This window comes from Hemitrygon akajei, chromosome 10, assembly GCF_048418815.1.
Source record: "Hemitrygon akajei chromosome 10, sHemAka1.3, whole genome shotgun sequence".
Lineage (NCBI taxonomy): Eukaryota > Metazoa > Chordata > Chondrichthyes > Myliobatiformes > Dasyatidae > Hemitrygon > Hemitrygon akajei.
The window spans coordinates 44,602,031-44,674,119 of NC_133133.1; the positions used below are offsets into that span (position 1 = coordinate 44,602,031).

At 40.1% G+C, this 72,089-nt stretch overlaps 1 protein-coding gene across 1 annotated transcript; it reads right to left on the reverse strand.

Annotated features, from left to right (window-relative positions):
- Nucleotides 1–31,010: 31,010 nt before the first annotated feature.
- Nucleotides 31,011–55,912, reverse strand: LOC140734063 (P2Y purinoceptor 4-like). Its single transcript, XM_073057641.1, has 2 exons — nt 55,633–55,912; nt 31,011–32,365 (listed from the first exon to the last, which is right to left on the reverse strand). The coding sequence occupies exon 2, from the start codon at nt 32,335–32,337 to the stop codon at nt 31,183–31,185; it is 1,155 nt and encodes a 384-aa protein (XP_072913742.1). The 5' UTR covers nt 32,338–32,365; nt 55,633–55,912; the 3' UTR covers nt 31,011–31,182.
- Between the last annotated feature and the right edge of the window lie 16,177 nt (nt 55,913–72,089).

A 72,089-nucleotide genomic window follows, 5' to 3' on the forward strand; every position in this document is an offset into this window, starting at 1 on the left:
TGAGTCAGTATCTTGGCAAAAACTACACCATGGAGACAAAAGAACACTCTAAGCAACTCCGCGAGAAGGTTATTGAAAAGTACAAGTCAGGAGATGGATACAAGAAAGTCACTGAATATTTCTTGGAGTACAGTTAAGCCAATCATCAAGAAATGGAAAGAATATGGCGCAACCATAAAACTGCCTAGAGCAGACCGTCCTCAAACACTGAGTGATCATGCATGAAGAGGACTAGTGAGGGAAGCCACCAAAAGACCTATGATAACTCTGAAGGTGCTACAAGCTTCAGTGGCTGAAATGGGACAGGCTGCACATACAACTGTTGGGAGACTCTGAGATCAGCTGGGAGAGGATTGTATGGTCTGATGAAACCAGCATTCAAGGGGCAGAGCAATGTGATGCTCACATCTTCAGAAACAGCTCTATTTCTATCTTTGGTATCTCTTTTTTTCCTTTTCAAGGTTCTTTTGAAGACCCTGACCTGGAGTTACACTCTGACTTCAGTTCTTTGCGGGAATGGGACCTGCTCTCAGGGCCTCATGACTGGCCACTTTTTGATACCTCAAAGACGCAGCCTGGAAGACTAGCACGCCTTCAGGGTGCCGGATCTTCATTGCTCTGGAGATGGGCTGATTCAAAGCCAGTGCTCCTGACTAACGCATTGCAGGAGAACATGGAACATCGGGAGCTGCGGGGTTAGCTGCTGTGGGCTGTATGTCCAGAGACCTGAACTATCTGACATAGAGCTTGGAAAAAGTGACAAAACAGACTTTAACATCATAACTTAGTGAGTTGTTTGCTATGTCTCCTCTCCCACTGCAAAAGGGGAAAACCCTTTGTCGAATTATGTCAAATTACCAGGTGAACAAGTAGTCTTTGGGGTACTGCAAGTCTGTGTCTTTATTGATGGTTTGCTGCACGTGTGAGTGTTCAGTGGGGGGCACCGGTGCTTTTTCCTGGTGGGGGAGGGGGAATAGTTGCACTGCTGCTGCTTGTGCATGGGGGAGAAGCTGGGGTTCCTTTGGGGTTCTAACATGTAACTCTCATTCATTCTTTTGGGCACTCCACTGTTTTTGTGGATGTTTGCAAAGAAAAAGATTTCAGGATGTATATTGTATACATTTCTCTGACATTAAATGTACCTGTTGAAACCTATTGAAATTGAACATTTTGGCCTTCAGACTAAACACTACATTTGGCACAAGCTAAACACCACCCATCATCAAAAACACAGCATCCCTACCGTGAAGCATGGTGGTGGATGTATCATGCTATGGTAAAATGAATTCAGCAAAATACAGGGAAATCCTAATGCAGTCTGCAAGAGAACTGTGACTTGGGAGAAGATCTGTTTCCCAGCAAGCCAATGACTCCAAGCATGAGGCCAAAGCTTATAAAGCTTAAAATATAATATCCTGGAGTGGCCAAGTCAGAGTTCAAACCTCAATCCAATTGAGAATCTGTGGCTAGACTTGAAAAGGGCTGTTCACTTATGATCCCTATGCAATCTGACAGTGCATGAGCAGTTTTGTAAAGAAGAATGGGGGGAAATTGTAGTGTCCAGATGTGCAAAGCTGATAGAGACTTATCCACACAGACTCAAGACTGTAATTACTGCCAAAGATGCATCTACTGAATACTTCTTGGAGAGGGTGAATACTAATGCAATCAATTCCTTTGTGTTTTATATTTATCATTAATTTAGATCACTTTGTAGAGATCTGTTTTCACTTTGACACAAATGAGTCTTTTTCTGCTGATCAGTGTCAAAAAAAGCTGGGGGGGGGTGAATATTTTTATAGGCTTCTATAAAAATCCTGCTTCTCTGCCATCATCCCTGCCAGTGTTCTTTTCCAATCAATTTTGGCTAGCTCTTCTATCATGCCTCTGTAATTTCTTTTATTCCACAGTAATAATGATATGTCCAACTTTATCTTCTCCTTCTCAAACTCTATCATATTATGATCACTTATCCTTAATGGTTCTTTCAGCTTAAGTTTTATAAACAATTCCAGTTCATTGCACAAGACCTGTTCCAGAATAGCTGATCCCCTAATAGGCTCAACCACAAGCTGCTCTAAAAAGCCATCTTGCAGGCATTCTACAAATTCCTCTCTTGGGATTCAGCTCCAACCTGATTTTCCCAATCTACCTGCATATTGAAATCCCTCATGACTATTGTAACATTGCCCTTTTGGCATGCATTTTCTATCTCCCGTTGTAATTTATAGGTCACATGCATATTACTGTTTGGCATCTGTATATAATTCCCAACAGTGTCCTTAGCTCTATCTACAACAACTAAATACCTTCTGACCCTATGTCACCTCTTTAATGATTTGATTTCATTTTTTACCAACAGAGCAATGCAGCCCCCTCTCCCTTCCGGCCTGTCCTTTTGATACAATGTGTATCCTTGGATGTTAAGCTCCCAGCTATAATCTTCATTCACCCATAATTCAATGATGCCCACAACATCATACATGCCAATCTGTAACTGCGTTGCACGTTAATCTACCCTATTCCATATACTGCACCAATTCAAATGTAACACCTTCATCTTTTTCGCTTTCGTCCACTTTTTTTCATTGCAACTCATTCTGTTGACTGAATTTTTGCCCTATCATCAATCTCTCCTTGCTAGCAGTCTCACTATACACTGCCTCTGTTTGTAATCCAACCACTTCACCCTCATCACAGCTATCAAAGGGAGGTACTGCAGAGTTAAAGGCACATTCTAAATGACAGATGGATAGCAGAAAAACACATCAGGCCAGATTGTGCTGATGCTGGTGCACGTTTCATAGCGGCTGCTCTGGTTAGACCTGCAGCTTCACTGTACTTTTACAGCTGCACAGTTCCCAATGCACTGATCACATTTCTCAGCTGCTTTGAAACACAGCAGGCTATGAGTAGTCACCAGGCTGCAGACAGCTGTTGCTAAAGCCTCAGCCTTGGAGTGCCCTAATACCCTCCTGGCAGGTCTTGCTCGCAGAACATTTCACTGCTTCCTATTGTCTCTGATGATCAGGAAAGTGCTGAAAATTAACTAAACATTACATTTTAAAGCACAGGGAACTGTTGTTAATTAACAATGTAAATATTCTGTTAAATAATGAAAAAAAATGCATGAAACACACATAATCTTACAATTGAGAAGATGATCGGTGATTCTATTTAAATAACTGTCCAGTGTAAAACTGAGGGGACGGAAGACACAAACATTGAGTTTACTGGAGCTCAGGTTTGTGTGTGTGTGTGTGCACTGACCTCCAGATTGTTCCTGGCTTCCACGCGACAGGACACAGGCACAGAGATGCTGAGCATATTCCACATTCCATAGCCTGTAGAACAGTCAACGTACTGGCCTGTGCCCCTGAGGAAACCGAGGTGAGAGATGATATGCAAGACCATCAATGAGCAGTATATGCATGCCAAAAGGCCCACTCACTAAGGAGTAGCCCCAGAAAAAAATATCATGACAACACCCCGAGAGCACAATAAATACTGCACAACACCAGCGCATACACATACATAGTGTATGTGACCATCTCATAAAATGCTGTTCTTAACGATTTATACTCCATGATCCCATATATATATATATGTAGAATTAAACAAAAGATTACTTCACTCACGGCCTTCATTGAGCTATGGTGGATACTACTGGGAGAGAAGCCACCCAGATGAGATGGAGTCGAGTACCTACCATACCTTGCCAAGTTGGGGGAGAGGATTTTAATGGGCAGAAAGAGCACTTAGATACACACAAAAAATGTGTTCTTCAGGTGTTAAATTTTCCCAAAACTGTTCTTTGCTAGCTTGAGCACAAGCTGTGCCCTTTAGAAGGTGGATGAGCAGTCTCCAGACATGAAGGAGCAAGATTTGCAGGGAAGTGGAAAAGGATTACGGAAAGAGACTAAACTAGAATGCCTGACAAAGAGCCTACATGAACTTGATTGTCATGAATTTTCTCTTTGAATCTTCTTTAAAATTACGGAGATCATGAAATTCACAAGTAGGTCTGTGATTTTCCTTTGCGAATAATTTCACTAAAATTGTATCACAAAGCACATAAAGACGTATCACTCCACATTTCAATTTCTAAACAAAAAAATATACAAAGAAAGGCTGGGATAGAAGCAGACAATTTTATTACTGAAATCTTAAGTGAATGATTTTGTAGCATTGCTATGACAGAATAATAAAATTGCTTTTGACAACCAACAATATATCATTATATTGAGATTTTTCAGTACTATTGTAATAGGACTGAAATCAATTTAAACAAAGGCTTGCTGTATCAAGTTCCTGGAAAATCAAGTTAAAGTTGTATCTTCTCAGAATTTCAGAAAGGAGATAAAATTAAATGTTAACTCATCACTTCCTGTGTGATAATTATTGAGAAGATGTTGTTCATTTTGTGAAAAATGTCATCTTAACAGATTTGCTATTGACTTAATGAGGAATACACGTTTGCCACAGTAGACTAAAGCTCACACACCTTGTTCAAGTAACAAGCAGTCCCATCTGGAGACCATCAGCACCATGCTTACAGTAAGAATCTCTCAACAGAATGTCTGAATCTCTCCTCCATTTTGTGTCAGTGATAATGTGAGAAAAGATGTTAAATACATCCACTGCAGCAAAACAAATTATTTCCTTTTCTCTATGCTGGAATGCCCTCTTGTGGCTACATACTCTTTATGTCTGCCACTTGGAAAAAGAGCTCTTCTTAAAATCCTGGTGTATTACAAGAACTGAGATAGTTTCATGTGTCCAATTTTGAGACATTTACTAGAGTATGGAACAGCCTTAAAGAGAGAACAGAAAAGATCTTCTAGAACAGAGCCAGGAATGCAAATTTTATTTATGTAGAAGGACTGAGATTATTCTCTTCAGGGTAACATTACAGGGAGATTTAAGGTAAATGCTCGACGTTATGAAGATTTTTGATAAAATAGATCATGTATTCTTTGGCAAAACACAGAACAGCACAGCACAGTAAGGGTCCTTCAGCTAATGATGTTGAGTCTAGTTTTTAACCCACTCCAAGATCAATGTAACTCTTCCTTCCTAAACAGCCCTCCAATATTGTTTCATCCATGTACCTATCTAAGAGACTTTGACATGAACCTAATCACAGGACAAAGATAATTGTAAGAGAGATGACAATTTGTTAATTGTCCTGATGAAGGGTCTCAACACAAAATATCAACTATCTATTTCCCTCCATAGGTGTTGCCTAATTTGCTAAGTTCCTCCAGCACTTGGTGTGTTCCTGTACACTTAACACATAGTTTCACATGACTCTAGTGATCTCATCCTCAAATGGGTTCTGTCCTCCTTAGCCCTACACTATACATGGTGATCCCCCAGAACCAAATCATACTTACAACCTGGTGCTTATCTCTCCTTCTAAAATGCAAAATGTCACGTGGCCAAATGAAACAGAAGATCTATTGTTTTTTTGGTTAAGAGAGAACTTGGGCACCAGTTCATAAGCATCCCTCCAGCAGGACTCAACTTGCTTTTGTTTCTCAACCATGAAAATACTGCATTTCTATCAATACTTTACTGAAATTTAAGCTGAATTAGGATAAATAATAATGAAACTCATGATTTTCCCCTCAGATTGATCAAATAAATCTGATCATTATATTCCTTATCATTCCTTTTGGTCCTCATTACTCTTTAGTCAGCATCTGTGATTCGATTTTATCTATTTACTATAATTCACTATTTATATCTAATATAGTTGCTAGAAACAGTTTTATTCCAATAACCTCCAGTCCAAATTTGTTAACAATTTACATCTTAGTTTATAAGTCTTAGCCTCTTTCCTAATATTCATTTCAGTTGTTTTTCATTGTGTAGTCACTAAATTACTCGACCTGCATTTACTTACAGAATCATGATCTGCAACCTGCTCAAGCACATTCAGTTTGGCTCACTAGCAAGCTAATGCATACCACAGCGTGTGTCTATGTGGTGTGTGCATTAGTGCACAAATGGATGGAAGACCCAAAGGAAAAGATGCTGATAATGAAATAAGTCACTATTTATCCTTAATATTTTTCATGGAAATTAGATCACAAAGTTCTCCCAAAAATTGCACCAAGCAGTAGTTTTGGGATTAAATCTCCAATGTGGACTTGACTTCAAGCCTTCAGCTATTTACTTCAGCTGAAAAGACAGCATAACCCAATGTGGGAAATGGAACAGAGGGAACACGGCCAAGTTTCTACTCCTGGTTATTAACCAGTGATCCCCACACTAAATATAAGTGGTTATTTGATTAGATGAGGGTCAAGCCCAGATGTAATGACTCCTCCCCCTTCAAATATATTGCTGTCGTTCACAATTTTAATACTTGTCTCATTTGGCAATGTAACAATATGCTACCAAAGCACTACTTCTCAATGTGAATCAAATCAGGAGTTAGGAAGGAATAAATCACCTGAAAATAATTGGCAAGAAAGGAAGCATTCAGCACAATATTGTTCAGTGCTGTCCACTTGTTCACAACCTTGATGCTCATAGTTAGTCCTGGTTGAATAACCTCTATGTTCACAGTTAGTATCTTTCTGAATTGCTGTGCTCCATCCAGTCTTAAGCTGCTTTACTCTGTGGATAACACACAAAAGTGCTGGAGGAACTCTACAGGTCAGGCAGCATTTATGTAACAGAATAGAGTCAAGGTGAGGAGTCAGTGTTGGAAGATGGGGGAGGGGAGGAAGAGCACAGGTGTGGAGCTCGTTGACTTCATCAACTTTGCCTCCAACTTCCATTCTGCCCTCAAATTTACCTGGTCCATTTCTGACACCTCCCTCCACTTTCTCTATCTCTCTGTCTCTGGAGGCACCTTGTCTACTGATGTCTATTATAAACCCACTGACTTTCACAGCTACTTGGACTATACCTCTTCCCAATCTGTTACTTGTAAAAATGCCATCCCCTTCTCTCAATTCCTCCGTCTCCACCACATCTGCTCTCAGGATGAGACTTTTCATTCCAGAATAAGGAGATGTCCTCCTTCTTCAAAAAAGGGGCTTCCCTTCCTCCACCATCAATGCTGTCCTCAACCGTATCTCTTCCATTTTCTGCACGTCTGCCATTACTCCACCAGGGATAAGATTCCTCTTCTCCTCACCTACCACCCCACCAGCCTCCACGTCCAGCACATAATTCTCCGAAACTTTCGCCATCTCCGACAGGATCCCACCGCCAAGCACATTCTCCCTCTTCCCCCACTTCTGCTCTCCCAGGAATCGCTCCCTATGCGACTCCCTTGTCCATTCGACCCTCCGCACTGATCTCCATCCTGTCACTTATCCTTGCAATTGGAACAAGTGCTACACCTGCCGCTATGCCACCTCCCTCACTACCATTCAGGACCCTAAACAGTCCTTCCAGGTGAGGGAACACTTCACCTGTGGGTCTGTTGGGGCATCTACTGTATCCAGTGCTCCTGGTGTGGCTTCCTGTATATTGGTAAGACGCGACGTAGATTGGGAGACAAGCACCTATGCCCCATCTGTCAGAAAAAGCGGAACCTGCCAGTGACCACCCATTTTAATTCCACATCCCATTCCTATCCTGTAAGGAGGCTGTACATTCTCCCCATGACTGCGTGGGTATCTTCAGGGTGCTCTGGTTTTCTCCCACAGTCCAAAGATGTACCAGTTCATGGGTTAATTTGTCATTGTAAGTTGTCTCGTAATTCTTCTAGGATTAAATTGGGGGATTGATGGGCGGCACAGCTCAAAGTGCTGGAAGGGCCTACTCTGACCTGAATGTCATTAAATAAATAAATACATTTGCACAGAATCTCATATAAGAAATTTGGTTGCAAGTTTGAACTCAGCTGTCATATGTTCTATTGATGCCACTACTTAAAAGATTATTGTGGCCTTACAGAAGTACAAAATGGCTGAAAATCCAACACACACACATGAATTTGAGTTAATATATACATGAATGACATATTGCATCACCCAAAAAAAGAGGGTGTCCAAGCTGTCTTTTACTGAGTAATGTGATTAATTCAGTAAGGATGCAGACATGGTCATGAACTCCTTTACTGTTACACTTCGCTTGGAAAATAACTGGAGGAAGCATGTCTTTTTCTTAATGTTCCTCTTGTTCCTTTATATGCCTTTGACACTGTTAGTCTCAGCTTCTAAATCATTTAACTAATGTCAAAGATTAGATGCTGACTGGTTAATACTGAAAATCTTTATTCAAAGTGAATATTGAATGATGCATTATTCATTTGTTAAAGCTCCTTGAGGTTAGCAGTCTGAATAACCATCACTAACATTGATCAAATTCTGCAAATTCACAGGTCAAAACAAATGGATTAATTATATAACAGACAGGATAACTGAACAATTGACTTGAAATCCATCCCCAGTTAGAAGCACCAAATCCATCACATAACAGCTTCCAAATCTCTTTCACATTGAACAGAAAACAGAATGCTGGAAGAACACACTGGGTCAAGCAGCATCTTTAGAGATGAACAGTGTAAGTCAACATTTCAGTTTGACACCCTGCATCAGGATCCTGCAGGGTCTGAACTTGAACAGTCAACTTACATCTTTTGCCTCAACAGATGTTGCTCGGCTACTGAGTTCTCGCAGTGTTCTGTTTTGCTTCCAAATTTCAGCTTCTGAAATTGGGATTTGTCCTCTTTAACCCTAGAATATATTTTGTGCTGACAGCTGCAGGTGCATTTTTCTTGCTTGAGTGCCACATGGACTTCTCCCTTACTTCCTATAGCCAACTCATTCATCCTCTAATACTGCTTCGCATTCATCTCCTGTCCCTTAGCCCCATGACTAGTGAGTGTGCCAGATCAGATTTATTATCATTTTTTTGTATGATGTGAAATTTGTTACTTCGCAGTGATAGTCCAGTCCAAAGACATAAAACTTCTTTAAATAAGAGGTGCAAAAAAAAAGAGGTAGTGTTCATTCGGAAATCTGATGGCTGAGGGGAAGAAGCTGTTTCTGAGTTCAGACTCTTCTACTGTATCACCTACCTTTTCCCTGATGGTGATGAGGATGAATTGGACCCAAATGAAGGGATATCTGAAGCAAGGTCAGAGACATGGTTTTACACTGGATCATATCTCAAAACAAACACTAGACGATAGCACTAGTAGGCTTACAGGTATGATGCATCACGCAATCGTGGCTGAAAGATTATAGTTGGGAGTTTAATGTCTAATTGCATCAAACGGATAGGCTGGAAGGAAAAGAGGGTGATGTTGTTCTGTTGGTAAAAAAAAATGAAAACAAATCATTAGAAAGAGATGACATAGGATCAGAAGATGTTGAATGATTGTGGATGGAGCTAAGGAAATTCAAGAGTAAAAAGACCCTAATGGGAGTTGTGTACAGACCCCCAGACAGTAGTAAGGATGTGGTCTACAAGTTACAATGGGAGATAGAAAATACATGTCAAAAAGAAAATGTTATAATAGTCATGGGGGATTTCAATATGCAAGTAGATTGGAAAAAACAGGTTGGTGTCGGATTACGGGAGTGAGAATTCCTAGAGTGCTTGCATGATAGCTTTTTGGAGCAGCTCGTGGTTGAGCACATAGGAGGAGCAGCTATTCAGGATTGGGTGTCATGCAATAAACCAGAACTGATTAGAGACTTTAAGGTAGAAGAATCCTGAGGGGCAAGTGATCATAAAATGATCAAATTCACCCTGAAATTTGAGAAGGAGAAGCTAAGGTCAGATGTATTAGTATTCCAGTGGAGTAAAGGGAATTACAGAGGCATGAGAGAGGAGCTGGACAGAATTGATTGGAAAAAAAACACTGGCAGGGATGGTGGCAGAGTAACAGTGGTTGGAATTTCTGGAAACAATTCGAAGGCATTGGATATATACATCCCAAAGACAAAGAAGTATTTTAAAGCAAATATGACACCATCATTGCTAACAAGAGAGGGCAAATAATACAGCAAAGATTAGTGGGAAATTAGAGGATTCTGAAGCTTTTAAAACCAAACAGAAGGCAACTAAAAAAGTCACTAAGGTAAAGATGGAATACCAAAGTAAGCTAGCCAAAAATATTAAAGAGGATACCAAAAGTTACTTCAGATATATAGAGTGTAAAAGAGAGGTGACCATGGATATTGGACCATGGGAAAATGATGCTGGAGAGGTGTCAGGGGGCATGAAGTGTTTGAAGTTATCATAACTAGATAGAAATTTCTTGGGAAACTGGGGTCTGAAGGTAGATAGGTCACTTGAACCAGTTGGTGTTCACCCCAGAGTGCTGAAAGAGGTGGCTGAAGAGATCATGGAGGCATTAGGCTACGTCCACACTACACCGGATAAATCCGTAACCGAAGCTTTTTCTCTTCATTTTTAGCCTCCGTCCACACTAAAACGGTGTTTTTGTCCCCCGAAAATGGAGATTTTCAGAAACGCTCTCCAGAGTGTGTAATTTTGAAAACGCCAGATTGGCCGGAGCAGTGTGGACGGGGTAACCAGAAAAATCTTAAAAAGCTGTAATGACGTGCCAGAACAGATGGTGACGGCAGCGCACCATTTCATTGTTTTCTTAAATGCAACCTAACAATTTCAGAACAGTCGGCAACGAGACAGAAACCAGAAGAGTTAGAAGTGTCTCACCAAATATTCTGACCCATAACTTACTGAATAAATAAGTATACTGTACTCACTTTGCCCTGTTTTCTGTTCTTGCTTGTATGAAGGTGGTTTACCTATTTATGCAAGTACTTCTCTGACAATAGATGTGTAACAGCCTAATATAACATTGTATGGAAATACAAGGTAACACTGATGCAGACATGGTTTATTCATTTAACAAGGGGTTTTATTAATGCAACAGAGTTTGTCAGTTTTTTAATGTTTGTCGTCAACTGGGTCATATTGTCTGTGACCTCCCTGTCGGTTGCCTCTATACACTCCAGTATTTGGTTTTTTTTTTAGCTTTAAGTCCTCCTGCATGAGAGCCAACAGCTGTCCGTCATTTAAGTTTTTCTAGTTTGTAACTGAACAAACATGCACCAAGTCTTTCACAGCGAGATTCAACACCAAATATGTTGCTTGTTTTCGGTAGATGTGTCCTGCATGTGTCCTGCATCTCTGAGGAGATTCGTCAAAATATCCATTTTAATGTGGACAGAGATATTTTTTTAAAATGCCTAGTGTGGACGCCTATTCTTTTTACGTGAAACCGGCGTTCTCAAAATTATCCAGTCTAGTGTGGACGTAGCCTAATGATCTTTCAAGAGCCACCAGATTCTGGAATGCTTCCAGAAGAATGAAAAATTCCAAGAATCATTCCACTCTTCAAGAAGGGAGCAAGGCAGAAGAAAGGAAACTATAGATTAGGTTAGTCTTACCTCAGTGGTTGGGAAGATGTTGGAGTCGATTATTAAGGATGAAATCTCAGGGTACTTTGAGGCATATGGTAAACTAGGCTGTGGTCAGCATGGTTTCCTCAAGGGAAAATCGTGCCTGACAAATCTGTTGGAACTCTTTGAAGAAATAGCAAGCATGATGGACAAAGGAAAATTGGTTGGTATTGTGTATTTGAGTTTTCAGAAGACCTTTGACCAGATGCCACACATGAAACTGCTTAACTAACTATGAATCCATGTTATTACTGGAAAGATTCTAGCATGGATAAAGAAACTGATGATTGGCAGGAGGCAAAGCATGGGAATAAAGGGAACCTTTTCCAGCTGGCTGGGGGGTGATTCTTTTTACATTATATGTCAATGATTTAGAGGATGGAATTGATGGCTTTGTTGCAAAGTTACAAAATGGTGGTAGATTGCTCCTCTCGTTCTGCTTTGTCAAACTGATGGGACAGGGCATCTGGCTTCTGGTTTTTCACACCCGGTCAGAAGGTCAGGATGAATTCAAAGCGGTTAAAGAACAAAGCCCACCTGGCCTGCCTGGAATTCAGTCTCTTGGGTTCTTGTGGTTAGTACAAATGACAAAAGGGTTCCTGGCCCTCTCTAGCCAGTGACATTATTCCTCCAAGGCCAACTTAACCATAAGAAGCTCCCAGTTCCTGATGTCATAGTTCCTCTTTGCCAGGGACAGCCGCCGAGAGAAAAATGCACACAGGTACAGTTTACCTTCCAAAGGTGATTGTAGGGATAAGACAACAAACACTCTGAAGTCTGAGGCATCCACTTCCGCAATGAAGGAAAGGTCCCAGTTGGGAGAAACCAGGATGGGAGCTGTTGTGAACCACTGAGTTAGCCTGCAAAAGCAGCCTCCACTTCAATCATCCAGACACGAGGGCTCCTTCATAGAAACAGTGGCCAAATCAGAGTCTGAGTCTCCGTCTATAGCCTCAGGCAATGGCAGCGAGGTACTAGAGGGAGTTCTTGCTCCCACACACACACCCCACCCCCACCGGGTCAGTGTGGAGGAAGAGTCTTGGACTTTCCCTTGCTGAAGATATCTTCCAAGTCATTATACCCAGAAAGGATTTCAAAATGTCTGAATGTTGCTAACATATCCGGACCTTACTTTGAGAATGATTCCTGAGGCTTTTTTGGTGACAGGGGTGATTTGACAGACCTGTAAGTCCTCTCTCTGTGCTCACAAAATTCCTTCATAGAAACAGTGACCAAATCAGAGTCCAAATTCCTGTCTGTATCTTCAGGCAATGACAGCGAGGCCTTACAGAAAGTTCTTGCCCACCCCCCAGGAACAGACTTCAAAGATCAGCATACAGAAGTCAAATCAAGTCAAGTCACTTTTTATTGTCATTTTGACCATAAACTGCTGGTACAGTACACAGTAAAAATGAAACAACGCTCCTCCAGGACCCTGGTGCTACATGAAACAACAGAAACCTATACTAGACTATGTGAGACAACTCAAGGCTACACTAGACTACGTAAAACAACACAAAAACTACATTAGACTACAGGCCTACACAGGACTACATAAAGTGGACAAAACAGTGCAGGGCAGTTACAATAATTATATAAACAAGACAATAGGCACAGTAGAGGACAAATTTCAATATAATAATAAATGATGTAGATGTCAGTCTAGACTCTGGGTATTGAGGAGTCTGATGGCTTGGGGGAAAAAACTGTTGCACAGTCTGGTCGTGAGAGCCTGAATGCTTCGGTACCTTTTGCCAGATGGCAGGAAGGAGAAGAGTTTGTATGAGGGGTGCGTGGGGTCCTTCACAATGCTGTTTGCTTTGCGGATGTGGCGTGTGGGGTAAATGTCTGTAATGGCGGGAAGAGAGACCCCAATGATCCCTTCAGCTGACCTCACTATTCACTGCAGGGTCTTGCGATCCGAGGCAGTGCAATTCCCAAACCAGGCAGTGATGCAGCTGCTCAGGACGCTCTCGATACATTCTCTGTAGAATGTGGTGAGGATGGAGGGTGGGAGATGGACTCTTCTCAGCCTTTGCAGAAAGTAGAGATGCTGCTGGGCTTTCTCGGCTATGGAGCTGGTGTTGAGGGACCAGGTGAGATTCTCCGCCAGGTGAACACCAAGAAATTTGGTGCTCTTAACAATCTCAATGAAGGAGCCATCAATGTTCAGTGGAGAGTGGTTGCTCTGTGCTCTCCTGAAGTCAACAACCATCTCTTTTGTTCTGTTCACATTCAGAGACAGGTTGTTGGCTCTGCACCAGTCCGTTAGCCGCTGCACCTCCTCTCTGTAAGCTGACTCATCATTCTTGCTGATGAGACCCACCACGGTCGTGTCATCGGCGAACTTGATGATGTGGTTCAAGCTGTGTATTGCTGCATAGTTGTGGGTCAGCAGAGTGAACAGCAGTGGACTGAGCACACAGCCCTGGGGAGCCCCCGTGCTCAGTGTGATGGTGTTGGAGATGCTGCCTCCAATCCAGACTGACTGAGGTCTCCCAGTCAGGAAGTCTAGGATCCAGTTGCAGAGACCTAGTGGCTGGAAGCCTTAAGCTTAGCAGTGAGTTTCCTAGACTGCTCGGGCAGTCCCTTCTCTCTAGTTCCTGTGGGATCCTGACTAGACAGTGTCAGGACTCGCACAGTTCCGTTGGCCAGAACTGGCCTACCTGCTCTTGAGGACTAGACTAGGTCTCCCAGAGGTTCTCAGGTTCCCTCGCACTGAAAGCTTTCTCCTTATTGGACATTGCTCACGAGAGAGTCTGGGTGCTGGAACACCATGCCACAAACAAACCCTCTTTATTGACTGGACCAAGCAGTGATTCTCCCCTCCCTTCAGTCCACAGACGGGTTATATTGAGACAACAAAGGGTATCGAAGGATCAAGGGTATGAGTGGAGAGTCAATAATGTAAAATCTAATCAATTCCACATGAACGCCTAACCTCATCTGCAACCCCACTGTCTGTTACTGGATCTGCCAGGAGCCTAGTGGGCGGATGTCCAGGACTGTTGCGGTCACGGGCTGGCTCAGTTCTCACAGCAATATGTTGAACTGATGGATGGTTCCTAAATCCAGAAAGTTACCCTCTGCCCCTGAGTCCAGAAAAGCCTTTACTTACCCCAGGTGAGATCCACCTTCAGCACAAAGCCAGAATCCATGGGATTCAGCATATTGGCTGCTTCTATCACAGTCCTCCCTACATTGGACAATCTTAGCAGTTCTCTAAGTGGCTGCAGCTTCAGACATTTGGCTCGCAGGTTACCTGCTTCCCCGTAGTGAAAGCAGCGACCTTGACTCTAATTCCGGGACCTCTTATAGGTGGATAGACCAGTGCCACCGACCTGCAGGGGTTCGGCTGGATCTTGAGCAGGCTGATCACAGTCTGAGGAAGGCTATCAAAGCAAGCAGCAGAATTTGAACCAGCTGGAACAATGGGCAGGAAAATGGCAGGTGGAATTTAATACAGACAAGTGTGAGGTGTTGCACGTTGGGTAGACAAACCAAGGTAAGTGGTAGGGTACTGAGGAGTATGGTAGAACTGAGGTATTTAGGAATACTGATCCATAATTCCTTGAAAGTGGCATCCCAAAGAGATGGGGTGTTAAAAAGAGCTCTTGGCACATTAGGCTTCATAAATCATAGTACAGGTCCACAATCCCTTATCCGAAATTCTGAAATCCAAAAAGCTCCGAAAACCAAAGTTTTTCTTGCCAACAGCTGACGTCACTCAGGTGTGACGTGGCAGCACTAGCAGAGGCCGCCAGACGTCAGTTGTGGCTCAGCACTCGTTCTGTTACACGTGCATTTGCTGTTTGCTGAAATTTTGTGTTCACTGTTGACTTTGTGTTTAATTTCACTGTGAAATGTCAAAAAGAGCTGCAGATACCCCTATGGGTAATAATGAGAAAAAGAGAAGGAAACATCTATCATTATCAATAACACAGAAAATGGAGTTATTACAGAAGCTTGATCGTGGTGTGTCCGCGCGGCGTCTTACTGAAGAATATAGTGTCAGAACTACCACTGTATATGATTTAAAGAAACAAAAAGACAAGTTACTGAAGTTTTATAGTGACAGTGATGTTCTACATTTATTCCAATAAGTCATTTACCATGTGTTTGATTCAGTTTGTTTGAAGCTGTATATTTTTGTTTCATTGAATGTTTTTATTGGAAATAAATTTTTTCTTGTCATTATTCCCTAAACAATACAGTATTACAACTACTTATATAGCATTTACATTGTATTAGGTATTATAAGTAACCTAGAGATGAGTTAAAGTATACGGGAGAATGTGCGTAGGTCCGGAGCTCCGCCGGGTCCTAAAGTCCACCCGCACTGAGACAGTTTAAATAAGGGACTTGAGCATATGTGTTTTATAGTATCCGCGGGGGGTCCCAGAACCAATAAGGAGGGTTTCTGAAACAAAAAAAACTATGAATTCCGAAATGCAATTGACCCCAAGGATTTTGGATAAAGGATTGTGGACCTGTATTGACTACAGAGCTGGGATGTTTTTTGAAGTTGTTTAAGATGCTGGTGAGGACAAATTTGGAGTATTGTGTGCTGTTCTGGTCACCTACCCACAGGAAAGATATCAATAAGATCGAAGAGTACAGAAAAAAAATTGACAAGGATGTTGCCGGGGCTTGAGGACCTGAGCTAAAGGTTAGGGCTTTATTCCCTGGACTTCAGGAGGATGAGGGGAAATCTAAAAGAGGCATACAAAGGGGTATAGACAGCATAAATGCAAGCAGGGTTTTTCCACTGAAAGAGCAAGAGGTCATAGCCTAAGGGTGAAAGGTGAAATATTTAACGAGAACCTGAAGTAGAACTTCTTTACTCAGAGGGTGGTGTGAGCATGAAACTAAGTGCCTGTGGATGTGGTAAATGCATGTCTGATTGCAACGTTTAAGAGGAGTTTGCATTAGTACATGGATGGGAGGGGCATGGAAGGCTATGGTCCAGGTAGGGGTGATGAGACTAAGTAGAACAACAGTTCAGCAGAGACTAGATGGGCTTTGTGCTTATTTAAAGTGGGGATTGATAGTTTCTTGATTAATAAGGACATTAAAGATTCCAGGGAGAAAGGAGAATGGGGTAGAGAAGGATAATAAATCAGCTATGATGGAATAGCAGACCAGACTGGATGGGCCAAATGGCCTAATTCTGCTCTGTGTTTTATAGTCTTGTAGCTGAAAATGGTTATTTTACTCAAACTATTGTCTGAGAACTACAGTCCTTCCATTTCAGCAAATGGCTATTCTTGACAGATTCCACAGATATCACCTCCATTAGCCTTCCCGCAATTGATTCCTTTGATAACTATACTTGTATGAAGAACTTCCTGGCCTCAATCTTGATTTATCTTTTATTAGCTTGAGCCAGTTTCCTACTTGAGCAACATAATATATAGTGCCTGTCTTTCAACATTTAGTTCTCAAAGAATTTTATCATTGTTTACCTTTTACATGCCTTTAGCTGTTGTATAAAACCACTGAGCATAAGTGTCCTTGCTAGCCTAAATTTCTCCAGACTTGCTTCAATTCTGAGCTGCTTGATATCAGAAATGAGCTTCATGTGTTTGCATAGTGTTGTGTGTGCCAAGACTTCAAAGGTCAAGAATATGTTTCTGTGACCAAAAGCAAGCTCATCCAATAAATAAACAAAATGCCTCATTTACTATCAATCACAATACTGTCAGGGTTGATTAGCCAACATTTGGATCAATGTTCAGCAGAAACGTACTGTAACTTGATTAAACATTCAAAGTCCATTGCTATATGAGGAGCTTATGTCCTGACTTTCCAACGCCCACCACCAGTGATAAAGCACAAGACAAAAGTGTGATGCATTATCTGAAGACATTCTTTAATGCAGATACCATGACGATGAAGAATTCCAGCAGCTCAAAAGGTTTCATCATTACCATCTCAAATGCAACTAAGAATGAGTAACGAATCCTAGTATGGTTGAAGGCTTATTCAAGACTCAAGATTGTTTAAGGCCATTTCCTGCACAAAAGTGCAAAGGAGAATGAAATAATTGTTACTCTAGGTCTAATGCAGCACACAAAAACATGAAAGATAAAGAACACAATAATAATAACACACAATAAATATAAATGCATAAGACAGAATATATAACCAGATTGATTATATACCCATAAAGTGAATAAAGTTAAATAAATGTAAAGTAAAACTACACCCAGCACATGACATACAGTTTGATTAGAACACCACCACGTTTGGAAATACACCTCTCATATTTGTGTTTTGCATTCCCAGTTGATAAACTCATATTATAGGAATTAGTTCAATGTTGCTCTGCACAAGTTCACCACGTTGAATATTGAATCTGCTTTGTCTGTCAGGCCTCTTTCTTCTTCCACCTCGATCATTTCAATACGCAGTATTTTATTCACCATTTCTTTTCCTAAATGCAATACTTTACACTTACCTATATTAACTTTCATTCGCTATTGTTCCATTTAAAAATAAGACAAGCGCAAGCGGAGCAGCCTACATTGTGAGTGGGCCAATGTTGGAGTGGTTTTGGCTCATCAGGCTTCAGCGAGATCAGGCTACGGTGAAGTAAGTACCTGGTAAATTTCTCTATTTCTTCTTTTCTCTTCATTCCACGTCAGTGAGGGCACAGTTAGTCCAGAAAGAATGGCTCCAGGGGCAAGTGTTTTGTTCCATGTGTGAGATGTGGGAGTTCTTGGAGACTTCCAGTCTCCTGGATAACCACATCTGCATTTGGTGCACCGAGCTGCAACTCCTCAAAGAACGTATTAAGGAAGTGGAGCTGCAGCTCAATGACCTTTGGCTCATACGGGAGAATGAGGAGATGATAGACAGGAGCTGCGGGGAGGTAGTCACCCCTAAGTTTCAGGAGGCAGATAACTGGGTGATTGTCAGGAGAAATAGGGAAAATGCACAGCCACGGCAGAGTACCCATGTGGCGGTTCCCCTCAATAATAATTATACAACTTTAGATACTATTGAGGGGGGGGTCAATGGTATGGGGGGAGAAGGGGGAAGCCACAGTCACTGGGTCTCTGACACTGAGTCTGGTGCTGTGGCTCAGATGAGCAGAGAGCTGAAGAGGATTCCAGTGGTGATAAGAGATTTCATAGTCAGAGGAACAGACACGAGGTTCTGTGGGCGCAATAGAGACAGCCAGATGGTATGTTGCCTCCCAGGTGCCAGGGTCAGGGATGTCTAAAAAGACATTCTAAAAAGGGAGGGTGAACAGCCAGAAGTCTTGGTACATATTGGCATCAATGACATAGGTACGAAAGGTGAGGAGGTCCTGAGGAGAAATTTTAGGGAGTTAGGCAGAAAGCTGAAAAACAGGACCTCCAGGGTAGTAATCTCTGGATTGCTGCCCATCAATGTGCCAGTGAGGGTAAGAATAGGATGATTTGTCAGGTGAATATGTGGCAGAGGAACTGCTGCAGGGGACTGGGCTTCAGTTTTATGGATTATTGGGATCTCTTCTGGGGAAAGTGCGACCTGAACAAAAGGGATGGGATGCACTAGAAGCAGAGGGAGCTCATGTACTTGTGAACTGGTTTTCTAGAGCTGTTAGGGAGGATTTGAATTAATTTCTCAGGGAGATGTGAACCAGAATGATGGTGCTAAGGTTGAGATAGTTGATTGACAAACAGAGGCAGTGTGTAATGAGACAGCTAGCAAGCAGAGGCTGATGACAGGGCAAAACTGCACTCAATAGGATGAGTTGCAATGTAAAATTGGACAAAATCAAAAAGGATGCATACAGGACAGAAGGTGTTCCATTTGAATGCACGTGGTATGTGAAATAAGGTCGGTGAAATTGCAGCAGTTACAGACTGACATATATGATGTTGTAGGCACTACTGCATCAATGCTAAAAGAAGATTATAGCTGGGAGCTTAACGTCCAAAGATATCAAAAGGACAGGTCGGTAGGTAGAGGATGTGGCGTGACTCTGTTGGTTAAAAAAAGAAATCAAATCATTAGAAAGGTGACATAGGATCAGAAGGTGTTGAATCGTTGTGGGTCGAGCTGAGGAACTGCATAGGTAAAAAGACCCTGATGGGAGTTATATATAGACCCTCAACAGTAATAAAGATGTAGTCTACAAGTTACAACTGGGAGACAGAAAATGCATGTCAAAAGGGCAATGTAACAATAGTCATGGGGAATTTCCATATTCAGATACACTGGGAAAATTAGGTTGGTGCTGGATCCCAAGGGGGAGAAATTGTGGAAAGCCTATGAGATGGCTTTTTAGAGAAACTGATGGTTGAGCCCACTGGGGGATCAGCTTTTCTGGATTGGTGCTGTGTAATGAACCAGAATTGATTAGAGAGATTAAGGTAAAGGAACCTTAGGGGTCAATGATCATAATATGATATAACTCACCCTGCAATTTGAGAGGGAGGAGCTAATGTTGGCTGTATCAGTATTACAGTGGTGTAAATGGAATTACAGAGGCATGAGAGAGGAGCTGGCTAAAGTTGATTGGAAGGGGACACTAGCAGGGATGATGGCAGAGCTGTAATGACCGGTGTTTCTGGGAGCAATCTGGAAGGTGTAAGGTAAATACATCCTAAAAGGGAAGCATTCTAAAAGCAGGATGAAACAATCATGGCTATCAAGGGAAGTCAACACCACCATAAAACAAAAAGAGAGGACATACAATAGAGCAAAAATCAGTGTGATGTTAGAGGATTGGAGAGCTTTTAAAAACCAACAGAAGACAACTAAAAGAGTCGTAAAAAAGGAAAAGATGGAATATGAAGGTAAGCTAGCCAATAGTATTAAACAGGATACCAAATGTTTCTTCAGATACATAGAGTGTAAAAGAGAGGTGAGAGTGGATATCAGACTATTAGAAAACAATGCTGGAGAGGTAGTAATGAGGAGCAAAGAAATGGCAGACATACTAAATAAGCATTTTGCATAAGTCTTCGCTGTGGAAGCCACTAGTTCAAGAGTGCCGTAGGGCAAAACTGTGTTAAGTTGTGATTACTAGGGAGAAGATTCTTGAGAAGATGAAAGGATTGAAGGTAGATAAGTCACCTGGACCAGGCGGTTATAGACCATAATTCCATAAGACATAGGAGCAGAATTAGGCCATTCAGCCCATCGAGTCTGGTCTGCCATCCCATCATGTCTGATCCCAGATCCCAATCAACCCCATACACCAGCCTTCTTGCCATATCCTTTGAAGCCCTGTCCAATCAGGAAATGATCACCTTCCACCTTAAATATACACACACACTTGGCCTCCACCCTAGTCTGTGGCAGAGCATTCTACATATATACTATTCACTAGCTAAAAAACATCCTCTTTATTCCTGTTTGAAAGGGTGAGCTCTCAATTTTGAGGCTGGCCCTCGAGTTCTGGATACCCCCACCACTGGAAGCATCCTCTCCATATCCACCTTACCGAGTCCTTTCAACATTTGGCAGGTTTCAATGAGATCACCCCACATTCTTCTATATTCCAGTGAGTACAGGCCCAAAGCTGCTAAACACTCCTCCTTTGTTCACTCTTTCGTTCTCAGAATCATCCGTGTGAACCTCCTTTGGACTCTGTCCGATGACAACACATCCTTTCTGAGATACGGAGCTGGCCCAAAACTGTTGGCAATACTCCAAGTGTGGCCTAACTAGTGTCATATAAAGGCTCAGCATTATCTCCTTGCTTTTATATTCTATTCCCCTTGAAATAAGTGCCAACATTGCATTTGACTTCTGTACCACAGACTCAGCCTGTGAATTAACCTTCTGAGAGTCTTGGACTTCAGATGTTTGAACCTTCTCCCCATTTAGATAATAGTACATACTATCATTCCTTTTGCCAAAATGCATTATATTACATTTTCCAACACTGTATTCCATCTGCCACTTTTTTGTCCATTCGTCCAATTTGTCCAAGTCCTGCTGCAATCGCCTTGCTTCATCAACACTATCTACCCCTCCAGCTATCTTCATATCATTCTACAAACTTCGCCACAAAGCCAGAGACAGAGAAGCAGTTTCAGCGACAGGTTACTATCGATGCAATGCTCCTCAGACAGGATGAAGAGGTCAATACTCCCCAATGCCATTAGACTTTACAATTCTACCGCCAGGACTTAAGAACTTTTTAAAAGCTATTATTAATGCTTTTTGAGATAGTGATTTAGATGCATATCATATTTTTTTACTGAGTTAAGTATTGTATGTAATTAGTTTTGCTACAACAAGTGTATGGGACATTGGAAAAAAAAGTTGAATTTCCCCATGGGGATGAATAAAGTATCTATCTATCTATCTATCTATCTATCAGTTCCATTATCCAAATCATTGTCAAACAATGTGAAAAGTAGTGGTCCTAATAATGACCCCTGAGAAACATCACTAGCCAATCAGAAAAGGCCCCTTTTATTCCCAGTCACCGCCTCCTGCCTGTCAGTCATTCACTATCCATGGCAATATCTTCCAGAAACGCCATAGGATTTTATTTATACACACCATGGTTTTGAAAGAGGTGGCTGAAGAGATGTTAGTAATGATCTTTCAAGAAACAATTGATTCTGGCATGGTTCTGGAGGAATAGAAAATTGCAAATGTCACTCCACTCTTCAGGAAAGGAGAGAGGCAGAAGAAAGGAAATTATAGGCCAATTAATCTGACCTCAGTGTTTGGGAAGACATTGGTGTCGGTTGTTAAGGATGTTAAGTAGGTTTTGGGGGTACTTGGAGGCACATGTTGAATAGGCCATAGTCAGCATGGGAAAATCTTGCCTGGCAAATCTGTTGGAATTCTTCGAAGGATTAACAAGCAGGATAGACAAAGGAAAATCGGAGAATGTTGTGTACCTGGATTTTCAGAAGACCTTTGACAAGATGCCACTCATGAGGTTGCTTAACAAGTTAAGAGCCTGTGGTAATACAAGAAAGATAATAGCATGGATAGAACATTGGCTGATTGGCAAAAGGAGGGAATAAAGGGGGACATTTCTGGTAGCTGCCAGTGACTAATGGTGTACCACAGGGATTTGTGTTCACTTCTTTTTATGTAATATGTTAATGATTTGGATGATGGAATTGACGGCTTTATGGCCAAGTATGGTAACAAAACAACGATAGGTAGAGGGGAAGATAGTTGTGAGGAAGTAGAGAGGCTATGGAAGGACTTAGATAAGTTAGGAGAATAGGCAACAAGGTGACAGATGGAATACAGTGTCGGGAAGTGTATGGACATGCACTTTGGTAGAAGAAATAAATGGAGAGAAAATTAAAATATCTTAGGTGCAAAGGGGCTTGGGAGTCCTCATGCAACATTCCCTAAAGGTTAACTTGCAGGTTGAGATGGTGGTGAGGAAGACAAATCTGATGTTAGCATTCATTTCAGGAGGAGTAGAATATAAAAGCAAAGATGTAATGTTGCTTTATAGTGAACTAGTAAGGCCTCATTTGGAGTACTGTGAGCAGTTTTAGGCCCCTTATCCAAAATGGATGTGCTAAATTAGAGAGGGTTCAAAAGAGGTTCGCAAAAGTGATTCCAGGATTGAAAGGCTTATCATAGGAGGAGTGTTTAATAGCTCTAGACCTCTAACTACTGAAAGTTAGAACAATGTAGGGTGACCTCATTGAAACCTATCAAATGTTGAAAGGCCTCAAGAGAGTGGATGTGCAGAAGAAGCTTCATATGGTGGATGAGTCTAAGACTAAAGGACATAGCCTCAGAATACAGGGGTTTCCTTTTAGGATGGAGATGAGGAGGAATTTCTTTAGCTAGAGAGTGATGACTTTGTGGAATTTAGTCCCATAGGCAGCTATAGAGGTCAAGTTATTTAGTATATTTAAGTTGGAGATTCTTGATTAGTCATGGCATGAAAGTATAAAGGGAGAAGGCCTGGGATTAGTACCAAGAAGGAAAATGAATCAGCCAAGATAAAATGGCGGAGAAGAGTTGATAGGCCAAATGGCATAATTCTGCTCCAAAATCTTATGGTCTTTAGGTCTCATTAAAATAGGTTTGAAGTTGAAACAGTCAAAGTAAATTTATTCTCAATAGATATATATATATATCACCATATGATACCCTGAGATTCATTGTCTTGCAAGCATTCGCAGTAAATGCAAAGAAACAATGCAATCAGTGAAAAACCACCCATAACACAATCAGGTCGGAAATAACATCCACTCTTTGCTGACAGTCAGCATTGGCATCCACCCTTAGCCCAATACTCAATCCTCTCTACAGGTGCAAGATGGATCAGCTGGCCAAGTAGTGTCGCAACAGCAACTTCACACTCAACATCAGGAAGACGAAGAAATTGATTGTGGTCTTCAGGAAGAGAAGCTTCAAGTTCCTGGGTGTCAACATCTCTGTAGATCCATCCTGGGCCAAACATATTGATAGAATTACAAAGAAAACACGACAATGGCTATATTTCATTAGTAGTTTGAGAAGATTTGGTATGTCACCAAAGACACTCGCAAATTTATACAGTTGTAATGTGGAGATCATTCTAACTGGTTGTATCACCATCTGGTATGGAGGGGGCCATTGAACAGGATCAGAACAAGCAGCATATTTTAAACAGTCACCTCCATCATGGGCACTAGCATCCCCAGCATCAAGAAACCTTCAAAAGACAATGCCTCAAGAGCCTGACATTTGAGGGGTAATAACTGTTGCTGAACCTGGTGATGTAGGACCTGAGGCTGCTGTAACTCCTTCCTGATGGCTGTAGTGAGAAGAAAGCATGATCTGAGTGGTGTGGGGGGGGGGGGGGGGGTCGCTGATGATGGATACTGCTTTCCTGTGATGGCATTTCTCGTAGGTGTGTTCAATGGTGGGGAGGGCTTTATCTGTGATGGACTGGGCTACTACTACAACTACTATCGCTTTTTGTAGTCTTTTCTGTGAAAGGGCATTGGTGCTTCTACACCAGGCCATGATGCAACCAATGTGCCTCTCCAAAGTGCATCTATAGAAATTTGTCAAAGTTTTAGAAGACATGCCGAATTTTGAGAAACTAAGAAATGGAATTTAAGTGCTGGACACATGACAGATCCTCTGAAATGAAAATGCCAAGGAACATTAAGTTGCTGACCCTCTCCACCTCTGATCCCCAATGAGGACTGGCCCATTGTCCTCTGGTATCATTTGGCTTTGCTGTCACTGAGTTAGAGATTGTTGATGTGGCACCTTTCAGCCAGATTTTTAATCTCCCTCCTATGTGCTGATTCATCACCACCTTTGATTCCGCCAACAGCAAACTTAAATATGACATTGGAGCTGTGCTCAGCCTCACAATCATAGTGTAAAGCAAGTAGAGCAGGGGGCTAAGCACACAGCCTTGTGGTGCACCTGTGATGATGGGGATTGTGGAATATGGCCTCCATAAGTAATGAATCCTGTTGTGACAATGGCAAGCAAGACTTTTGTCCATTGGTAGAGGGTACCACTGGCCCTGATAGAATTAATAACATTAATACATCACTATTTATTGAGCAAATAAGAGTGCAATCATATGGAAAATGAAAATTAGTTCATTGGGAAATAAAGAAGAAACACATTGCTGCAGAGTTTATCGGTCACTAAAGGTAATTTAAACATATAAGAAATTGAAGGGTCTTAACCAAGTGGATGTGGAAAAAGTGTTCCTTCCATCTACAACCAGGAGCCATCACACAAAAATAGGGATCCATTTACAACAGAGATGAGGCAAATATTTTTCTCCCCGAGGATTCTTAGTCTTTAGAACACAGATCTTCAAATTGTGAAGGAAGAAATGTCTTTGAATATTTTAAGGCACAGGCAAATAATGTTGATAAGCAAGCATACAGTTATTAAAGTAAGATTGGAGTGCAGAGCTAAGGTTAAGATCAAATCAGTCATAATCTGATTAAATGGTATAGCAGGCTCAAAGGGCCAAGTACCTTCTTCTACTTCAAATTTGAATGTTTGGATGTTCCCAGAGACAAGATATACTGTATAAATGGTGTCAACTTTCAGCAAGATTGTCCTAAACCTGAGATTATTTTTAAACCTGATGCACCATCAATAACTCACTCTGAGACGTAAGAAGCGAGATATCGGCTTTTATTGACTGGAAGAATGAACAACACTACGTCCTGGAGAATGAGGCCGGGCTCAGGCCTCAATCGCCTTTATACAGGGGTCTGTGGGAGGAGCCACAGGAGCAGTCAGCAGGGGTCTGTGGGAGGAGCCACAGGAGCAGTCCAGACAGGTATATCTAGTTCACCACAAAACCAAAGTTCTGGTTCTGTATTCTGAAAATTTCATGGTATCACGTTATGTACTGGAGAATTACAAGGGAAGGTCTCAGGCAAGCAATGCAGGCCAAATTGTAAAGAGATTCTGATGAGAAGTTAGAGATCCTTTGATGTATAATTTTCCAAAGTAAAGATCACTCAATGGCCCACAGGAAAAAATAACACTGTTATGTCCTCCTCAACTCTTCTCCGTTGTCAGCCATCAGCTATGAATGGAGACAATTTAATGCTGCTAATATTGTTATGAGAGACAACACATAATGCCCAGATGAAGAGATCAACTGATGCAAAATCTTGGATTTGATGAAATTTGTGCTTTCTAAAAAGCTGCTATATAATTAAGAGAATAAAACACTTCCACAGTTAGTGATGGAGCCGTTGCCAAGAAGGTGACAGCTGCAGATAAGTGGGCATTTACATTCTTATAGCATTTCAAAGAATCAAGCTATGACAACCCCATCACCAGCACTACCCTTCCACTTGTAGCCAAGTATCACATGGATGCCTTCTTCACCAACCTAGATTAGATCAGGTTAGATCTGCTTAATGGCATTTAATTTTGGCGAGTGTGAGATGTTACTCTTTCGGAGGTCGAATGAAAAGAGGAAGTATGCAGTTAATGGTAGGCCCCTTAATCGCATTGAGACACAGAGGGATCTTGGAGTCCAGGTTCACTGTTCATTGAAAGTGACTACACAAGTGGGCAAGACGGTGTATGGAATGCTGTCCTCCACCGGTAGGAGTGGTGAGTATAAGTGTAAGGAAGTCATGCTACAACAATATAAAACTTTAATCAGAGCATTATCTGTAGTTCTGGTTACCCCATTACAGGAAGGATGTGCAGACCGTTGTAAGATTTACCAGGATGCTGCTTGAATTACTGGATGTAAGTTATAAGGAAAGATTAGACAAACTTGAGTTTTTCTCGCTAGAGTATCGGAGACTGAAGGGAGACTTGATAGAGGTTTTTAAAATTATGACAGACATAGATATGGTAGACAATCAGAATCTTTTCCCTAGAGTAAAAATATCAAAGATCACACTTTTAAAGTTAGAGGGGAGGAGTTTAAAGGTGAGGTGAGGGGCAAGATTGCTTTTCTGCAGAGAACGGTAAGTGACTGGAATAAGTTACCAGGGTGTCGGTGGCAGCAGAGAGTTTGGTAGAGTTTAAAAGGCTTTTGGATAGACACATGAATATGAATAGAGAGATATGGATGTTACAGAGGAGAAAGACATTTAGTGTAAATTAGTAAGAGTGGCACATCAACATGGGCCAAATAGCCTTTTCAGTGCTATACTGTTCTATGTTCTATTGTCATAAACAACAGGATGCAAAGAAATTCATATCTATCTACCTGTGCTGCTATTTGCACAGATCTATTGACCTGTACTCCAGTGTCTCTTGGTTTATGAGCTTCCTATGATGCTATTGTTTACTAATTGCACCCTTACTTAACATTTCCGAGTGCATTATTTCCCAGTTGTCATGATTAAACTAAATCTCCATTTCTCCACTCAACTTTCCAGCATATCAAAGACATGCTGTGGTCAAAGACAATCCTCCTCAAACTCCAAGAGAGGAAATTTCTGGGGATTTGACAAAGATCTTTGTTTCCTCTCCAGCAACATGCAAGGTCCCAGAGGATTGGAGTATCAGGAATGTTCTACCTCACATCAATCATAGGGAAGGTATTGCAGACAATTCTTATGGATAGCATTTACTCACATTTGGAAGAGTATGGTCTAAGTAGTGATAGTCAGCATAGCTTTACATAGAGCAGGTAATGTCTTACAAATTTGATTGCGTTTTTTGATGACAAAGATGACTGATGTCGGTAGGGCAGTGGTTGCTGTCTATGTGGATCTTAGTAAAGAACTTGACAAGGTCCCTCATTGTAGGTTGATCAGGGAGACTGAATGTATAGGATCCACTGTGAATTGGTAGTGTGGATTCTGAATACCTTTGCCCATATAAGACAAGAGCGTAGTAGTGGAATTTGATATTCTGGCTGAAGGTCTGTGAGCAGTGGCATTACACAGGCATCTGTGCTGGGACCTCTGTCATCTATACTTTGTATAAATGACTCAGAATAAAAGGTAGATGGGTTGGTTAGTAGGTTTGCAGATGACACAAAAATTGGTGGAGTGAAGAAGGTTGGCAAAAGATGCAACAGCATACATGGGCCAGTAACAGTTATGGACAGAGAAATGGCACATGGAGCTGAATCCAGGCAAACGTGAGATATTGGACGTTGAGGGGTCAAGTGTAAAGGGAGAGTGTATAGTTAATAGCAGGATCCTAAGCAGCATTAATATAGCAAGGGACCTTTGATTCCAAGTCCTTATCTCCCTGGAAATGGCCACAAGCGGATAGAGAGGTAAAGAAGGTATAAAATAGACTTGCCTTCATCGCTAGGGGGATGACATCCATGATATAGTTATATAAAGTTTTGGTTAGGTGACATTTAAAGTACTGAATGCAATTCTAGCTGCCTAATTACAAAGGCTTTAGAGTGGGTTCAGAAGAGGTTTACCAGGATGCTGCCTGGATTAGGTTGTAGTAGACACAAGGAGAGATTAGACAAACTTGAATTGCTTTCTCTGGTGGGTTGGAGTCTGAGGGAACACTTGATAATTTATAAAATTATGAGAGGCTTAGATAGGGTAGACAGCTAGCATCTTTCTCATGGGGTAGAAATGTCAAAAACTGGCTTTAAGGTGAAAGGGGAAAATCTTTAAGGGAACGTGCAGGACAAGTTTTTTACACAGAGAGTGGTAGGTGCCTGAAAAATACTGCCGAGGTGATAGTAGAAGCTATATGACCCTGGTGTTCAAGAGGCTTTCAGGTAAATACATGGAAATATGGGGAACAGACTGATAAGGATCATGTGCAGGCAGAAGGGTTTAGTATGATTTGGTGTCACGCTCAGCACAGACATCATGAGTCAAAGAGACTGTGTGCTGAACGTGCTGTATCATTGTGAATGTCAGAGCTTGCTATTGGTCACAACACTCACAGGATACTGGAAGGACTCAGCAAGTCGGGCAGCATCTACAAAGGGAAATAAAGTCAGTGTTTGAGGTCCAGATTTCAGCTGATGCTACTGCAAGAATATTGCTTCATGATACTTTTCTGAGACTTCTGCCTGCAGTGTCAGCTCCTTCTTATCATAAAAAATATTACAACTGAGTCTTTGCTGTGATTACATCTTTTATTCATCTTATCAATTGCTTATCAACATGTAACCAACAGCATTCCACATCCTATCTATGACACACGCCACATTCAGGAGGGACCGTGTCTTGGGCAAATCGTTGATGTTGTATTCTCAGCACTTACTCCACAGAGCTGACGATGGCTGAATCTGTCTTCAGATTATCTTTGGTGATTAAATGTCTTTTAAATAACATTACCTTCGTTTTGAACATCAATTTGGACTTCGTCATCAGTTGCTTTTCCCTGAATATGCTCACCATGGCTATCTGCTTTTGATCACATTTTTTTTACCAGACCAGTGAGTTATATTAATTATTTTATATTGAACATTTCACAAATACTCAAAAATTGTGAAAACTTATTTACTTCATTTTTATTTGGAAATATTTCAGTTAGTTTTTTAAAGATTATTCTCTTTCTCTGACCGTACAAGAAGTTGCCATCCCTCTCACATCACTGTCAGCTGGTGGCACAGTGACATCAGCACCAGACTCCGGAACGGAGGTTCCCATGTTCTAACCCAGTCGGGTCGCTCCCGAGTACGCTTTCCATCTGTGCTGGGTTGATTGTTGAGCTCGCAACTCGACCTCGTAAAATAAAGACAATACTGTGCTGCACAGTCTTTCGTTCCGCGCCTTGTAAGGCATGAGAATGCCCAACACTGGCCTCTCAGGCCTGAGTCGACATCGTCAACATCATCATCATCATCATCACATCACTGCTTGCAAGCACTTCTACAACAGAAATTTCTGATTGCAATGATCTTTAAGACCCTAATGTCTTAGGGTCATACTGTATTCAGTATGAGCTGAATACAGTATTTACAACATCTGGCAAATACGTGTCTATTTTCTTTCAAAGATTTTTGGTCAAATACATGCTACCACTGTCACATAGCTCTCCCTGGATATGGGATTTATTCTGAGTGTTTATTTTGATAAGTACAGTGTTGACATTAATTTCTGGTAGTCATATTAGCTTCAACCAATCATTATCATGTATTTTACAGATAAGCTTTCTTCCATCACTTTTACATCAGGGTAAGATAAGGATCTTATTTCAACATTTTCAACTATACAAATATAGGCAATAATGATTGAATGGTGAATACAGCACTCGACTTCAGTTTTGTGTTGTTCTTTCACTCAGCAGGAACTTAGACTGATTAGACATGGAGAGTCAATAGTCTTATCCCAGCAGCAGAAACCTAAAGAAGAGAGATAGTTTCATAAGAAACCATCCACTTACTGTTTGTCAAACTTTATAAGCCAATCACCAAATGTCATTGTTTTACTGTGGTACTCCAGCAGAAAATAAATCCTTTCATCGTGCTTTTACCCTACTTAACACTGTTCATTAGATATCCCAAAAGCAGGCAAATTCAATCAATTCTAAAATAAAATTCCGTGCTAGTCCAAATAAAAAAATAACCAGACACATGTTCCAAAATACAAAAATGTGAACTGAGAAAGTTTTTAAATAAATATTGCAAGATATAAATCCAAATACGTTGAAATTGCACAAAAAATAGGGCGCAAAACAATACAAATTCTAGTAAAAATATATTTGGTAATGCTATGAGCTTGAGAAGCTTCATTTAGATCTGCACCATTAACACAAAAAAAACTTTCAAAGAGGTGAAGCCAAAAAAAATGCAATTGCAACCTCTCAGAATGGGAAGTTTTGAGGTGGTAAAATTGTTGAAGAAATATGCTTTCATTAAGTGCAGTATTTACATTTTCTCCAGCTTTTTCTCATTTTGGATTTCACAAAGGTTGGGCAATGGTCCCCAGAAATCCAAGGAATTGATCAAAACACACAGACTGCCATAGAATAAGAGTCTGACAAAGGACTCTATTGCCACTGAATGATTTATTCCCTGGGATTGTCACTAACCAGCTCAGCTGGCAAGATCGGTTTGGGTTACCACAGCTTTAATTCTTCCTTTTAAGATGACGCTACCAAATGTACATGACAGCTCACTGGTTGTTAAAAAGGCAAGAAATTCAACTGAAAGCACCTGTTATGAGGTAACTTGTGTTAAACTATCACCACAAACAGCAAGGGGGCAAGCGATGATGAGGCGAGTTTAATTTAACCATTGACCTAAAAATGTAACAGAAGCAAGAGACTGCAGATGCCAAAATCTGGAACAACAAATTTGGAGCAATTCTGTGGGTCGAGCAACATTGGTGGAAGGAAAAGAACTGTCAGTGTTTCAGATCAAAACCCTACACTAAAACCAAATGGAAACCCTTGAATCTTTGACTCAATCACATTCCTGATCCATGGTCACTGCACAGGCAGAGACAGATCTGTCCACTGATTGCTTGCTCATTTTGTGCTCACATATTGTGTTTGGTACTGACATTTGAACACGAGCCTTTCTTCTCCATGTGGCATGCATAAATTTCCCTCGGTAGTTGTCCCCAGCTAGGAAATACAAAATGGGGTCAATGCAGCTGTTGATGCTGGCCAGGGGCCTTGTGATCTTGTATGTGAAGTTCACAAGATTAAGTGCTTGGCAGTTCTTCTTGAGTACCCTAAAGGTATAATATATTGTCCTTGTGATGTGGAAAGGTACAAAACATAGGAAAAAGACAAGCAACACGATGATGATAATTTTAATGGCTTTGTTCTTGACATTGGACGGGGTTGGCCTGAAACCAGATATGTGTGTTTTGCTGAGTCTTCTGGTCATTACACTGTAACAGAAGGTAATGATGAAGAAGGGAATGACAAAAAGGATCACCATGACAGCAGAACTGTAGAAAACATACTGTGGGAAGTCCTCCCTGCGGGTTGTGTCATGGCACAGCATGCTTTTGCCCCGCCTGCTTGTTGTGACAAAGATTAAATTGGGAATAAGGCAGATTATGACGGATGTCCAGACCAGGATGCACACAATCCAGGCACGATTCACATTCATCCACCTGAGCGATTGAATAGGGTAGCACACACCCAAGTACCTGTGGACACTGATGCAGGTAAGAAAGAGGATGCTGGAGTACAGGTTGGCATAAAAGAGGAAGCGGGTCAACTTACAAAGGAGGACGCCGAACGGCCAGTGATTATGATTGGCATAGTAATATGCAAGGAGTGGCAAAGATAACACATAAAGAACATCTGAAATGGCCAAGTTAAACATAAAGATTATGTTGACAGTCCATGGCCTCATTTTACGAACAAACATCCAAAGTGCTGTGGTATTGAGAATTAGGCCCACCACACACACCGCTCCATATGACACAGGCAATAAGATGTATTTGAAGTCCTCCTTAAAATGGCAGCTGCCATTTTTACCACCAGAGCCACTACTGTTAGCAGAGGTAGTTTGCAGTGGCACATGTTCGGAATATGTGCTATACGAGGATGTTAATGCAGCCGAGTTCAGATGATAGTTCAGTAGTGTTCTTGTTGCCATTCAAAACTCTCCAAGGTTTAAGACAAACCTGGAATAAAGAAAAGAATATTGCTCAGAAATGTCTTACATAGAATATAATTGAATCAAATCCCGTATGAGTCCTTTTGTGGAAATAAGTACAACACATAGGCCAAAAGGTTATAAAAATCAATCTTATAGCAAATCTCTATGTCTCTTATGTGGGTAAATGATATTGGTAATAGCTAGCACATCCCACCTAAACCATTCTGGGTGCGTTGGGTCACAGTTTAAATTAGTGTTGCCTTGTAGAACGTGGGCTATAGTACCAGAGTTTGCACTTTGGCATTATTTCTGGCATACAGGATGGTAAATTTGCAATCCATCTTTTTTTTCTTGAGATCACACACACAAAACAGTTTTTATTTCAGCCATAAGTAACTGTGTAAGTAACAGGTATTTTTTTCATTATGAAAGGTATCAGTATTTGGCTACCTGTGGCTGATATTATATGATACCATGAAGCAAGTACCATACTGCTTGCTGGCCCGTCACCTGCTCACTCCGCTGCTTCAGCACTACATATCGCTGCCACACTGCTGACCCCTCAGTAACTCCTCCGTACCACTTTGCTGCCTTACCTATTGCTGCAGCCATACTGCCGAGCCCCCAGTGTCTTCTTGCTTTTCCTGTTGCTTTTAATTCTGCTTTACACAGTGCACACCCAGTGCTTAGTTACTGCGCACTCTATGCACTGACTCCTACTTGTTTCACTCAAGGAGCACATACAGTCTGTGCCACAGCTCCACAGCTCCTTTCCACTGTGGCAGATTTGTGGCCATCTCCATAATACCCAAGTGTTACACAAGTGACAGATTTTTCCCAACTTTACTGGGTCTTGATTAATACAAGTCAACCAATAATCATCTGCTCTCTACAGATTGTGGGCATCATCTTTGTAATGCACCTTCCCACCTCTTTTGTATCATCTGCAAATCTGGACACCTCAAGTTCTCTTCCTTCACAATTATAATACTTATTACTGTACCATAAAGAATTGTGGATCCAGCACTGGTCCCTGTGGAACCATACTAGCTACAGGTTGACTGCTATAAATGAACTCCCTTTCCCCCCTTATCCTTACTTGCTGCTTCCTGCCTGTTACCTTATCATCTCAACAGCCTTGTGTTCAATATTGACACTGTACCCATTAATACTGTATCCTGGTGCTATATAATGACAAAGTTGTACAAAATGGTACAGTACCCCATTGTTGGGCTACAACAGACTGTATCCATTAACACAAGTCTGTATGCCAGTGTTAATAATGGGCTGTACCCACCAGTATCACACCCTAGTTTTCTACAGCAATGGCCTTTCCAATCAGCACCATACTCCATGTTGAGCATTGAGAAACTGCTCTCCAGTGCCTTACACCATTGTTATATAGTGAGAAACCTCTTCCTGTCAGTACTGCACCCCATGTTATTTCATGAAGAATTTATCCACCAGCACTGTACCCTAGTATAAGACAATGACATACAGTATAAAAACAGCATCATATATGGGAGCAATGCACATAAAATACTGGAGGAATTCAGAGGCCAGGCGGCATCTATGGAAAAAAAGTACAGTCAACGTTTTGGGCCAAAACCCTTGAGTTATGCAGTGTTAGACTATTCTCATGAATATATAGTCAGTTGTTGGCAGCGATTGTTCCTAATTTTAGACCGGGAACACATTGTACCCACTAATACTGTGCCTGAATGCTATATCATTACAAAGTTTTACCCTTCAGTATCATACACCACATGGCAACTTGGATGCTAGAGAGCTGAGGCTCTGCTGTTACCATATTCCAATATTATACTATTACAAACCTGTGCTTGTCATTACCAAAATGCAGTGATATTTGGCTACATATCTGTATAAATGGCCACTGTTCTTATTTTAAAGTAATATGTGCTTGCCAATACTGTGCACCTGGATTTGGAGCTGAAAATGGGCCTGCATCTGGTCTCAAGCCCAGAATATCACAGTCCTTGTCCATGCTGAAACTACCTACAACCCTACTCTTGACAGTCATCTTGGCCTTGTCTTCAAAATTCAATTAAATTCATTTAACATGATTTCCCATACACAAAGCCATGCTGACTACCCCTAATCAATATTTTCCTTTCCAATTACAGAAAAATCCTGGGTCTCAGAATCCCCTCTAGTAACTTACCCAGCACTGATGTTAGGCCCACTGGCCTGCAGTTCACTGGCTTGTCTTGCAGCCCCTCTTAAATAAAAGCACGATATTAACCACTTTCCAATCTTCCAGTATCTCGCCTATGGCTAAGCTAGATACAAAAGTATCTGATAGGGTGCCAGCAATTGCTTCCCTTGATTCCCATAATATCCCAGGGTACACCTGATTAGATCAAATGGATTTATCCCCAATAATGCCCTTCAAGATCATTAACACCTACTCTTTCATGTTATTGATGTTTCATTTCATCACTTGTTTTCTTCCCTGAGTTCCCTAGCTTCCATGAACTTCTCTACAGTACACCCAGATGATAAGTATTCTTTTAATATCTCATCCTTCTCTACTGACACTGCACATAGTCATAGAGTACTACAGTCCAGAAACAGCCTCTTCATCCCATCTAGCTCATGCTCTAATCTTCTGCCTAGTCCCATCTACTCGCAGATGGACCATATCCCTCCAAACCCCTCTCATCCATCTACCTACCCGAATTTTTCTTAAATGTTACACTTGAAGCTACGTCTACCAGTTTTGCTGAGAGCTTGTTCCACCCTCACACAACGCTTTGAGTGAAGAAGTTCTTCCTCAGATTCCTCTAAAATATTTCACCTTACACCTCAACCTAGTTCTAGTCTTCCCCAGCCTCAGGGGAAAAAATAGGTGACCACATTGATCCTTAATGGACATATTCTTTCTCTAGTTACCCAAATGCTCTTAATATCTCTTACGCAATCTCTTAGGATTTTCCTTAACCTTACTATCCACGGACACAGGTTGTTTATTTACCTTCCTGATTTCTTCCTTAACTGTACTCCTATACTCCTCAAGGGACATGTTTGATCCCAGTTGCCTGTACCTGTGTGTGTCTCCTTCTACTTGGCCAATAACTCAATAATTTACATCAGTGAGAGTTGCATAGTCTTATCAGCCTTGCCCTTCCTCTAACAAGAACAATGTTGACCCTGAACTCTCTCCATGTCACTTTTACAAGTTTTCCACTTCCAAGTTGTCCACTTACCTGCTAACAGCCTCATCTGAACAACCTTTGCAAGATCCTGCCTTCAAAATTAGCCTTGCCCTAACTTAGGACATGTATTTTGTAACACAGTAAGTGACAATTGTTTGGCACACCCAATTGCTTTTCAGACAGATTGGCCCTATGATTAAGATAATGTTTCAAATAGAGATATATTTGATGACCATTTCTTCTATATGCCAAATAGACCTGAACAAATAAAGACACTGTGAGAACAAAACCATGAATATCAGTTTGCATGACAGATGTTAAATAAAGTACAGCAGTATCAATATAGTTAGTGAAGTGTGACGCTTTTATTATTTTTGCATTCAAAGACACATAAATGAAAAATCCCGTTGGCAAATGAAATCCACTATGTCAATATTTTATTAGAGCTTTTCCGTCTACAGGATGTGGGCATGGCCAGCAAGGCCAAATTAAACTGTACTTTCCTTTGAGAAGCAGGTATAAAACTGTCAACTTCAAGCAGACCAGTTCCTGTATTGAAGCTACTCCCACAGCGAGTTCCATAATTTTGCCCATTTTACAAAAGGATGGCATAAAACTTCTAAGACAACTTGATGTCTACTTTGGAGGTAATCCTTCAAGTACTGGGTTGAAATGGGTTGAAAAAGGGCAGATGGAGTTTAATCCAAACAAATATAATGTGATGCATCTTGGAAGCAGTAATGAGGCTAGGACATACACTATGTCTGGTATATGGAATAAGGTAGATGAACCTGCAGCACAGTTGCAGATTGGCAGGTATGATGGTGTAGGCATCGCTGAATCATGGCTGAAAGAAGATTATAGCTGGCAGTTTAATGTCTAAGGATGCACATTGTATCAAAAGGACAGGCAGGAAGGCAGAGGGGGCAGCGTTGCTCTGTTGGTAAAAAATGATGTCAAGTCATTAGAAAGAGGTGACATAGGGTCAGAAGGAGTTGAACCATTGTAGATAGAGCTAAGGAACTGCAAAGATAAAAAGACACTGATGGGAGTCGTATACAGACCCCCAAGCAGTAGTAAGGCTGTGGTCCGCAAATTACAATGGGTGATAGAAAATGCATGCCAAAAAAGACAACATTACAATAGTCATGGGGAATTTCAATGTGCAAGTAGATTGGGAAAATCAGGTTGGTGCTGGAGGGGGATTTCTAGAGTGCCTATGAGATGGCTTTTTAGAGCAGGTCATGGTTGAGCCGACTAGAGGATCAGCTATTCTGGATTGGGTGTTGTACAATGAACCATAATTGATTAGAGAGCTTAAGGTAAAAGAACCCTGAGAGGAAAGTAACCATAACATGATCAAATTCACCCTGAAATTTGAGAAGGAAAAGCTAAAGTCGGATAGATCAGTATGACAGTGGAGTAAAGGGAATTACAGAGGCATGAGAGAGGAGCTGGACAGAATTGATTGGAAAAAAACACTGGCAGGGATAACAGCAGAGCAGCAATGGCTGGAATTTTAGGAAGCAATTCTGAAAGCACAGGATATATACATCCCAAAATGGATAAAGCTTTCTAAAGGCAAGAAGACAACCGTGGCTAACAAGAAAAGTCAAAGCCAACTTAAAAGCCAAAGAGAGAGCGTATAATAGAGAAAAAACTATTGGGATGTTAGCGGATTGGGAAGGTTTTAAAAACCATCTGAAGGCAACTAAAAAAGTCATTAAGAAGGTAAAGATGGAATACCAAAGTAAGCTAGCTGGGTGTAAGTTCCAGGTGTCAGAAATCATGAAGTGTGTGAAATTACCATAACTAGAGAGAAGGTTCTTGGGAAACTGAAAATTCTGAATGCAGAAAAGTCACGTGGTCTGATGATGCACACCCTAGGGTTCTGAAAGAGATGGCTGAAGAGATTGTGGTGATATTAGAAATTATCTTTCATGAATCACTAGATTCTGGAATGGTTCCGGAAGACTAGAAAATTGTAAATGTCACTCCACTCTTCAAGGATGGGAGACGGGCAGAAGAAAGGAAACTATAGGCCAGTAGGTCCCGAACTCAGTGGTTTGGAAGATCTTGGAGTCAATTATTAAGGATAGGTTCTCAGTGTACTTGAAGGCACATGATAAAATAGGCCATAGACATGATAGTTTCCTCAAGGGAAAATCTTGCCTGACAAATCTGTTGGAATTCTTTGAAGAAATAACAAGCAAAATAGACAAACGAGGATCGGTTAATGCTGCGTACTTGCATTTTTAGAGGACTTTTGACAAGTTGCCACGTATGATGCTGCTTAACAGGATATGAGCCCATGGTATTACAGGAAATATTCTAGCATGGATAAAGCAATGGCTGATTGGCAGGAGGCAAAGATTGGGAATAAAGGGAGCTTTTTCTGACTGGCTGCCAGTGACTAGTGGTGTTCCACAGGGGTCTGTATTGGGACCAATTCTTTATATATTATATGACAATGATTTGGATGATAGAACTGATGGCTTTCTAGCAAAGTTTGCAGATGACATGAAGTTAGGTGAAGGGGCAAGTAAGTGGAAAGTTTACAGAAGGACTTAGACATTAGGAGAATGGACAAATAAATGGCAGATAGAATACAGTGTTGGAAAGTGTATGGTCATGCACTTTGATAGAAGAAATGAAAGGGCTGTCTATTTTCAAAATGGAGAAAAAATGCAAAAAATGGAGATGCAAAGTAACTTAGGAGTCATTGTGCAGGTTTCCCTGAAGGTTAGTTTGCAGGTTGATTCTATGGTGAGGAATGAGGGGCACACTCATTGAAACCTATCAAATGGTGAAAGGCCTCGATAGAGTGGATGTGGAGAGGATGTTTCACATGGTGGGAGAGTGTAAGACCAGAGGCCACAACCTCTGAATAGAGGGGCATCCTTTTAAGATGGAAATGAGGAAGAATTTCTTTAGCCAGAGAGTGGTGAATCTGTGGAATTTGTTGCCACTGGCATCTGTGGAGACCAAGTCTTTATATATATTTAAGGATAGGTTGATAGATTTTTGATTGGTCAGGGCATGAAAGGATATGAGGAGAAGGCAAGAAAATGGGACTGAGAGGGAAATAGATCAGCCATGATGAAATGGCGGAGTAGACATGATGGGCCAAATGGCATAATTTGGCTCCTACATCTTATGGTCTTATGTCTTTGAGAGTATTGAGGAACAGAAGCAGCTTGGAGTACAATTTATAGATCCCTGAAGGTGGCAATACAAGTAGATAACATAGTTTGGGAAAATAGATAGGATACTGACCTTCATTAATCAGGGCATCAATTCCAGAAGGTCCAACTTTCTAAGACCTTGGTTGGGCCACAGCTGGAGTACTATGTGCAATTCTGGTCCCCGAGGCTTCAGAAGGATGTGAAAGTGTTGGAGAGGACAGGGTAGGTTCAGCAGAATGTTGCCTGAGACAGAGTAGTTCAGTTCTGAGGAGAAACCAAGCCAGAAGCTAAGTCTGTTCTCCCTGAAGTGCAGGAGGTTAAGAGGGGACATGATTGAGGTATATAAAATTAAGAAGGGTGCAGATACAGTAGGCTGCAGGAAACATTTCTCCATTTTAGAGGTAGATAAAACTAAAAGAGATAATTTTATGGTAATAGAGGGAAGGGTAGGTTTAAAATATAAATAAGATATGATGGGGACCTTTTTCATCCAGTGAATGATAAGTGTCTAGAATGTACTGTCTGAGAGAGTGGTGGAAGTCGTGTCACTGAGAGCCTTAAGACAAGTTTAGATAAGCATTTCCTTCAAGGCGTAAAATGCCATGGGCCAAGTACTAGGTATGAGATTAATATGGAAGGGTTCTTACTGGTCAGCATGGATGAGGAGTTGTACATTTCTATTACTCCATGGTTCTGACTTAACCTATCACTTTGGAGTGCTTAAAATTGTGTAGAGATTGAGTATTACTTTATCTCAAATTCACAACCCCTACCATCGAGAACAAGGATAACATGTAAATCATCACCTGCAGAATCTTCTTCAGTTCTAACTGGAAAATATTTCTCCAGTCTTCAATGCCATTGACGTAGTGAGAAGAGCTCATTATCTCAATAGCATGGTGGAAGTACCTTCATCAATATATCGGCAGTAATTCAAGGAGGATGCTCACCACCACCTTCTCAAGAGCAATTAAACATAGGTTGATCTTTCCAGAGGTGGGTGCATGTTAGCACCTCTTACAAAGTGTAAGCAAGTGACATAGGTGACAACAGGGCTTTGCTTCCAGATTAGCGCAATGCCTTCTATGCTTGCATTGACCATCAAAACATGGAGAAACCATCACAAACTCCCACAGTCCATGATAACTCTGTGATTTCAGTTTCTGAGGCCAATATTAAAATATCCTTCAGAAGAGTGAACCATGGAAAGCATTCAGCCCAGTTGGGGTACCTGGCCACGTACTAAAGACTTGTGCTGATTAAATGGCTGCAGTGTTCACTGAGATCCTTAACCTCTTGTTTGGCAGTCTGAGGTACCCATTTGCTTCAAGTAGGCTTCAACTACACCTATGAAGAACGTGGTAACCTGCCTCAATGATAATCATCCTGTAGCACTTACATCCATGCTCAGGAAGCGTTTTGAGAGGTTGGTGATGAAACATATCAACTCCTGCCTGAGAAGCAACTTAGATCCACTCCAATTTTCCTACCAGCACAACAGGTCTGCAGCAGATGCCATTTCATTTGCTCTTCACTCAGCCCTGTAAAATCGGGACAGCAAGGATGCATACATCTGCATGCTCTTTATCGACTTGCGCTCAACATTCAATACTATCACCCCTCAAAGTTAATCAATTACTTTCAAGACGTTGGCGTCAATGCCTCCTTGTGTAATTGGATCCTCGATTTCCTCACTTGTTGACCCCAGTCAGATTGGATTGGCAACAAGATCTCCTCCACAATCTCTATCATTACACCAAAAAGCTGTGTGCTCACCCACCTGCCCTACTTGCTTTGTATTTATGACTGTGTGGCACTAATCCCATATTTGAGTTTGCTGATGATACCACAATTGTTGGCCAAATCAAAGGTGGTGACTAATCAGCACAGAGTAGGAAGACTGAAAATATGGCTGGTTGGTGCCACAATATCAACTCCTTATTCAATGTCAGCAAGACCAATGGAGCAGAATATTGACCAGAATGAGGAAACCAGAGATCCAGAGCCCATCCTCACTGGGAGAGCAGAGATGGAGAGGGTCAACAATTTTAAATTATTCAGTGTTATTGTTCCGGAGGACCTGTCCTGGGCCCAGTAATTAAGTTGCAATTACAAAGAAAGCACAGCATTGCCTCTACTTCCGTAGAAGTTTGCAAAGATTCAGCATGACATCTAAAACTTTGACAGACTTTATAGAAGTGTGGTGGAGAGTATATATTCTGGCTACATCACAGCTTGATATGGAAACACCAATGCAAAAATCCTACAAAAAGTAGTGGGTACAGCCCAGTACATCACAGGTAAGGACCCCTCCCCCCCCCCCCCCCCCCCCACCCCACCACCACCATTGAGCACATCCACATGGAGCATTGTCCCAGGAAAACAGCATCCATTATGAGGAACCTCCACCACCTTATCGCTACTGCCATCAGGGAAAGGTACAGGAGCCTCAGGACTCACACCAGCAGGTTCGGCAATAGTTATTACCCCTCAACCATCAGGATCATGAACCAAAGGGGATAATTTTACTCAACTTCATTTTCCCTAGCATTGAACTGTTCCCACAGCCTTTTGAAACACTTTCAAGGATTCTTTATCTCATGTTCACAATATTTATTGCTCAGTCATGTATTATTATTATTTCTTATTTTTCTTTCTTTGATGAAAATACGTCCTCAGCAGTTTTATCTGACCGTTGTGTAATTTTTTATGTCTGTTATTCCTCTTCTTCCTTATGTCCTAGGTACTGTTAATCTAACCTCATTCAAGTGTACAGTGTTTTCTAAAATGTGTCATTTCAGTCCTCATTTTTCTTTGCAAATATGCCAAATCAGTTTCAGGTAACATTATTCTTATTATAAAAGTTTTTTTCTCAGCTCAAGCTGGTAAAAACTGAGGTGTGGACATAGCCATTTCTCAACTGCTAGGAACTTTCAGACTATTCCAGTGATGTTTAATATTATGTCTTGGATATTGCAGTATAGCCCTAAATGTTTAATGCTATTGGATAGTGACTTTGCGATGATACCAGTTGTAGATATTACTATCAGGACAATGTATACCCTGTTCATGTTCCAAAGTCTTTCAATTTCCTCTTTTAATTCAGCACATTTCTGGGGGGGTTTTTCACTTATGGATTTCTGTAACCTGTGTGTGTTTGGATTGACTAAATCTACTAAGTAAGTTGTTCTTGCTTGTTTATCCTGTATTACTATATACAGACAGTTATTATAGATTGCCCTGTCTGTATTAACAGATTGGTAGTAATATGATTTGTGGTAGTCTGACTCTAATCTGGATCAGGCTTGTACTTATAGTTGGCTTTTGCACACAGGTTGGCTGACCTGTTCGGTGAAGTCTTTCATTGATTCCTTTATGGTTATTGGATTTACTGAGTATGCCCACAAGAAAATAAATCTCAGGACTGTATATGGTGACATATATGTACTTTGATAATAAATTTACTTCAAACTTTGAAATTTGAATGAATGAATGAATGAAAATTTATTTTTTCAGTCAGTACAAACATAACCAAAAAGTATCATTTTCAACGATGATTTCATAAGACAAAATTAAATAATAAAAAACTTTAAAACAGACAGAAAGGGTGTAGGCTGAAGCTACAGCTTATTACGCTTACCTCTCTTACTTATACAAAAAATATTTGGCATCAATCATCACATCAAAACAAAAAATTTCATAATTTTTTAGCACAAAATCCAATTCCAAGTATCATTTATTTACATTACTCCCAGTCATTTTAAATCATTTATTTTATATTTGCTCATTAAATTATTTTTAAACAATTTTTTAAACTTGTTAAGTGTGGTGAATTGTAATCCAGAGGACAGACTAATAATCCAAAATTCATTAAAATCAAATTCTATTTACATTCTGTTGATATAGAATTTAAAGAAAGCTGGTATCAGTAATGGAAACAGCAGTACTATTACAGAATGGTACAATTTTCAGCAAAACCCATCTGAAGGTTCTACAGAAAGATCCATCATCCTCCACCAGCCTCACGTACCTATAACTTCAGATGAACAAGTTTTGTTAATGGCCCTGGTGATCACTTAAGGGTACCTGGCCAAAAGCAATAAATGTTGGAATTGCTATAAATATCTAAGCTTTAAACAAAGAATAAAAAATACTGATAATAACTTATTGGGTTGGAATACCATTGACGGATTCAGATGGGCTGATGGCTTGGTCTCTTTATTCAGGATCCTCAAGTGGTCCTGTTCTTCAATTCAGATTTATAGATATTGAGAAGGTAAGGATTTGTAAAAGAAGTAATTTGCAACACACCATTATTCATGGACTGATCTTTAAGCATTTTTAAATGCGGAAGAGATACTCCATAAAATGAAAAACATCGTAACTTATTATTGATTTACTACTTTGCTTCAGAAACATGATATCTCACCTTAACCTTGTCTTCAATAGAATTTCTTTATTACCAAATTAATTACCAATCAAATTAACCAAAGGACCAGTAATTAAAAGTTTAACTTCATGTTATGGTATTTATTATGCTTTGCCAATCAATGTGCTTTGCCCAGAAAGTGAACAATCAAAATGTGACCCACCATTCTTCAGCTTATGAATAGTGTTAGGATTTTAATATTGTTTTATGTGTAATTCATATTTTCCTTTCTGTCTCCTTTTCTTCACCAGTCTCCCCTTTCTACACAATATTTTTCATACAATACCTGATACAACATGGAATCACTCTTACCCTTTTATTGAGTTTAGTTCTACTTTCTTCACAACCTAACCAAAAATAATTTGTTTGTTGAACTTTGGGAACATTGTCAATGCCTTGCCAATTTGGTTATCTTATTATCAATTTGCACTTCTTACAACTTTGAGGACTAAAGTTCTAAAATAAGTCTAATTTATGGGGCATTCTGGAAGTTGCCCAATTCCTGCAATGTATGAGCCATGGTCTGCTAATTGTAGATGGAGAGCAGATTATGATTACAATGTGAAAGGTAGAAGGGAGTTCAACTCATGGTTAAATTTTTACTGAATCTAAGCCTATATGGAATTCAGAGATAATATTATGCTTATCCTTGAAATGAATATCAGAATTAAAGTTTAAAGTTCGGGACTGAACAAGAAAATAAATGCAGTTTGGCCTGTACCCTGCACCACATAATAAAGCATAAGTGTTATAAATTGCTCACATGCTCCAAATTTTATTGGTTATAATTGACATAGAAGGAGTGTATGTTTATATAATATTACTCTTTGGCATAAAACTATAGACTGACATAATTACCTGTGAACATTAATCTACAACAAGGTAAATAAGATGGCATGTAGGCCAGCTGTTAAATGAATACCGTAAAATGTTCACAACCAGAATCTTACGCACAGAGGCAAGAGTCAAGGAATAAAGTCCTGCCCTTGACCATTAATTATACATTTTAATTGTCTAGAGAACACTCCTCATTATATAATTATGGTATTGTCTCTGCAAAGTTTTAGTTAGAGAACGAGAGGTACAGAATTAACTTTTGGCAAAGGAGAAAAGTGTAATTAATTAATAAAGCACTATCAATCATTGGGAACTTGTACAAGCCCGAACTGCATCTCCTTTCAGTGAAGTTATGGAACCTCTTTGGTTCATTTGTGCTCAACCCCACTCTTTCAATATTTCTTGCAGTACACTGACAAATGCATTGCTTCCTCCACTCAGATTTCTTTTATTTTATTGCCCATTTTCACCTGGCTCACAGGCCTCTCTAAGTAATTTGATTATGATCCTCAAACTGTGCATTCCTAAGAATGATACTCTGTTTTCCCAGTTTCTTTTCCTTCAGCATATCTATTCGGTGATGGATCTTTCTACACAAGTGCTTCTCAGTTTTTCTTTCTTTCTCCATACCTATGGATTTCCACTCAACCAAAGTTGACAAAATCCTTGAACATCTCATTCACCTCTGCTCTCACCCCTTCTCCTCCTGGACAGAGGAAGAATAAGGTTACCTCACAATGTTCTCCAACTGTCTCTGCATTCATATGATCATTTTCAAAATCATGCCGCCTTCAATGAGCTTCAGTACTGTATACATCTTCCTTACTCCGTCCAGTCCTGAAAGGAACATTCCTTTGCAATTCCCTGATCTTTTCTTCCATCTCCACCAGTCACTCTCCTTACAAACAGAACTTTCCCAAAGCAGATGTAATAACTGTTTTTTTTACTTTATTCTCCTCTACCATCGAACCATCCTTTCAAGTATATCAGTGATTTACTTGCACCTCTTCTTGTCTAGTGTACTACATTAAGTATTCAGGGTGTGCTCTTCTTTACAATGGAGAAAGGACTATTGGGTGATCTTTTAGCAGAGCATATTGTCAGCCCTCAGAAGCATTTTCTGAACTTCCAGTTGTCTGCTAACTTAATTTACACTGGTGAAACATGATCTAATGTAAGCTTCAGGAACAACAGCTCATCTTCCATCTGGGAATATTGCAGCCTTATAGTCTGAATATTTAACTGAATAATTCCAGATATTTTGTATCCTTTGGTTATATAAAAACTGGCCAGTTCTGCCTCATCCTCATCACTTTTTATTTCTGACCTAAGAGTATTTGATGAGATTTAACCTGCATTTCATTGCTTATAAATTCCCTTGCTTCCTCTTTTTCTTTCTCGAACAGCCTTTACTAATCTGAGAAACAATGGCTTTTTCCACAGTTTGTCACTACAACAAACCAGCCCTGCTCTATAAAAGAAATTCTTTTTGTTTAATTCAGGGGTTCCTAACCAGACCCTCTCAGTTACTGGTAGTGATCCATGACATAAAAAGGTTGGGAACCCCTGGTTTAACCTAACCCCACCCATCCTCTCTGCAACATAAAATGAACATCACGAGGAACACAAGGAAATCCATTGGTAGATCCATTGTCTCCGCTTGCTGCTGCCCCATAGAACTCATTTCTGCATACCCCTTGTTCAATCCCTTCCCACCTATGTTCGTGGCATTTCAGACACTTTGAATTTTTTCAATGATTTTCAGTTCCCTGGCCCCCAACGCCTTATTTTCACCATGGACGTCCAGTTCCTATATACCTCCATCCCCCACCAGGAAGGTCTCAAAGCTCTCCGCTTCTTTTTGGATTCCAGACCTAACCAGTTCCCCTCTACCACCACTCTCCTCCATCTAGTGGAATTAATCCTTGCTCTCAATAATTTCTCATTGCTCCTCCCACTTCCTCCAAACCAAAGGTGTAGCCATGGGCACCCGTATGGGTCCCAGTTATGCCTGCTTTTTTGTTGGCTTTGTGGAACAGTCCATGTTCCAAGCCTATAAGGGTATCCGTCCCCCTCTTTTCCTTCACTACATCAATGACTGCTTTGGCACTGCCTCCTGCACGCATGCTGAGTTCATTGACTTCATTAACTTTGTCTCCAACTTTCACCATGCCCTCAAATTTACCTAGTCCATTTCTGACACCCACTCCCCTTTCTTGATCTTTCTGTCTCCATCTCTGGAGACAGCTTATCTACTGATATCTACTATAAGCCTACAGACTCTCACAGTTACCTGGACTATTCCTCTTCCCACCCTGTCTCTTGCAAAAATGCTATCCCCTTCTCACAATTCCTCCGTCTCTGCCGCATCTGCTCTCAGGATGAGGCTTTTCATTCCAGGACGAAGGAGATGTCTTCCTTTTTTAAACAAAGGGGCTTCCCTTCCTCCACCATCAACACTGCTCTCAAACGCATCTCTCCCATTTCTCGCACATCTGGGAGAACCCCATCTGCCCGCCACCCCACTTGGGATAGGGTTCCCCTTGTCCTCACCTACCACTCCACCAGCCTCCGGGTCCTACGTATAATTCTCCGTAACTTCCGCCACCTCCAACGGGATCCCACTACCAAGCACATCTTTCCCTCCCAACCTTTCTACTTTCTGCGGGGAATTGCTCCCTACCCGACTCCCTTGTCCATTCGTTCCCTGCCCCCCATCCATTCCCACCGATCTCCCTCCTGGCACTTATCCTTGTAAGCGGAACAAGTGCTACACCTGCCCTTACACTTCCTCCCTCACCACCATTCAGGGCCCCAGACAGTCCTTCCAGCTGAGGCGACACTTCACCTGTGAGTCGGCTGGTGTGGTATACTGCATCCAGTGCTCCCAGTGTGGCCTTTTATATATTGGTGAGACCCGACGCAGACTGGGAGACCGTTTCGCTGAACACCTACGCTCGGTCCGCCAGAAAAAGCAGAATCTCCCAGTGGCCACACATTTTAATTCCACGTCCCATTCCCATTCTGATATGTCTATCCATGGCCTCCTCTACTGTCAACATGAAGCCACACTCAGGTTGGAGGAACAACACCTTATATTCAGTCTGGGTAGCCTCCAACCTGATGGCATGAACATTGATTTCTCTAACTTCCGTTAATGCCCCTCCTCCCCTTCTTACCCCATTCCTGATTTATTTATTTCTCCCTCCCTTTTTTTTCTCTCTCTCTCTGCCCATCACTCTTTGCCTGTTCTCCATCTTCCTCTGGTGCTCCCCTCCCCCTTTCTTTCTCCCCAGGCCTCCCATCCCATAATCCTTTCCCTTCTCCAGCTTTGTATCCCTTTTGCCAATCACCTTTCCAGCTCTTAGATTCACCCCTCCCCCTCCTGTCTTCTCCTATCATTTCAGATTTCCCCTCCCCTTCCTACTTTCAAATCTCTTACTATCTTTTCTTTCAGTTACTCCTGGCAAAGGGTCTCGGCCAAAAACGTCGACAGTGCTTCTCCCTATAGATGCTGCCTGGCCTGCTGTGTTCCACCAGCATTTTGTGTGTGTTGATAAAATGAACATGTTCTTTTCACTTTCCCAGTTCTGATGAAGAGTCTTTGACCTGAGACATTAATTCTGTTTTCCTTCCGTGGATACTGCCTGGCATCCGAAGTGCTTCCAGCAAATTTTTGTTTTTATTTCATACTCTTCCAACACCTGATTTTTTTTTTGATTTCCATTTGCAATCAATCTTTGATTAAGAAAGCATTTGCCTATCTATAAACTGATCCCTTTCACAAAAAACAGTGAGACTTCGTTATAATAAAACACAACCATTTTATTTCTGTTTCATTGTTTTCTGTATATGTACTGCTGCTATTAGTGATTGTGCCTTCTGATTGTAAATCTACTACTCCTTTTTATTGTTGTTTGAATGAGGAGAATATGTATTGGTGTTAGCCAGATATGCCTCCGAGGGACCCTCGTCCCAACAGTCAAATATGAACAAATAGTTTTTGCAATTATGATGTAATGTCCTTAAATCTCTTTCTGATTTTGGTGACTGATGCAATATGTCAGTTACTACTCCTCGTCACAACTCCAGAACTAATGCCTTAAACATATATATGATGAACAGAATTCTCCCAAGTCACAGAAAATTTTATTCCTATCATACTGAAATTGAAACTGTGGGAAGAGAATAAAACACTAAAAGTAGTTTAGGGAGGAGGCCACTTTAAATATTTAGTATTTCAATTTTTTCATAACTTTCACAGCATTTCACACAGTGAATGTTGCACAATGAGTCATTCCCAATTAACTTCCCTTTTATTATTACTCACTTACCCTATTTATGATATTGACCATGTTACAGTGATGTCAAGTTGAAAAGAGAAGCAAGATTTCACACTCAAATTGGTGAACAAAAAACAACCTTCAAGTTTATCCTTGCTATCAATACATTTATCTCAATCCAGAGCTGTAAATGCACCATATAGTCACATCAGAACATTACCCTCTGGCTCAGAAATTTATTCCACTGAAGTCAATGGAACTAATCTGTCAGTGGAGGTAGAGTACAATAGTCTGACAAGATGACAGTGCATTTACCACTACAGACTGGGAATGAATTTCCAGGCAAAGCATTTTCTCTAATGGTTCAATTGTTCAACTTGTCAGGACCAATTTTCCCTTCAACCTCATTAGAATGATTTGGATGAGCTGTTGGTATCAGTGATGGATTTGACTGGAACCTTCCATTCCTGCAAAATTTACATTCAACTTATAGCATCTGATATTTACATTCCTTACAACCCTCCTCCCACTCTTTTTCTCCTAACCTTTTGCAACATCCTTTCATTCGTTTCTCCCTCATATTTCTCTAGCTACCTTTTAAATATAGCTCTGTAATTGGCTCCAAATACAGGCATTGCCAGTTATGCGCTACCTGGCTTACAGAAGTATAACTTTCTCAGAATTCTCCCATACATTTTAGAGCATTTTTCAAGCTAGTATTAGTAGTAATAATAATAATAATAAAATATTTCACAGTATTTATTCATGTCTGAATACAGTGTATATTCCATTATTTTAATTATTGGTACTGTTTGCAGTGTGATTCAATATAGATAGCTTTTTAAAAAAGGAGGATTTCTTACTAATGCAGAAATTGGCTTATGGACATATTCGCAGTCAGAACTCTTATGAAACACAGGGACTGTCAGTTCTCCATCTGGTGGAAAGTCCCATGTTCTCTTTTCAGAGTAAAGAAACTTCTACTGAATTCTTATTTGGATATAATACCTACTATCTTGCATTCACAAGGGCATGTGGAATTAAATATCTCTCACAGTCATAGACTCATACAACATGGAAAAAGGCCTTTCAATTCACTGTGCCCATCCCAACCATTAAATACCTCAATATATTAATTCCATTTTCCAAGTTTTCTGTGCTGTGGAATTTCAAATGTTTATTCAAGTATCTCTTAAATCTTGTGAAAGTACTTGCCTCCAATGCTTCCTCAGGCAGTGGCTTCCAGATTTCAACCACCCACTAGGTGAAAAATCCCATTCCTCAGCTTAAATCTATGCCCTCTGATTAAAGATATCTTTGTTAAGGAGAAAAGCAGCTCACCATCTACTGTATCCATGCCTCTCACTATCTTGCACACATCAGTCGGGTCATCTCTTAGTATTCTTCACTCCAAGGAAAATAAGCCCAGCCTATCTAGTTTCCCATCATGTTTCAAATTCTCCATTCCAGGCAATATCCTGGGGAATCTCCTCCCTTCCCTCTCCAATGCAATCACATCTTTCCAATGTTATCGTCATCAGGGCTGCATACAATACACCAGCTGCGGCCGTCCAGTGCTTTTCACAGTTGTCCCATGTCTTTATATTCTACATCAAGGCTAGTGAAGGCAGGTATCTATATGCCTTCTTAACCTCCAAAGCAGAGCACAAGTAGCTACTTGTGGGTTGCCTCAATAATCCTCAGGCATCAGTGCTGCTGCTGTCCACCCTAGTCCTTTTATTCTTTAGTAGCTCATTGTGTTTATCATAGATAGTGAACATCTTCTTCCATGGTGGGGACCACTAGACATTCATTAGTCATGCAGAAGTGCATCATCCTGCACCTATCTGCACTCGAGCAGAAGAGTAATATCACCTTTGACACCAATTCCTAAAAGAGACCCAAGAACAGCATAGTCACTTTGAGCCAAAAGGACTCTGTGCCATATAACATTAAGAATCTACAGTTCTAAGAGATACTGAGGATATTTCCAAACGTGAAAGCTGCCATGGCAGTAAATATCAATATAACCATCTCATTCAGTCAGGCCTTGCTGCAAATGGATTAATCTCCTTACCAGTTATTAAAATCAGAGATAATACTATTTCTTACTATTTTCAATATTTTCATCTCAAGAACATCTAAAACAGTGAAAGATGCCATTGTAAGAAGCAGTGCTGTGAACAGTGCTCATGGTCTACTCTACCTTGTGGAGAGGTTATTGGCCAGTACAACTGATCTGGTGGGTACCTTAGCAACTAAACTCAGCTGTGGAATAGCATGGAGGCCAATCAGAGTAACAGGCCAGATCGAGTGTAATCATGTCGAAAGATGTCATGAGGTCTTCTAGCAGTTTAAGAAAGCAAAGTGTAGCTCTCATTCTTATAATTTACTAGGCAGATAACTGAATTAATGAAAGAGAAAAAGCTAGCAGTGCCCCAACTAGTTCTCTAATCTTTCAAACCCATGACAAACAAACATAGGAAATCCTGATTAGGGCTACAGAGTATTCTAGCAACATGGATACTCAAAAATGTGAACCATCTGTAGGATTTTGATCAATTATTTTGACCCCACATTAACTACTAGTAAATTGCATTAGGAGACTATAAGATCTCTTGTTCTATTGGGAATCTATTACATTTTTTCCTCTAAATGCTTCTGAGAAATGCCAAGCTTTGCCACTTCTACAGAGCACTAAATGACTTGCAGACACAACCTTCCCCACCACCAAGGACATCTCCAGGAGATGGTGTCTCAAGAAGGCAGCGACCATCAGTAAGGAGCTTCAGAATCTGGGGTATGCCCTCTTCTCAATACTACCATCAGAAAAGTGATTCAAGAGCATAAAGACTGACACTCAATGATTAAAAACTATTTCTTCCTCTCCACCATCAGAACACATGAATACTAAATTGCTATTCCGTTTGTTTTGCCATATTTATTTATTTATGTAATTTGTAGTCACTTTTATGCCTGTGTGCTGTGCTGCCGCTGCAAACAACCAATTTCACATCAGATAATTAATTGATACTAAACCTGATCCAATTCTGATTTTTTTACCTGTGCATATCCTCCCAAGCACCAGCTCAGGGAAACTGGGACATTGAAGAGTAAGCCTAGATACAGTAGCCTGAGCATGCAGAACAAATGACAACATATAATGTGTGAGACATAGATAGCCAGTACATAAATTCAGTACCTCATTCAGTCCCTCATGCATAATATGTCTGCAAAGCCTCAAGAGGTGAAGCACGAGAGTCATATACGACTTCAGGAGTTATGTGCCTTTTGCAGGTTTGGGATGTGGAGTAAGTACTATGTAATAATATTATGATGGCAAATGGTGCAGTATTTTATACTGGGATACCAATGATTATTGCAAATACATACAGTGAATTCCGGTTAATCGGGCCATCAGTTAATCGGAGCAGCCACTATTTGTGACAAATCTTAAAGAACAAAAACAAATTGAGGAAATAGCCATGGTTCCCTTCATTCGATTGGGACACTGTGCTGCTTCTTTGGGGCAGAAGACTATTGTCGAACATTTTCCAACTGGCATCAGTTGCATACAAATCACGTGCCCATTAGACACTACACCATGCATAGAGCAAATAGGTTTTAATAGCGTCACTTGCATGTTTGAGTTCAAAAAGCAGTGATTTTTGTCACTAATGGTTGGTGAGTAGTGAACAGTAAGACAATTCAAAACTGTTTTGCTCACTGTTGTTTCAAGCATTCAGGCTTGGAGGCACCAGAAATGACCAGGAGTGAAAATGAAAACTACTTCAACAAGTTAGAAACTGCAATCATCTTGAATATTACAGTTAAAATGAAGATTTGGAGGAAGCAATCATCGAAAGCACTCTTTGAACACAGTCCGCTATCTGCACTAGGTCTCTGCACTGATTTTGTTACTTCAGTGTCAATCAAATGAACATGTCAATGTACACTGAATTAATTCTCCCATTAATAACTATTAGGAAGTAATACACAGTTTTGTAGTACTATAGTACTTTAGATAGTGTTCTGATTTAATCTGTATTTCATTTAAATACATAATTTCTTACTCAGTTTGTCCTTTGTATACTTTTTTAACTATTTTTATGAAATTTTGGCTAATTGGGCCAGTCGCTTAATTGGGCTAAAACACACTGTGTTTTAGATGTGTCTAAATGTGTCCCAAAAAACTGGAATCCACTGTATCTGCATGCTGTACTGTGCTCTCAGCTGTTGTAACTTTCTTTCCTTGTGAAAGCACCTGAAACAGTTTTGATGATTCGGGACAGTTAAGGCAAATTTCTGAAATTCACAATAAACTGATCCAGTAATACACAAGGGCTAAGAAACAATGATTGTATGTCCCTTTAGGAACTGTAACATGTGAGCGTTTGCTTTCTGCATTTTAGTAGAAATGGCTCAATATAGAGGTTTCATCAAACTGTCTGGCTCTGCAAAAAAAAAAACACTTAAAATATTGCTTTTTAAGTGAAGGAGTATTTTTTGTTAATTTACAATTCTGATTTCATCCATGCTGAATGAGCTCAGATGCTAAAACAGATTTCACAAAACCAAAGCAATAGAACTCCCAACCAATGAGGTTCAAGATAAATTACTAACAGCAATCTACTTAAATTATTGATAAATGCTGTGCCCCTACACAGTAGCCCAATTGATTTGCACTTCAGAAAACTCAGTCATCACAAATTCTCCACAGCAAGAACAGTAAGAGTCCTCCATATGCAGTCACTGGAACTAGTTTAGTAATATTTAGAACTGTATAAGCAATCTATTTGAGCACAAATCTGTTCTCTATTACAGAAATGACAGTAAATTACAAATGGTTGAGCGTGTGGTGTCATAAAGAAACCATAAGAGGGAACCAATTTATTTTCAGTTCTTAAATTTTGGGAGTTTTAATTTAACTGGCTTCTTTTGAATCCTACGCATCTTTGATGCTGATAGAGCTAGATGACTGAAAGTTAATTGCGTAACACGAGGTTCAGTGCTTGGTCCATTGCTGTTCAATTTGTATATAAATGATATATGTATGGTTTCACAGACATTAAGATGTATATTATTTCCTGATGATACAACTATATTTCATAGTGGGGAACATCTGAAGTAACTTTTGGATACAGTGGAGAAAGAGCTAAAAAATTCTTAAGAAATGGTTTGATACTAGCAAATTATTACTGAATCTAAGTAAAACTAAATTCATAATATTTGGAAATCGTGTACCAAATTCATATAGTAAACTTAGAATAAATGATGTTGAAATTGATAAGGTATCAGAAACAAAATTTTAGGAGTGGTAATAGATAATAAATTAAGCTGGAAACCACATATAAATTAAGTCAAAGCAAAAAAGTCAAAATCTATTGCAATACTGTACAAAACGTAAGATTTCTTAAATCAGGAACCTTTGTATACATTATACTGTTTGGTTATAGTCCCATACATGACTTACTGTGTAGAGGTATGGGGAAATACATACAAAACAAATACAAACTCGATTCTTCTGCTCCAAAAGAAAGCCATACGAATTGTAAATAAGACAAGTTAGCATGAGCCAACCAATCCACTATTTATTCAACTAAACACTTTAAAATTCAGAGATTTCATAGATTTTAAAATAATACAAATTATGTATAAAGTAAAAAATGGACAGTTACCACAAAGTATCCAATGAGAGAAAGTCAACATGATTTGAGAGGAACATGTATATTTCAAAAACAAAGGGTAAGAACAAATATAAAAAATCATTGTATTTCAGTCAGAGGGGTGAATCTATGGAACAGTTGTAGTGAGAATTTAAAAACATGCACCACCCTTAACAAGTTCAAAAAATTATTTTAAAATAATTTAATGAACAAATATAAAATACATAATTTAAAATGAATGGGCGTAATGTAAATAAATGATACTTGGAATTGGATTTTGTGTTAAAAGATTATGAATTTTTTTGTTTTGATGTGATGATTGATGCCAAATATGTTTCGTATAAGTAAGAGAGGTAAGCGTAATAAGCTGTAGCTTCAGCCTACACCCTTTCCATCTGTTTTAAAGGTTTTTATTATTTAATTTTGTCTTATGAAATCATTGCTGAAAATGATGCTTTTTGTTTTAAACGTTTTAAAGCCTAGTATTAATAATATTTCAATACATCTGGGCAAGGAGAGAGAAAGTGGTGCTATCAGAGTTGCTAACTTTCAGGTAAAATATTAAATCAGCATTAGTTCTATCCTCTCAGATGTACATGACCAATTCAATAGCATAATTTTTTGAACCAAAGGTGTTCTCAAATACTCTTGGGCAATATCAATCCATCACTCTACCAGATTCACTGGTCTTTTATCACATTTACATTAATAGGCAAGATGCAGAGCTGGGCTGAGAAGAGGCAGATGGAGTTCAATCTGGAAAAGTGTGAAGTGATACACTTTGGAAGTTTGAACTTGAAAGCAGGGTACAAGTTTAATGGCAGGTTTCTTATCAGTGTGGAGAAATAAGGGATCTTGGAGCACAAGTCCATCAATCCCTCAAAATTGTCACGGAAGATGTCAGTTGTTGAGGGGTTAAAGAAGTGGTTGGTTTATTGGCCTTCATTAGTTGAGAGATTGAGGTCAAGACCCAGGAGTTTATTTTGCAGTTCTATAAATCCCTGGTTAGACCACACTTGGAGAATTGTGTTCAGTTCTGGTCACCTCATTATAGGAAGGATGTGGAAACCTTAGAGAGGGTGCAGAGGAGATTTACCAGGATGCTGCCTGGATTAGAGAGCAGGTCTTTTGAGGAAAGGGTTTTATTCTTTGAGCAAAGGAGCATGAGATGTGACATGATAAAGCTGTATAAGGTTATGAGAAGCATAGACAGGGTGGACAGCCAGCACCTTATTTCCCGGGCCAGCAATGGCCAATACCATCGAACACCCATTTAAGGTGAGTGGAGGAAAGTTTAAGGAAGATGTCAGAGGTTGTTTTTTTTATCCAAAAAGTGGTAGGTGCCTGGTACCATAGGATCATTTAAGAGACTCTAAGATAGGCACAAAAATGCAGAGAAAAAGGAGCGTAGGGTCTGCGTAGGAAGGAAGGGTTAGATTGATCATGGAGTAGGTTTATATAGGTCAACACAACATCATGGGCTGAAGGGCCTACTGTGCTATTCTATTCTACATTCTACATTGTGAAACAAACTGACTAGTGTAATTTTATTTAATCTAATGACAATATTCCATGGTAATTCTTTGCTTCAAAGAGTTTTACAATGTCATTCCTTCTCTCTTATCTGTGGGATCATTCTGATTGATCAAGAATAGTTTAAATTAGTTCATTTCTAATCCCTAAAAAAGCAACAAACATATTGAAAATCATACTCACCAGACAGATTTGTTCCCTGATATGAGAAGTGACTATTATCATGAATCCTTGAAGCTTTCACTGAAAATGCTGTTAAGCCAGAAAACAGATTCCTCGTCCACATTGAATTAGAAGTAATGAAGGCTCTCAGTTTCATCAGCTGTTAATTAATTCATAGAGTCTCACTGCAGAGTGAACTTAAAGTGTACTGTCCAAATAATTTTGAAACCAACAGGACCGATTTCTAAACTCGTAAAATAAGGAATTAGTGAATTGTAGGTTGCTAGTTGATACGAAGTTGTTGAATTCCAGCCAAGTAATTCAAAGGAAGAAAAAACTCTTGTAAAACTGAATTTGTAGGCTGGGCTGCCAAGTTTTATTATGCAAGTTCACTCTAACGTTGGTCAATGACTCCTCCAATCACACGCTGACTTTTAGAAATTACAACATGAATTGTGTGAAGTCTAGCACAAAAGTCAGCCTCAATACAGAAATATCAATTCAAAGCAAAATGCCTAATCCCATTTATAACAAAGGAAAGTGTCAGTGTGGGGGAAGTAGAGAATTGCTTGGAGAAGTCTGGAAGTTCAATAAAATACAATAAAATATTTCTTTCAGCAATATGTGTAAGAAAATCAATTTTTTCTCAAGTGGAGCATAACTGTAATAGTTCAACTTGCACGGATAATCTGTTTCCCTGTCAGACGTGAACATAATAAAGTCATTTCCTATGCAAAGCTTATGTACAGCATTGCCGGGGAAAATTCCATACATTTGGAGATTCTTAACTTGCACTGACCAGCTGGCTGGAGAGTTCATGGACATTTTCAACCTCAGACTGCTGCAGTCTCAGGTTCACAACCTGCTGCAAAGCATTTATACTGTGTCTAAAAAGAGCTGGGTGAGCTGAATTGCCCAGCAGCATCTACTGCAATGAAGTACTTCGACAGGTTGGTTGCGGCTAGAATTAACTCCTGCCCAAGCAAGGACCTGGACCTGCTGCAGTTCGCCTACTGCCACAGCAAACACAATCTCACTAGCTCTCCACTCCGCTTTGAAACACTTGGACATCAGCAGAACGTATATCAAGCTGCTGTTTAGTGACTTCAGCTCGGCATACAACACCATCATCTCCTCAGTACTAATTACCAAGCTTCAAAATCTGGCCTCTGTACTTCCCTCTAACAATGTATCCTTGACTCCCTTATCAAGCCATGAAGATGTTATCACCAATCTGCATTGAATTGACCTTCCTTGTCAAAAAGCCAATTTAGTGCAGATTGGTGATAACATCTTCTCACTGACTATCAATACAGATGCACCTCAAGGATGTGTGCTTAGTCCACTGTTTTATTCCTTCTATGCAAATGACTGTGTGGCTAAACACAACACAAATGCCTTCAATACATTCACCAATGACAGCACTGCTACTTGTAGAATCTCAGATAGTGACAAGGTGATGTACAGGAGTGGATCAGCTGACTGAGTGATGTCAAAATACTGCTGCACACAATGCCAGCAAGACCAAGGAATCTACTGTGGACTTCAGGAAGAGGAAGTCCGGAGAACCTACACCAGTTCTCATTGAGCATGAGCAGCTTCACATTTCTGGGTATCAATATCTTGGAGGATTGATGCAATCATGAAGAAGGAATATCAGCAACTCTACCTTGTTAGGAATTTGGAGACATGCAGTATGTCACCAAAGACTTTTACAAATTTCCATAGAAATATGGTGGAAAGCACTCTGACTAGTTGCATCAGCACCTGGTATGGAGACTCCAGTGCACAGGGTCAGAAAAGGCTGCTGAGGTTTGTAGATTCAGCCAGCTCCATCATGGGCATAAACTTCCCTACGTACTTCCCTACTATCTTCAAGAGGAGGTACCCGAAAAGATGACATACATCATGAAGGACCCTCACCATCCAGCACATGCCCTCTTCTCATTACTAACATCAGGGAGGAGGTTTGAGAGCCTAAAGATTCAGACACAGCTTCTACCCCCGTCCTCAGATTTCTGAATGATCTATGAACCCATTATTCCTCTTTCTTTGCGTTATTTAATTATTTTTGTAACTTGTAGTAATTTAATGTCTTAATTGTGTAATGCTGCAGCAAAACAACAAATTTCATATCATGTAAGCCATCTTCTGGTCAAGATTGCACCTGCATATAATGTCCTTTGGTTGGCATCTTCTGAATAGATCATGAAACTCTCTTTTTCACTTCATCCATGCCTTTTACGTTTGGTTCTCACCTTGAATGTGATTCTGGAACTGTTGGAGTCCGTGTTTTGCTGTTTTGAGATCATCTGGGTGCTTCAATGCTCTGCGGTTTCCAAGGGAATTCTGGGAGGCAGAGATAGTGCGAGTGAACCTCATGGTGAGAAGGCTGCAGGATGGAGCGCAAAACGATGTTTGACCCCATTTCGCTGATTAAAGCGACGAGGACGATTGAAACATAGAAACAAGTGCAGAAGTTTGGAGATTGTTTGGGTGTTCCGGTGCTCTACAGTCTCCAAGAGGATCTGGCAGTCAGCGTTGTTACGTTCCCCAGTAACCGGGTAGTTTTCCAGCAAAGATAGATGGATCCACCGAAGCCTGATGCTACTATTTTCAAACGTTTTTATTTATAAAGGGGCACAAACGTATGGTTAATACAAAACATTCAGATCATATACGTCGTCACAACTCAATCTAAAGCACAGGTATAGTAATAATCAATCAGAAATAAGCTCTACAGTTGTCTAGGTGTAATGTAGATATATTTTGTTTACTGGATATTTCAAAGTCTTTTTGCGGTCACTGCAGTTCCACCCGCTGCCGTTGTCGTGGTGTCATGTTGGTGCACTTTTGTTAGAAAGAGAGAGAGAATGAAACATTTACCCGACAGGTTTTCCAACCTGTAGGAGGTAGTCGGAAGTCTCGTTGGGGAATGGACTCTCATCTGTGGCTTCCCCTGTAGCTAGGCCGTTCTTCCGTGGTGAGGTCGCCAATCCCAGGCAAGGAAAAGACGCACACGAACCCCACCACCTGCTGCCGATCTCAAAACGCTGTCACAGGATCTCAAGCGCATCTTCCGGTGCGTCTGGCGCCCCGCCTCGGCAGCCCACCTTTTATCTGGACTGGCAGGGTTGTAGATGTCCATCAGGGTAGGGGGGGCGAGGCAATCCTTCCCCCATCACCCATCTCACATTGCCCTGAGATTTTGCACGTAGGCCAATTCCTTATCCCACAAAGGTGTCTCCCAAGACAATGGCTATGTCCGAGGCTTTTGTCTTGTTGAGCGACCAGCCCACTTTGCCCGAGGGCTTTACACGTGGTTTTCATGAGACAATAGTCAAAGAGTCGCTTTATTCTGCTTCCCTGGGGAACGTGGTCTTCAGCACGTCTCCCTCTCTCTCTTGGGTCATTTGACCCCCCCTTGACTAGGGCTCTTGCGAATCTCACAAAGGAGGGGGCTGGGTTCATAACAGCGTCCACAAACCTTGTAGCATGCAGGATGCAGGATGGGGCACAAGCCAATGCTTGGTTCCATTTCACTGATTAAAGCTTCCGTTGTTTACCGATTAAAGCGACAAGAGAGATTGAAGCATCAAAGCGAGTACCGAGGGAAGAGCCTGCTACTGCATCTGGAGAGTGTTGCCCGGGTTTTTTCTGCATTTTTGCATGTGGACTTTGGACTCTATTTTTCAGTCTTCTCGTTTTCATATTCTGAGCTTTTCACCTGGTCTTCTTGTTTCTTTTGTGCAGGGAGAGGGATTTGGGGGTTAATGTGCCTGATCTGATTTCTTCATTTTTTTCTGTGGGAGGAAGGATTTGGGAGGAGGTTGATGTGCCTGTTCCATTTTTGTTCATTTTTTTGTGCGGGAGGGGGGATTGGGGGGGTGTTGATGTGCCTATTCCATTTTTGTTCACATTTATTTTGCGGGAAGGTGGGATCTGGGGGTTAATGATTGTGCTGCCTTATTTTCTTTCTTGATTTCACGGCTACCTGGAGAATTGAAGAATTTCAGAATTGTGTGCTTTGATAATAAACGAACATTTGAACCTTTGATATTGAGTCAGATTCTAATTCTGACTGGATTTCAATAGCATTGCTATTTCTGAAGCAGCACAATTTAAAAGGGTCTCCAAGATAAAGTCAGATTAACTTGCTCTCTTTTTAAGTGTCCCTTCCTATTCAGAAAACCCATCTCCGCCCAACCTTTAAGATCACAACAATTATTTGTGTGTACTCCTTCTAATGACCTCCTGAGTTCATGTCCTGAACTTCAATTCCCATTCACAATCACTGATTGCAGTCACCCCCACCCCAATGCACTGTCTTCCATCCCCAATAGCTGTTGGCACTCAGTTCAGTATAACTGATCATTCCACCATCCACACTGTCTGCCACAGCACCAACAATACCCCAAAGATGACTTCATGGATCTTTAAGAGTTTTGGGATATGGAACTAATGCACGGTTAATTAGTATAACTTGGCAGAATAGTTGGCATGGATGAGCTGTGCTGAGTGGCCTGTTTCCATGCTGTACATGTCTGTGACCCTCTGGTATTGTCATTACCATCTCTCTCTGATGGGTATATGGTGGCATGGAAAGCACATCATCGGAAACTGGGAAATGCATTCTTACTCTTCACTCATTGGTTGCCAGGACCCTCGTATGTCACCTTAACCTCTCCTCTGATCTTTCACTCCTTACTCCCAGCCTCTCTCCATAGACCATAAGACAGAATTAGGCCATTCAGCCCATCGATCTGCTTGGCCACTCCATCATGGCTGATTTATCATCCTTCCGAACCTCATTCTCCTACCTTCTCCCCATAAGCTTTGATGCCCATTCTAATCAAGAACCTGTTAACGTCTCCTTTAAATATACCCAATGTCTTAACCTCCACGGCCTAGTGAGGCAATAAATTCCACAGATTCACCACCCTCTGGCTAAAGAAATACCCCTTCATCACTGTTCTAAAGGGATGTCCCTGTATTCTGAATCTGTGCCCTCTGGTCCTAGACTCCTCCACTATTGGATACATCCTCTCAATGTCCATTCTGTCTAGACGTTTCAATATTTGATAGGTTTCAATGAGATCCCCCTTCATTCTTCTAAACTCCAGTGAATACAGGTCCAGAACCATCAAACACTCCTCACACATTAACCATTTAATTCTCAGTTTCATTTTCGTGAACTTCCTCTGAACCCTCTTCAACGCCGACACACAATTTCTTAAGTAAGAGGCCCAGAACTGCTCACAATACTCCAAGTGTGGTCTGACCTATGTCTTATAAAGCCTCAGAATTACACCCTTGCTTTTATGTTCCAGTCCTCTTGAAATGAATGTAAACATTGCATTTGCCTTCCTCACCACCGACTCAATCTGCAGGTTAACTTTTAGGGAATCCTGCAGAAGGACTCCAAAGTCCCTTTGCACCTCTGATTTCTGAATTTGCTCTCCATTTAGAAAATAGCCTGTGCTATTCTGTGAATAGCCTGTAAAATGTCCTTCAAAAACATTTCCTGACCATACACATCCCTACACTGTATTTCATCTCTGCTCATTCTCCAAATCCGTCTAAGTCCTTCTGCAGACTCCCTGCTTCTTGAAACTCTCTCTGTAATACCTCTATACGTACACAACTTCTCCCTTGGATTTTACTAACATGATTTTACTGAAATACGGGGAGCAGACCTTATTTTCTGATACTGAATTTTAAGCAGAAGGGTTTTAGCCGGAATAGTCACTGTGCAGCAAAATCTCTGTGGACATTAATGGTGTTCTAGTTGCTGTCCATTCATTTTGGAAAATGTCCACAGGATTTATGTAAGGATGATTCTTAGAGTGCAGAACCTCTAAGAAACCACAGACATCAGCCAGTGCACTCCAAAGCAATAGTCTTTTGTAGGTCTTTAAAATAAAGTTTAATCTATAATATTGTGAGTGGACTGGGAGTTGTGTGCTTTTTTACTGTAATATTCAAATTTTGGAAGGAATTATAAGAAAATGTAATGGGCGTCCATTCTCTGTGCTTTAAGAGAAGGAAAGAGGATTGCACCTGTTCATTGCTGAGCTCCACAGCAAGACAGTAATCTGCAGCCATCTGAGTACCTTCCACACCCTTCTTCTATCCTGCCCTCTGATTATCAGGCAGTAAACAAAATCGTTATTGGCTAACCTCTTCAAAGCTTTGCAATAAAAAGAAAGTTTTCAGTTGCACAAGGGAAATGGAATTTAACTGCTGACAGTGTAACTCAAACAGAACCTTTTCACAACACGCTCACAAAATGCTGGAGGAACTCAGCAGGTTATGCAGCATCTATGGAGGGGAATAAACAGTCGATGTTTCTGTCCTCGACCTTTCGTCAGGGTCGGAAAGGAAAAGGGCAGAATCCAGAATAAGAAAATGGGAGGAGGGGAAGAGCATAAGGTGGCAGGTAATAGGTGAGAGGGCGGTAGGTAGGTGGGCTGAGAGAGGGAGGGGGATGATATGAGAATCTGGAGGGTGGTAGGTGGAAGATGTAAAGGGCTGAAGAAGAAGGTATCTAATAGGAGAGGACAGTGGATTAAGAAATGAAGTAGGAGGAGAACCAAAGGACTGAGATGGGAGGATCATGAGGGCAAGGACAAGAGGAGTGCAAGAGTAACCAGAATGGGGAATGGAAAAAGAGAGAAAGGGGGAGGATAAAAAAAAGGTGGGGAAATAATTACCGGAAGTTAGAAAAATAGGTGTTCATGCCAGCAGGTTTGAGGCTAATTGGATGGAATATGAGGTGTTGCTCCTTCAGCATGAGTTTGGCCTCATCGTGGCAGTAAAAGAGGCCACGGACAGACATGGGAATGGTAATTTGATTTGAAGTGGGTAGCCACCAGCAAATCCTTCCTTTTGCAATGGACAGAATAAAGGTACTATTGAAAGAAGACTGCCTTATTTAACCAGTTACACTAGATTTCAGTGTAAAGTGGAAGTATGACGAGAAGTTCATTGTTTTTTTGTTTTGCTTGCCTTACTTGCTGGTCCAAGCTAATACTGACCTACTGTATAGTTTAATGAACGTCTAGTATAAAAGCTGTAACCTTTGTGCACCCTTCTATCAATCTTATCAGTACCAGCAGGTGGTATACATGAGGAAAATTGCTCAGAACTCATCAAGATAGTCTTGACAGATAAAAAAGTAACATAAATCTGTAATGTGTTAGCAAAAACTTTTAACTCAAGAACAACTTCATACTATTTTCCATTTCCTGGAGAAATTCAGGATAAAGAAAACTGCTAGTATAATAAAAATAACAGCTACTGACAACAATACCTCCGATGCTAGAACACAGAGAATACTGAATTAAAATGGATGAATTTTCATTTACCTTAGGTGCATAAATATTTGTGCTCATTTGTATTCATTTCTACCCAAGGCATGCAGCATCATCTGTAAGCAAGTAGTGATCTGCTGGCTAAGGGGATGGACTTAAGGGGGAAGAAGTGCAGGTGTAGGTTACCTGGTTTTTCCATTGGCCCTTTCAAGGACCCATTTGAGTTCCTTCACCTTGTAGCCATTCTATAGGAATGCCGTATTTAATTGTCTTATACCCTTATGGAGACTCTCCAGATAAGAATAGTTTTCACACAGTTAATTATAATAGAAAGAACCTCTCTACATTGGGAGGCATGATGGTGACTGTTATTGTTGAGGTATGAGTCCGTGTGTGAGTGGGTTTCCGATAGACGTCATGCCCAAGGCTACCGTCCAGTTTCCATTGGGCCCTTAAAAGGAAAACCAGAAAACCTAACAGCAAGGAGGAGCCCATCGCTGCTGCCTATCCTCCCCATATTTCCACTGTTTCTGGAAGGATCGTCAAAATCCTGAAGTAAAAGCTGAGTAATACCATCCAGAAACTGGAAAGAAAGCTCAAATCCTAGCTTATGTGGGTCAAAGATGATCTGGGACTCCAAACGGCTGGTGCTTAGAGGATTCGCTATGAATGCAGAGCAGCGTATGTAGGTCAGAATGGTGGGACGCACATCAAGCAAAGGAGCTGTGCCCATTTGGGAGAAATCAGTCAAAGCAGAATATCGCATTCGCAATGTCATAGGATTGACTTCGATGGCACAAAACTACCAAGCCACCCAATGGCTTTTGGGACTGACTGGTAAAGGAAGCTATTGTAGTAAGTCTAGAGAATAAGATGGTCTCACTCTAAGTAAGAACTGGAATTCAATTTGAAACAAGGTGGGACAGAGGAAACTCTCTGGTTTCCTCCGCTGCATAAGTCTAGGGAAGGCAAACTCTGGCCTCGCCAAACATGTGAGATTGAGGCACAAATCCACCCCAAAACCCCCTGTTTGTGTGGATGCTGCGCAATTCATTATCCTGTTACAAATAAGTGCCACAAAATAACGGACAGTACACTGCATACAATTAAACGATTTAGCTTATAATTCTTAATTTGACTAAAGGGTTAGTAAAGAAAAAACAAAAAAAAAAGAAAAGGGCCCATTTTAAAGAAACGGTCTAATGTGCACAAGTTGGAGCTCACGGTTTCCCTGCCGCTGATCCTCCATCAATCACCCCAGGCTTTGTCGAATCACAGCCCCGCTGAGGGTCGAATCCTATGACCCAAGCCCAACCTTAGCGTCCCTCACCAGAGAAACCTCCCCTTAATTAGACCACCCCTAATTGGATGGCACATATTTCTCCTATCTCTTATCTTCAACAGTAACCCCTACATAAGTGGAAAACAAGCACAGAACAGCACAAAATGAAATATGGAACAGCGTAACAGTAAAAAATATGAACCAGGGCATTACACCTGATTGATTGAGGACTAACCAATTGAGAGAGATGGACAACAGGGGTATACATACCACTGGACTAGACATGCCCCTGGGGATCATCCCTAATGAAGATGTCGGAGTTTGTCATTGAAACATCGGTTAAAATCAACGCCTGCACCCTGCTGGAAGCCCGTGAAAAGTTTATTCAGGAGAAGTAATTGTTTATACTAAAGGACTCATATTAAAGTGGAAGCCAAGCTTTTGTAGAAGGCATCAAGTTCAGATTTGTTAGATTCGACTGATTATTACAGTATTGTTTGAGATGTTAATCAATTTGTGGTCAGTCAGAATGGTGATAAATTAAATTTAAGTGCGGGAGGATTTATAGTTGATCCTTCTTAATTCTATGACACTTCTGGTTTATTGACTTGAATCTATATTGCAGATTGCTCTTTGTATCCTCAGTTCATTTTTATTCACTGTCCACAACTGAGTTTCAGAATTTTGCCTCAACTGTTCCATAATAATACAATCATAAAATGACAGTGCGTAGGAATATATTCAGCATATTTTGTTTTTCTCTCTGATTCATGCTCCTTACTTGACTTTTTCATATTGATTCACCATTTTCTTTCCCTTCGAGTGGTTATCTATTCCTCTTTTGAATGTTACTCTTGAGTCTGCTTTCATCATAGAGTCAAATTGTAAATTGCTTCTTTAAAAGAAAAATCCCTTAAGAGTATAAGAACAAAAGAATTATGAATAGGAACAGTCCATCTGCCATTCTGAACCTAATCTACAATTCATTAAGGTCATGATTCATCTTGTACTTTTGCACTATTTTCCAGCACTTTCCCCATAATCTTTGATTCCTTTAATGTCCAGAAATCTATTGATCTGGTTTTGAAAGAACACAATGACTGAACTTCCACAGCCCCCTAGGATAGATATTCTTAACCAGTCATAGGTAAATTAGTTATTTCAAGGAAAATAATTGACTCCAAGAACCTTTCACAGTGATTACACAAACAAGGGAAAATCTGCAGATGCTAGAAATCTGAGCAACACTCACAAAACGCTGGGCCAGGAGGCATCTATGGAAAAAAATACAGTCGACGTTTCAGGCCAAAACCTTTCAGCAGGACTGGAGAGTGAAAGCTGAGGAGTAGAACTGAAAGGTGGGGGGAGGGGAGAGAGAAAAACCAGGCGATAGGTGGAGGGGGTGGGATGATGAAAGAGCTAGGAAGTTGATTGGTGAAAGAGACAGAAGGCCATAGAAGAAAGAAAAAAAGGAGTGGGGGGAGCAGCATCAGAGGAAGGCAATGGGTGGGTAGGGAAATAACATGAGAGAGAGACAAGGGGATAGGAATGGTGAAGGGGGTGGGGGAGGCATTACTGGAAGTTTTATACCATCAGGTTGGAGGTTACCCAAACTGAATATAAGGTGTTGTCCCTCCAACATAAGTGTGGCCACAGTTATATAACTGTTTGCAAGTAAGTGATACTATCCATTATCAACTAATGTGCCATTGCTTACTCTCTGTGTTTATATTTGAAGAATTCTCATTTAGAGTCATTTTTAATGAAATTTTTAATATTAAAAAAAGTCAACCCCCTACCAACGACCAAAGAAAAAAGCTGATGTATGATAATGGATAATTAGAAAAAAAACATATTCACTTAAGAAGAGAAGATAGAAATATACATAAAAGTCTGTGCACTGTTAAACTTTATAAATTGGAAAAGTAATTTAGGAAAGGTCCCCAGATATCATAAAAAGATTATTTCGAATTTAAGACTGAGCAGCGGATCTTCTCTAAATTTAAATAAGACATAATATCACGTAGCCATTGAAGATGTGTGGGAGGTGTAGACTCCTTCCATTTAAGCAAGATTGCTCTCCTTGCTAAAAGAGAGGTAAAAACTAAAACCTGTAGGTTAGGAGTGTTTAAAGTTATATCTTCATTTGTAATAATACCAAACAAGGCCATAAGAGGATTTGGATCAAATTGGACCCTAAAAAGTTGTGAGAAGGTATGGAATACTTCCCGCCAAAACTTTTCAATTTTAGGGCAAAACCAAAACATATGAATTAAAGAGGCATCAGCAGAGTTGCATTTATTACAAAGTGGAGAAACGTTCGGATAAAAACTGGAAAGTTTCTGTTTAGAAATGTAAGCTCTATGAACCACTTTAAATTGTAGAAGAGAATGACGAGCACAGAAAGATGATTTATTAACCTGTTTAAGAATTTTATTCCATCTTTCATCAGAAATCTGACAATTTAGGTCATCCTCCCAAGCTTTTTTTATTTTATCTAAAAAGTCTTGTCTAGAATCAATCAACAAGTTATAGATACCGGTAATAGAACCATTAACAAAAGGTTTTAAATTTAAAAGATTGTCCAGTAAATTTTTATCAGGACCTATAGGAAAAGTAGTTAATTAGAAACGTAAGAAATCTCTAATTTGAAGGTATCTGTAAAAATGTGTTTTTGGCAGTGCAAATTTAGTTGACAATTGGTCAAATGAAGCAAGAGATCCTGAGATAAACAGATCCCAAAAACACTTAATACCTAGTTCATCCCAATCCTTAAAGACTTTGTCAGTCATGGAAGGGATAAAAAATAATTAAGGAGAATGGGAGATGATAATGAAAAATTCACTAAACCAAAAAATTTTCTAAATTGAGACCAGATCCTTAAAGTTTGCATAACAATTATGTTATCTGGTGTTATATTTGCTGAAAAAGAAGAGTGTGATCCAAGAAGAGAGACAATAGAGGAATTTTTTACTGAATTAACTTCTAAGGAGACCCATGATGGGCAATCTTTACGATAAATATAATAGGACCAAAAAGTAATATTCCTTACATTGGCAGCCCAATAGTAAAACCTAAAATTGGGTAGGGCTAATCCACCCATCTATTTATTTGTAGGTAAACTTTACATAAACGAGCCTGTTTATTATTCCAAATATAAGATGTTAAAATTGAATCTAAAGAATCAAAGTAGGTTTTAGGAATAAAAATAGGTAAAGCCTGAAAAAGATATAAAAATTTAGGAAGAATCTTCATTTTAATCGAATTAATTCTGCCAATTAGGGATAAAGAAAGAGGAGACCATTTAGAAAGCATCTTTTTCACATAATTCAATAAGGGGTTTAAGTTTTCTTTAAATAAATTCTTGAAGTTTTTAGTAATTGTTACACCTAGATATGTAAATTGGCTTGTAACAACTTGGAACGGAAATTTGGCATTTGATGACATTAGGTCATTTAAAGGAAATAGCTCACTTTTATGTAAGTTCAGCTTATATCCTGAAAAAAAACTAAACTGGGAAATTAAAGAAAGAACCGAAGGTAAAGAAGTTTCAGTGTTAGAGATAAAAAGTAAAATATCATCAGCGTATAACGAAATTTTATGAATCATACCTTCCCTTAGTATACCAGAAATGTCCTTAGATTCTTGAAATGCTATTGCTAAGGGTTCTGTAGCTAAAGCAAAAAGTAAAGGACTAAGAGGGCAACTTTGTCTAGTTCCCCGCTGTCATTTAAAGGGCTTAGAAATTTGAGAGTTATTAATAACCTGAGCGGTAGGAGACAAGTAAATTAATTTAACCCAATGAATAAAATTAGGCCCAAAATTAAACTGTTCTAAGGTCTTAAAAAGATAATTCCACTCAATCCTATCGAAGGCTTTTTCTGCATCTAAGGATAACTTTGATATTTTTTTGGATGGTGAATATATCACATTCAATAACCAACATATATTAAAATGTGAGTAACGATTTTTAATAAAACCTGTCTGGTCATGTGATATAATAGATGGTAAAATATTTTCAAGTCTTCGAGCTGAGATTTTGGATAAAATTTTTGCATCAACATTTAATAAAGAAATCAGTCTGTATGAAGAACATCCAGCTGGATTTCTATTTTTTTTTAAGAATAAGAGAAATAAAAGCTTCATAAAAAAATTGAGGGAGTTTACCTGATTTAAAGGACTCTGATAAAACAGAGGATAAATAAAGTGTAAGTAACGTAGTGAAAGTTTTATAAAACTCCCCAGGAAAGCCATCAGGTCCTGGGGTCTTACCAGAATGTAAAGCACGTATAACCTCAGCCACTTCTTCATTGGAAATAAGCTGATCTAACTGTATTAGGCTATCAGCAGACAATGTAAGAATGTTGATATTACTGAAAAAAGCATTCATATAGGTATCATCTGAAGAAGAGTCAGACTGATACAACTTAAGGTAGAAGTCTTTAAATACGTTGTTAATTTCAGAATGGTCGGATATCTTAGTAATATTATCTTTAAACATTTCTGTGATTTGACGATTAACTGTAAAAGATTTTAAGCGATTGGCTAATAAACTACCTGTTCTATCCCTGTGAATGTAAAATTGAGTTTTATCTCTCAACAGCTGTTGTTCAATTGGGTAAGTCAGCAGAAGATTATACTTGGATTGGATTTCAATCCACTTATTCTATATACTTGGATCTGGAGATAGGGCATACTTTCGATCAAGATCTTTTAATATCGCTGCTAGGTCAGACCTTTCTTTGTCAGCTTTTTTCTTTATATAGGTAGAGTAAGAGATAATTTCTTCATGAATATATGCTTTAAAAGTATCGCAGACTATAGTGCCAGCAGTATCTCCTTTAAAATTTTCTTTAAAAATATGGTTTTCCAAAAACTTTAGAAAATTTTTATCAGATAACAATGATAAGTTAAAATGCCAACTTCTATTTGATACAGAATAAACAGGTAATCTTAAAGCCAGAAGCACAGGTGTATGATCAGACAAAGTAATCTTCTTATAATCACAGGATTGAACCAGTGGAAGCAAGTTTCTATATATAAAAAAGTAGTCAATCTGAGAGTACATATGATAAACCTGAGAGAAATATGTATATTCCTTTTCTTGGGGGTGCAAAAAAAAACCACACGTCGAGAATACCACATTGAAATAGAAAAGATTTAAAAAGTAGGACTGATTTATTAGTGACAGGGGTTTTACTTGAAGAGCGATCTAATATAGGGTCAAGCCAAAAATTAAAATCTCCACCCATCACTAAGGAATACCGATTCAAATCAGGCAGAAAAGAGAAAAGACATTCAAAGAACAAGGAGTCATCTGTATTTGGAGCGTATACATTTGCAAATACAATTAGTTTATTCTCAAGACTACCCGAAACAATAACAAAGTGGCCATTTGTATCAGAAATTACATTATGTTGAATAAAGGATACAATCTGATCAAACAGGAGAGAGAGACGCCTCTCGATCTAGATTGAGAGGGTGAGTGAAAATGTATACCCTTCCATTCTTTGAAAGAACATGAAATATCATCTTTACGAATATAGGTTTCTTGAAAAAAGATTATACGAGTTTTAAGTTTCCGGATACAAGAGAAAATCTTATTTCGTTTAACAGGGTTATTTAGACCTTTCACATTAAAACTGAGTATATTAATAAAAGAATACATCAAGTATTCTTTAGTAATGTATAAAAGGTAATCACAGACATGTAGATAGCGAATAAATAAAACAGTAAAAACATCCAATCAGCTTTCTGGAAGAACCCATTTCCCCCCTCCCTCCCCCCAAAATGAGAAATCAGCCAAGGGAGGCTGAAGACTAATTCTAACGTTTCCAACCCAAAACTCCGGTGGCTCCAGAAAATATATATGTATAGCTGTGCTGAATAAACGATTGTAAATATATATATACAAAAACAAAATATCAAAGTAAATTAGTTCGCTATTTATGAAAAAAACCATGGGAAAATATAAGTATTAGTCTCGGTAAAAAGGAAAGAAAATAAAATCAAATATTAGTAGAAGCCAATAAGGAAAACAACATATACTTGCGGGTGCAAAGAAAAGGAGTAAAGAAGCAAATAGAAAATAATTAGAAAGGGAAGCGGTTTAGATAGCTTCCTACATGACTAATTTAAGGCATTCAAGGGAGAAAAAAAAACAAAATGACAAAATGGTAAAATAAGGAAAAAACCAAAAACCAGCAATAAGAAATATAGAATATTGTATACTATTGAAAAACAGTAAAAGACTGAAAGGTATATAAATAATCAAAAGATAGGAAAAATCTGAGTGAATTTAAAGTAAAGCAAAACACCCCATAGTTTCATTCCTCAGTAATTACTACATGTACACCCTACATAATTACTAATGCAGGCAGACCGCATCCATTTTCTCTTTTGCTGTTTTCCGCCTTTATAGGGGTCCTCTAATGTTACTTTTTCGCAGCTCTTTTTAAACAATACATTATATTCTTTCAGTGTTATATTGATTTTTACCTTCCTTTTAGTAATTTGACTGAAAGAGTCATTAAGTCATAGAAAAGTGCAGCACTGAAACAGGCCATTCGGCCCATCTGGTTCATGCCAAACCATTTAAATTGCCTACTCCCATCAACCTCCACAAGGATGAAAGCCCTCCATACCCCTACTATTCACATACCTATCTAAACTTTTCTTCAACATTGAATTCAAGCTCACATACACCATTTGTGCAGGCAGCTCATTCCACAATCTCACAACCCTCTGTGTGAAGAAGTTTTCCCTCATGTTCCCCTAAATATTTCACCTTTCACCCTTAACCCATGAACTCAGAGGGTAAAACCTGCTTGCATTTACCCATTCTATACCCCGCATAATTTTGTATATCTCCATCAAGTCTCCTCTCAATTTTTTACATTCCAGGGAATAAAGTCCGAACCTATTCAATCTTTCCTTATAACTCAGGTCCTCCAGGCACAGCAACATCCTTGTAAACTTTCTCTGTACTCTTTCAGTCTTATTTACATCTTGCCTGTAGGTCGGTGACCAAGACTGCACACAAATCTCCAAATTATGTCTCAACAATGTCTTATACAACTTCAACATAACATCCCATCTTTTGTACCCAATACTTCAATTTATGAAGGCCAATGTGCCAAATACTTTCTTTATGTCCCTATCTACCTGTGAAGCCTCTTTCAATGAATTATGGAACTGTGTTCCCAGATCCCTTTGCTCTACTGCATTCCTCTGAGACCTATTGTTCACTGTGTAAGACTCAACCTGGTTGGTCCTACCAAAGTGCAATACTTTTTACTTATCTGCATTAAATTCCATCTGCCACTTTTCAGCTCATATTTCCAGCTGGTCCAGATCCCACTGCAAGCTGTGTTCACCTTCCTTGCTGTCCACTATACCCCCAGTCTTGGTGTTATCCACTAACTTGCAGATCCAGTTAACCACATTATCATCCAGATCATTGATATAGATGACAAACAATAATAGGCCCAGCACGAATCCCTGTGGCCCTTCATTAGTCACAGGCCTCTAGTCAGAGAGGTAACCATCTATTACCACTATCTGTCTTCACCCACAAAGCCAATGTCTAATCCGATTTACTCCCTCACCTTGAATGCCAAGTGACTGAACCTTCTTGGCCAACCTCCCATGCAGGATCTTGTCAAATGCCTTGTAGACAACATCTATTGCCTTGCCTTCATCCACTTTCCTGGTTACTTCCTTGAAAAATTGTATAAGATTGGTTGGACATGACCTACCACGCACAAGCCATGCTGGCTTTTTTTAATCAGTACATGTCTATCAAAATACTTACATATCTGATCCCTAAGAATACCTTCCAATAACTTCCCTCTGCTGCTGTTAGACACACCAGCCTTTAATTT

Coding starts and splice junctions, on each gene's coding strand:
- LOC140734063 (XM_073057641.1), bottom strand. CDS start 32,337: ATGGCAACAAGAACACTACTGAACTATCATCTGAACTCGGCTGCATTA.